The sequence below is a fragment of the Varanus komodoensis genome, unplaced genomic scaffold (assembly GCF_004798865.1).
Source record: "Varanus komodoensis strain SLA01 unplaced genomic scaffold, ASM479886v1 scaffold28, whole genome shotgun sequence".
Taxonomy (NCBI): Eukaryota; Metazoa; Chordata; class Lepidosauria; order Squamata; family Varanidae; genus Varanus; species Varanus komodoensis.
Window position 1 is genome coordinate 2,168,434 of NW_025335727.1, and position 71,878 is coordinate 2,240,311.

At 44.7% G+C, this 71,878-nt stretch overlaps 2 protein-coding genes across 2 annotated transcripts in view; both read left to right on the top strand.

Annotated features, from left to right (window-relative positions):
* The first annotated feature begins 1,101 nt into the window (after positions 1-1,101).
* LOC123025567 (guanine nucleotide exchange factor DBS-like) lies at positions 1,102-34,669 on the top strand. The gene is made up of 11 exons (XM_044434397.1): positions 1,102-1,127; positions 2,908-2,974; positions 4,613-4,728; positions 5,732-5,801; positions 10,857-10,949; positions 17,409-17,501; positions 21,925-22,050; positions 23,850-24,071; positions 29,440-29,532; positions 31,084-31,162; positions 34,565-34,669. The coding sequence occupies exons 1-11, from the start codon at positions 1,102-1,104 to the stop codon at positions 34,639-34,641; spliced, it is 1,062 nt and encodes a 353-aa protein (XP_044290332.1). The 3' UTR covers positions 34,642-34,669.
* Positions 34,670-71,446: 36,777 nt separating this feature from the next.
* LAMP3 (lysosomal associated membrane protein 3) overlaps positions 71,447-71,878 on the top strand; it is a 12,795-nt gene continuing 12,363 nt past the window's right edge. The window contains exon 1 of the mRNA XM_044434550.1: positions 71,447-71,714. Coding sequence (XP_044290485.1) covers positions 71,666-71,714 — 49 coding nt within the window. The 5' untranslated portion in view covers positions 71,447-71,665. The remainder of the gene's footprint in view (positions 71,715-71,878) is intronic.

Consider the following 71,878-nt stretch of genomic DNA (forward strand, 5'->3'; position numbering starts at 1 on the left):
AGTTACGCTACCAAGCTACCAAGCAGGAGGTAGAGAGCCCTTGCTGTTGTGGCTGCCTGGGCAAAGCCTCAGCTGGAAGAGGAAAGTGTTTTAGTTCTTCTGCATGCTCTCTCTGCATCACATCTACAAGACTCTTCCTGCATGGAGCCTTTACTAGGAGGATTTGGCACCTAAGAGTGTTTTGGCAGGAAGCCTTCCCCGCCCTACCGTCAATCATAAAAAGGAGAAGTTCCCACCCTTTCCCTCAGTTCTTCAACTGCCTCAGGAAATTCTTTCTCTCCTTCTATCTTTCTTGAGTTTTTTCCTACTTGATCCTTTTACTTGCAAATAATCTTAGTGTCTCTTCTACAAACCCAGTTTTTCTTCCTCTCCTTGTCAGTGCTTTTTCACAACTGTTCCTTTTTCCTTACCAACCTGTGATGAAACAAACGAACAGAAGAAACCCTCTTCATGTTCCTTTGCTCTTCCAATTCTACCTGGCTCTTTCTTCATTTTTTGTGTTCCTTCCTTGAGCTTTATAGTAAAGCCTTCAGAGTGGTCGATGCTTCAGGTGTGCAAAACTTCCTGCCCAGCTACCGCCACCTCCACAATCTTGCAGTGTTCCGCACATTCAGCCAAAAGTACTAGTAGTCATGGAATGGGGAAAAATAGAGGTACAAATAGTTTTGGAGGTGGGGGAATTCAGATTGAAAAAATGTTGTGTAGAAAATAATTAAATACCCCACCCATTGAATAACCACTGTACGGCACACAGTTCTGCCCCTTTCAACTAAAAATGGGGGGGACACTCTCCCAAGTGATGTACTGTGCCCACCCCATTCCCCCACCCTCCATATGGAACGAATAATAACGAATTCTCCCAATGGACCAGATGCTGTTATTTCAGGGCTGGAGGGGCATGAAGCGAAGGGTCCCAGCAACCGCTGTGTCTCCACAGTTTGCATCGGGGTTGCAATGTCCGGTTGGTGCGGTGCAGCCACCTGGGGTGGAGAAGTTTGGGGCTGATTGCTGGTGGGCAATCCGCTAGCACGGCCTTTCCAGCAGCCCCAGGCTACCTGAACATTGGTCAGGAGTGTGAGAGCCATAGCTGAAGACACCTAGATGGCACCAGACTGGTCTCTCCTAAGGTACAGAAATGTCCAGTTCACAGATTAAAGCAGCCTCCTGGTATTTGTGCCATGGAAAGATGGAAGGATTTCAGTTTTGTGGCAATACTGATGGGTGACTCTCCTTTTGTGGATTTAGTTTGTTGCATGATAGGACTGAGGACTGGAATGACATACACATCCCATCCCATCCCATCCCAGTGGCTGCATCTGATACCAGTCTTGGTGCAACATGCTTTTTCTATGGTTTGAGCTGTAATCAACATTAAGAAAACTAAGATCATGGCATCCGGTCCTATCACTTCCTGGCAAATAGATGGGAAAGAAATGGAGGTAGTGACAGATTTTATTTTCCTGGGCTCCAAGATCACCGCAGATGGGGACTGCAGCCTAGAAATTAAAAGATGCTTGATCCTTGGGAGGAAAGCTATTGCAAATCTAGACAGCATACTAAAAAGCAGAGACATCACCCTGCCGCCAAAAGTGCGGATAGTCAAGGCTATGGTTTTCCCAGTTGCAATGTATGGCTGTGAAAGTTGGACCATAAGGAAGGGTGAGCGTGGAAGAATTGAAGCCTTTGAATTGTGGTGCTAGAGAAGACTCCTGTGAGTCCCTTGGACTGCAAGGAGATCAAACCAGTCGATCCTAGAGGAGATCAACCCTGACTGCTCTTTAGAAGGCCAGATACTGAAGATGAAACACAAATACTTTGGCCACCTAATGAGAAGGAACAACTCACTGGAGAAGACCGTAATGCTGGGAACAATAGATGGCAAAAGGAGAAGGGGATGGCAGAGGATGAGGTGGCTGGATGGGGTCACTGAAGTAGTTGGTGTGAGCTTAAGTGGACCCTGGGGGATGGTGGAGGACAGGAGAGCCTGGAGGAATGATGTCCATGGGGTTGCGATGGGTCAGACATGACTTTGCGACTAACAACAACAACTACCCACAGTTCTTTGCTTACAAATGGAAAGCCCAGGAGAATTTGTTGAAAGAATTTTCTTTGCTCTCTCTTCTTTTCCTCCCTGGAATCTCTCTTACCTTGACCATCATCAGCTAAGTCCCGTATTCCCCAAATCTCTGAAACTCGGCTCCAGGACATCCAGTATGACATCTGCTGCAGTACTGCATGTGTGGAAATGTGTCTATTTGGGACAAATTCCAGAATGTGGCAGTGTTAGTATGTTATTCTAGCAAACACAACAAAAAGCCTTATGACATCTGTGTGAGTGACAGACTGATATATTATTGTGTCAGAAACTGTCTTGGCTCCTGTTTACTTAGACAAATACAAGATGATGCTTCTGAGAAAGTGAGCTGTGCAAAGAAACCTTGACTCGGTTCCATCTTTTTGGTGCTTCCATGTGTGTAACGCCTCTGTTTGGACATCAAGGGTCATTGCCCATTTTCCACAGTGGCTCTTGGCTGCAAGCTGCATTTGCTCTGCATTGCCTTCTCTTGTATCAGCTTCCAAAGCAAGGAATGTAAGCAGGGAAAATATTATAAATGATTGACAATAATAGTTTGCCTATTTTTTAAAACTCCATGTTCGCATCATATGTTTAGTATCTCAAGTCCTGTTTCCCAAACTTCTGCCTGCTCAAAATGTCAGCCATGCCTATTAAATAACAGCAACAACCGTGCCCCCCAGGTCATGATAGGCTTGAATTCAAGAGTGTGCATCAGCCCACCACATGTTTAAATGATCCCCCTCCCACAAAAAAAAAACATCATGGTTAAAAATCTCTCCAGGATTATAGCAGAAGCTGCTATAAATTCATCTTTCTTCTCTCTTTCTTAGCCATATAATAAATGAACTGATAGAAACAGAACGGGTTTATGTAGAGGAACTTCAGAGCATATTAGAGGTAAGTTCGGTATTTATGAAAACATAGTGCAGTCATGCAACAAGAAAGGTATTGGTGCATGCATCAGTTGAAATGACAGCTGCACAGACCAGCTTATTGTTGTTGTTGTTGTTATGCATTTAATATACCACCTTTTTTCCTAGTGGGAGATATCAAATGCTGGCTAAGCTTTGTTCCGTCTCCCTGGGAACCTTTGGTCAACTTGTCTGCCTCTTATTTTAAAGGGTCACTTGAATGTTCATGCACTTAACTGCTCATCGGTCACCTTCCCTTCCCCTCCCTCCCTCCCTCCCTCTTTGTTTGTTTGTTTGTTTGTTTGTTTCTGGTGAGAATCAAACACTTTAAATTGCTCTTGGGTATTGGAGAAAGCCCCTTGGTGACATCACAGAAGATAGCCACTCAGACCTACGGAACTGCTTTTAGACGTTGGTCCTGGGATATTTGCACTTCGTAAACTCAGGGTCCTTCTAGAATTCCTAGTGCTCTAAAAACATTGCATCTGTCTTCTCACTTACCCTGCTGATGGAAGACAGTGCTTTTTGAAGTGTGATCCAAGGAACCTCACTGTTTCTTTTTTTCTTTTTTAAGCATAATTTGAATGTCCTTTATGAGAAGTCCAATAATGCCAGACAAGCTTCCCTGGAAAAAAAAGCTTGACTACCATTACTGGACTTCTCTAACAATACACTGCCTCGGGGGAGTATTGACTGCTTCCATTTAAAAAGATGACACTTCATTTTGGAAGCTAGTAAAGCTTGAAAACCAATCAGTCCTCTCAGGAAGGTGCCTCTGGAGATCAGAGGCTCCTTCTCTTTGTGCCTTTATGCATCAGTCAAAGACAACTTAGCAACTGTGCATTTTGGGACACTCAGTAGGATAATGTAATCTCTATCTCAGTGTTTTATGCCAGTGTATTGATTTACTGTTACTATTAGTTCTGCCTGAAATATGTTTGTGTGTGTGTGTGGGGGGGGGGGGATGCCAAAGGCCAAGGGAGCCCTGGAAAATAGGAGTTCAATTTTGGAGAGGAGCATACAAATTTACAAAATATTTATCCAGTGTCATTTTATGGCAGTTGGGGTGGTGGTTACAGGCTTTTAAGTCTTTTATCTTTGCCACCCGTTTTATTCCTTTTGCTCTGGATTGCAGTAACAGAACTGGGAAGGCTTCTTGGACCAACACTACAAGCGCTGATGTAGCATTAAATCAGGTTGTTCCAGTTTGTCCTAGGAAGGAGTAAAATCAAGATCATTTGCTGAAATTGTTCATACAGATTTCAGAATTTATTTTAGTTTATTTAATTTCTGACGCTTTCTTGGCAATTTGCAACAGTTCCTAAACCAAATAACAAAGCAGTAGAGGTAACCATTAAAATGTTCTATAGTACACAGAATTTAGGTTTCCATTTTGCAAAATGTGGATTGCTTTGTTACAGACTGGTTATATTTTTACTGGGGAAGGAAGACTGTCCTAGACACTGAATGAACACTAGTTTTATCATGAAAGATTGCATCAGTGGACCCTGAGAAAGCAACCCCCATCTCTCTCTTTCTCTTGGTAATTTGATTTGACCAAAAGAAAACCTGAGCTTCTGGTTGTAAACTTTCATTTTTTCCCACATTGCTCTTTTTCTAACAGGGCTATGCCTCAGAATTGGAGAATCCTGATTTAATACACTTGGTCCCAACTGCAATTTCAAACAAGAAGGAAATTCTGTTTGGAAACCTATCTGAAATCTATGAATTTCACAACAGGTGTGCTGGCATGTTATACTATATAACCGTGCATGAACATTTTACAATGGAAGTTGCAGAACACTCCATGGGATATTATCTTTTCTGTCCAGAGTCTACAGTATATTTTCATAGTGGATTACAAACAGGGATCATCACTAGTCCCTATGCTAACCTCTGTGGATCTTGACTGAAACCATAGACTTTTGAGAGTGCTTTTGGGTAGTCCTTATTGTATAATCATCTTGCCTCAAACATGGAAGCTTAGAAAGGGGAGATAGCCACACAATGTAACTCTCCTGTGTTTTTCTACTGCTTCTTTTGTCTGTTTCCTCACCCTTAAAATCCCTTAAGGAGGGAAAGACAGAATAGCTGCCATTTCATTAGTAAAGCTCGGAATCATTCACCTGAACGCGCCTTAAGGTCAGGTGCCTCCTTGCTCTCTCCCTGGTTAAAATGTTATCACTTTTTAAGATCTGAACCAGAACAAGAGCATTGCTTACAGGTTGGCAGTAGGTGAAAAACTTTTTATATGAGTAATACTTTGACTTTTCTATTGAGAAAACATAATAATGTGAGAAACCAACATGTTATGTGAATGGGGTATCAGGAAGGAAATTGTTCTGGGAAACACCAGTAGAGAATTGAAACGTGAATGGCAGCAGCCATTTTAAGAAGAGTTGTTGACAAAGTTAGTGCTGTGTTTTGCAAATTGTAATTCCGCACTTCCATTACTTGTGGCAATGGAGTTTGTAGCAATGGCAGGAAATATTACAGATATACTGTCCAGTCACGTTTGAGAATGGTTATATGTCCTAAGGAGCTAAATGTTTCCCTCCTTCCTTTTGCTGGAATGGTTCTGGAAGGTGACATAAAAAGCTTTAAAATATATGCTTCTGGCTATTTCAAAATATTCAAATTTTGTGCTAGGGGACATTTCAGTCAAAATTTAAACAAAGACCTGAATCAAACTGGCAATACAATAAACTCTTCTATTTTTTCCTCTCTTTTATCTCTGTGGCAGAATCTTCCTCAAAGAGCTGGAAAACTGTATTGAAAATCCAGAGCTTCTTGGTCGGTGCTTTTTAAAAAGGGTAAGCAAATTAACCCCAAGGGCAAAAAGGGTAAACAACTCTAAGTTGTTTGGTTAATCTGGTTTCTCAATGCTGTGGGGTGCAGTTCTTCATATCTGATCACATTAAAGAGCTCAATGTTTAGTGGCCACTGAGATTGCAACCGGAAGTCAAGACGCAGAGTTTGAGGGCTAGATAATTTGTTTTCAATTCCAATGTGTTGATTTTGCTGACATCTACTAATCCACCTGGCCTTCTCAATGTGGAACCCCATTTCTGGAATTCCCTCACCAGGCAAGCCCATCCGGTACCAATATTTCTATCTGTTTTGCATCAGGCAAAGACTTACAATGCTCTCGCAGTCTTTTTCTGCCTCACTAAACTTTTAGAGTTCTTTGAAAGTACAGACAAACATGTAAACAGGGTTGATCCAGTAAACTTGGTTTACTTAGATTTCCAAAAGACTTCACCAAGGATTCCGGACCAAACAGCTTTTGTAGGATAAGAAGAGAGGTCTTCTTCTGAATCAATAATTTATTAAAGAACAAAAATAAGATAGCAAGGAAAAGTGGTTGTTCAGTCACAAAGTTGTGTCCGACTCTTTGTGACTCCATGGACAACATTCCTTCAGGTTCTCCTGCCCTCCACCATCCCCTGGAGTCCAGCCAAACCCACCTCTCCAGTGACCCCATCCAGCCACCTCAACTTCTGCTACCCCCTTCTCCTTTTGCCTTCAATCATTCCCAACATCAGAGTCTTCTCCAATGAGTCCTTATTAGGTGACCAAAGTACTTGAGCTTCAGCTTTAGTACCTGACCTTCTAAAGAGCAGTGGTAAATTCTCCCAATGATTGGGATGTAAACAGTAGGGTCTCACAGCAACCTGCACTGGGAGCATTGCCTTTCAGCTTATTCATAAATGACCTGAAATTAGGAGCAAGTAAAGAAGAGGCTATGCTTGTTGATAGCACCAAACTATTTAGGATGGGTAAATCTGAAAGGGATTGTGAGGTGTTCCAAAGGGATCTGCCCAAGTTCGAGAATGGGCATCAAAATGGCAAATGAAGCTCAATGAAAAGAAAGTATAAAGTGATGCATGCGGGAACAAAAAAAAACCCCTTCAGGTATAATATGATGGGATCTGAGGTGACCAAGAAAAAGATCTTGAGATTGTAGAAGACAGCTTGATGAAAATGTCAACCCACTGTTCTGTGAAAAAGACCATCTCCGTGTTAGGAATCTGAAATAAAACTGCCAGTATCATACTACCCTTACACAAATCATTGTGACCATACTTAGACTACTGTGTATGGTTTGCCACACCTAAAAAGGCTATTTTGGAGTTGAAAAGAGTGCAGAAAAGGGCAGCTAAAATGATCAAGGGGCTGCAGGCTGTAAAGAAAGGTTACTGCAGCTTAGGAAAGAAGGTGAATAAAGGGAATCATGATAGAAGTGTACAAAGTTGTGCATTGTTACGAGAAAGTGCATAGGGAAACATTCATTTTTCTCCCACTTTCATACTGCTAGAACCGAGTTTCCGCTAGAACCATGGAGCTGATTGGTGGGAGATGCAGGACTGATTAAAGGAAGGTCTTTACACCGTGCATAGTTGATAGATAGATAGATAGATAGGTAGATTATAGTTTTATATCATCCAACAGCTAGAGCTCTAACCAGTTCACAACAATTTATGAAATTCGCTTCCATGGTGACAGGCACCAATTTGGATTGCTTTTGAAGTGGATTGGACAAATTCATGAAGAGAAGGCTCCCACTGGCTAATAATCCTGGTGAATCCAAGTTGCTCATGTTTAGCAACCCATATTGCAGCATTCACACATGATGACAGTACACAACTCAGCAATGACCCATCCTTCAATGACTTCCCATACTCTGGGCTATTGCTATGTGCAAAGCAGGACAGTCTGTCTTTCTACCATTAATTGTTGGTTCAACTAATTGATTGATTAAAATTTAACCCCACAGCTTCTCCAGCACTTAGGTACATTTTTCTCTAGATCAGGCAGGGAAATTGTGACTGGCCTGAGGTTATCCAATGAGCTTCATGGCTCAGGAAGAAATGGGATTCCTGTGTCCTGGTTTGGCCCTCAAGTCCATCCTTCCCCATCCTTGTGCTTTCCCTCTAGGTTGGGAGAAACTTGCTGTGATCACTTTAGCACACTGACCATAAAAAGCATTCACTGGAGTTCCTTGAAGAGAAATACTGGCAAGAACAATAGACACACAGAGCCCTTCATTGAGAGTTCAGATGATCTCAAGCCAATTGTTTAAGCTCAAGGAAGCTTACAAAACAATTTGAGGGATTCCATGGGGAGTGACTGACAAGCAACCACACAAAAACCATGGTGTGCAGTTGGTGCACATGATCGTTTCCATGATCCACTTTGTGTTGCTTTTTGTGTTTGTGTAGCTTCTTGGTTTTATTTTCCTGTTGCTCTGGTTGCTTTGGTGGTCTGCCAGGCATGGAAGAACGTGCTATTTAGATTCCTAAAACTAATCAACTGTTAATTTTGCTTTAAACAGTCCATTAACTTCTGTGAGCTGCATATTTTAAGCTGCAATGCATGGTCGTAGCTCAGCAAACAGAAATGGTGCCATTATTTTCACCATGAAGAAAAAGAAATGATTGTTAAAAGCAGTTAACTTGATACCTCATAAAAAGGACGATACTATAAATCTTGCAGAGGCAATGAGAGCTTCACTCTGAAAAGAAATACGCCTTTGTTGCTGGCCTTCACCTTCTCTGAAGCATTCAAGCAATCCTCTTGGACTGAAAAGCAGGCACAGAGGCATCTGCTCTAACTCAGCCCATAACTGAAGACTTATTTTCAATGTGCAAAGAAAAACCCTGTGCTTGACCCATGATGCCGACAAAAATAATTTTCTTGGATTCCTGGGCTTCCCTGGCATGGTGCAATTTCAGCCCGAGGGAGACAGATACGTCAGGTCGTAAAAGCTGTTCCTTCTCTTGAGGCAGTAGCTAGGTTAAAGGACTAGGCAAAAGTCTCTGTGCAAGGCTGCCTTCCCTGTGTGTTTCTTTGTTTGCTGCTGCATCGCAGCCTTCTGTTTCATCAGCCACTGGGGCAGTGACCATGTTTTCTTTGGCCCAAAAGAAATTTCTCAGCTGCTGATAGAGATTGGTATGGACTGGTGGGGGGTGGTTGCCAAAGCTGGGCATTATTTTGTTCTGAGGCATGTAAGAACTCAAGGAACCATGCTGGCTCAAACCGAAGGCTTAAATAGTGTCCTCTGGCCAACCAGTTGCCCATGGAAAGCCCATGGATACGATAGCACCTTCCTTTCCATGTTACCCAGCAACAGAAGCAGGCTGCCTCTGATATCGCAAATAGCAACCATTGATAGGTGCATCCTCCAAGAATTTGCTTAATTTATTTTTAAAGCTGTTCAAGATGGTGTCAATTGCGACATCAGGTAGCAAATTCCATAATTTAACTGTGTACTATAGGAAGAAGTTCTTGTTTTCATCTGTCCTGAACATTCTGGTATTCTGAGGAAGAAAAACAGCTTCATATACACTTTCTCCTCACCATACATAATTGTATGCTCTTCTAGCATGACTCTTCTTATTCTCCATTTTTCAAAGCTAAAGGGCTTGAAATGTTGTAAGCATTTCCTTGGTGGACCTTTTCTGCACATTTCCAGACATACAATATCCATCCATCCCCTCCCTCCCTCTCTCTCTGTCACACACAGACAGACAGTAGCTTTTTCCCTTTTCAAAAATGCCCATTGCTCTGCCAAAATCTTATTTTAAAAAGGAGCCTGAAATTTGACAGGCAGCTGTCAAAACTCCTTTCCCCTGAAAATGGGATGGGATGCACTTTTACACTTTCCTGGGCAGATGAATGTAGAAGACCCCAAGGAGAGTCAGAACAAAAAAGAAAAAGATAAGGATCTTACCACAAAGAGGCTATAAGCCCCTTTCTCATAAGCTTTGATTTCACAATTATGGCAGAGAATATCCAGCCTCTAAGTGTGAAAAGATGGGGCCCAGCACTAAGATGTTACAGTCTTCTCAGACAGATTCATCTGATTCTGAGGAGGAGGCTAAAGTAGGCAGTTGACTTGGAAGTTTCAAGGTGTAAACCTGTCTGTCTTTGAAAAAGGAAGGGGAATTTTGAGAGCTTTGGCTGTGTGGAGGAAATGTAGAAGGAGTTTGTTGACATTGGAAGTGGCGGGAAATGAGTGGCCACAATTGTGAAGTGTCTGCTGTTCCCACCATCTAGCTTTCAAGCAGCAAGAGTCACCTTGAGGGTGGAGTCAGAAGCTTTTCTAAAAGAGAGAGATGGGGAGGAAGTTTCAGTTTTGAATCAACTGTTTGCATAAGTGGATGCATCTCCCATATCTTGAGGAGGATACTACTTTGATTTAAACTGTTTTGTAAGCTTCCAAAGTCTTATCTGAGTCTGCCAGAGAGGAAAAGAGGGAAGGAGAGAAGGATGATATTAGCAGTTTCATTTTCTATTCCTTTCTTTATGAACCCCAGCATGGAGCCTGCCTTTTTCACAACAGCTACATACGGGATCAGCCTTTCAGTCAAGCTGTCCACTTCAACCCTAGGCTCTCAGTCCTGCTTAGTCAGAGCCTTCCCAAACTCCACAGAGGTGTGCTTCCTGGGCGCCATTGGAGCAGATCCTTTCCCACTGTGGAACACGAGCGACTGCTCGGCTCACGATGATGGTTCCATCCTAATTGCTTCTCGTGAGCAAGTCCTGGTACCACAGTTCTGTCCGGTGTGGTTTGAATGGTGGCATGCAGGCCTAGCCAAGAAGCTCTGAAACTGATTTGAAGGGGATGGAGATCTTCGGTTAAGGGAAGGCCTGTATGTATGTTTTGTGTGCATCTCTGGTTGTGTGGGGAAGAGGGCGCTTGTTCTTGGAAACAGAGGCACTGGAGGGAAAGTCCAGACAGCTTAGCTGGCTCCTGAGTCACGAACCATAGTAAGAAGGGTCAGTCCACCTTATTTATTTAGGAAAGAATTTCAGTTGGATACTTCAACTTTTGTTGCTTGAAACTTGTTTCCTTTTTGTTGCAGAAAGAAGATCTCCAAATATATGAAAAATATTGCCAAAACAAGCCAAGGTCAGAGGCTCTCTGGAGACAATGTGGAGACAGTCTTTTCTTCCAGGTGGGTATTAGTTAGGTTCCAGGCAGCTAAGCTATTCCACAGCCTCACCTCTTCTCAGATAAATTAATTTTGTAACCCTGGACCAACTGCAGAAGAAACAAGACCATGTGGATTCATGTAACCTTCCTATATCACTTATTCACTAAACTTGATCTGATCCTTACCTTCTTATCTAAACCGCTACCCTTCTTGCTTGTTTTATGTTTAGTTGCTAAGTTGTGTCTGAACTGCATGACTCCATGGACAACATTCCTCCAGGCTCTCCTGTCCTCCACCATCCCTCGGAGTCCACCCAAGCCCACACGGACTACCCCAGTAACCCCACCCAGCCATCTCAACCTCTGCCATCCCCTTCTCCTTTTTCCTTTAATTGTTCCCAGCATTAGCATCTTCTCCAGTGACTCTTTCCTTTTCATTAGGTGGCCAAAATATTTGAGTTTCATCTTTAGTATCTGACTTTTTAAAGAACACTCAGGGTAGATTTCCTTTAAGATTGTCTGATTTGATCGCCTTGCAGTCCAAGGGACTCTCAGGAGTCTCCTCCAGCACCACATTTCAAAGGTGTCAATTCTTCGGCTCTCAGTTTTCCTTATGGTCCAACTCTCACAGCCATACATTGCAACTGGGAAAACCATAGCCTTCTCTGTACGCACTTTTGTTGGCAGGGTGATGTCTCTGCTTTTTAATATGCTGTCTAGATTTGCCATAGCTTTCCTCCCAAGGATCAAGCGTCTTTTAATTTCTTGGCTGCAGTCCCCATCTGTGGTGATCTAGGAGCCCAGGAAAATAAAATCCATCACTACCTCCATTTCTTCCCCATCTATTTGCCAGGAAGTGATAGGACAGGATGCCATGATCATAGTTTTCTTAATGTTGAGTTTCAAGCCAAGTTCTGCACTCTCTTCTTTCACCCACATCAAGAGGCTCCTTAGTTCCTCTTCACTTTCTCCCATTAGAGTGGTATAGTCTGTGTATCTGAGGTAGTTGATATTTCTCCCAGCAATCTTAATTCCATCTAGCCCTGCCTTTCGTATGATGTGCTCTGCATATAAGTTAAATAGGCAGGGTGGCAGCCATGTATGTACAGTTCCTCTGCCTCTTTGAAACCCTGCTTGCAATTCTGGTAGTTTTCAGTCCACATACAGCTGAAGCTGAGCTTGTAGGATTTTGAGCATAACTTTGCTAGCATGTGAAATGAGCACAATTGTATTTTGAACATTCTTTGGTGTTGCCGTTCTTTGGGATTGGAATGTAAACTGACATTTTCCAATCCTGTGGCCACTGTTGCATTTTCCTAATTTGCTGGCATATTGAGTGTAGCACTTTAACTGCATTGTCTTTTAGGATTTTGAATAATGAATTTTGTTCCCTTCATATCTCCAGTTTTCTTGAAATGATCTCAAGTCTTTCCCATTATATTGTTTTCCTCTATTTCTTTGCAGTGTTCATTTAAGAAGGCCTTTTTATCTCTTCTAGCTATTTTCTGGAATTCTGCAATTAATTGAGTGTGTCTTTCTCTTGCTCCCTTGCCTTTCACTTCCCTTCTTTCCTCAGCTATTTGTAAAGCTTCCTCAGACAGCCATTTTGCTTTCTTGCTTTTTTTTTTCTTTGGGATGGTTTTAGTTGCTACCTCTTGTACAATGTTGCAAACCTCTGTCCATAGTTCTTCAGGCACTCTGTCTATCAGATTTAATTCCTTAAATCTATTTGTCACCTCTACTGTATATTCATCAGGGATATGATTTAGGTCATACCTGAGTGGCCTAGTGCTTTCCCCTACTTTCTTCAATGTAAGCCTGAATTTTGGAACAAGAAGCTCATGATCTCCGCCACAGTCAGCTCCTGGTCTTTTTTTTTTTTTTTTACTGACTGTATAAAGCTTCTCCATCTTTGGCTGCAGAGCACATAGTCAGTCTGATTTCTGTGTTGACCATCTGGTGATGTTCATGTGCAGAGTCGTCTCTTGGGTTGTTGGAAAAGAGTGTTTGCTGTGACCAGCGTGTTCTCTTGACAAAATTCTACCAGCCTGTGCCCTGCTTCCTTTTGTACTCCAAGGCCAAACTTGCCTGCTATTTTGGTTATCTTTTGGCTTCCTACTTTAGCATTCCAATCCCCCATGATGATAAGGACATCATTTTTGGGTGTTAATTCTAGAAGGTGTTGTCGGCCTTCATAGAACCGGTCAACTTCAGCATCTTCAGCACCAGTGGTTGGGGCATAGACTTGGACTACTGTGATGTTGAATGGTTCGCCTTGGATTTGAACTGAGATCATTCTGTCATTTTGGAGATTGTATCCCAGTACTGCTTTTCCTACTCTTTAATTGACTATGAAGGCTACTCCATTTCTTCTGAAGGATTCTTGCCCACAGTAGTATATATGATGGTCAACTGAATTAAATTCACCCATTCCTTTCCATTTTAGTTCCCTGATTGCCAAGATGTTGATGTTCAGTCTTATCTCATGTTTGATCATGTCCAACTTGCCTTGATTCATAGATCTTACATTCCAGGTTCCTATGCAGTATTGTTCTTTACAGCATCAGACTTTCCTTTCACCACCAGATACATCCACAACTGAGTGTCCTTCCGGCTTTGACCCTGCACTTCATTCCTTCTGGCGTTACTAGTGCTAGCCCTTTGCTCTTGCTCTGGGCAAGTTGAGGAACACCCACCCCCCCAGGACCCACTGGGCTGCCTCAGTGGCTGCTGAAGGTCCTCCCATCATCTTGGGAGAGCTTGGTGGCAAGGCTATGGCGAAAAGGCAGCCTTTTTTTTTAGCAGGGTGCAGGAGTGCATTTACCCTGTTGGAGAGCAGAATCGTGCTCAGGGGAGGCTTCCCGAAAGAGAGTTCTCCTCAACAAGGAGTACACTCCCTGCATGCCATGCTGAAAGGGAAAATTGCATGGTTTTCGTTCTGAACTTTGCAGCAGCAACCATGGTGGAGGCCTTCAAGAACATCTGACAAGGCTGCATGTGGTTTGCAAGGAGTATGTTGCTCACCCCTAAAATAGTGAATAATCTATGGGTGTACCTGCTTTTTATGGCCTTACACACACACATACGCACACATATGGAGAGAGGAAGAGAGAGACAGAGAGAGTGAATAGGTTATAGTCTCTCAATGTCTAAAAAGAGAACAGAAGACCTTAAAAACAGGAATATGATATTTTCTAAAGAATACTTGATCTTCAGAATATATCGCGGGTCTGGCCATGTTCCCGCCATCCTGATAATGAACTCTAACCATGTGTTTTACTGGAATCTGTTGAAAAACAGCTCAATCAAGGAGACAGCTAAACTGATCCTGAGGCAAATAACGCGGAACTTTGGAAAAAGCCAAGTGATATATGATAAGCATTGGTCTTGGGGCCAACAAACACAGCTATTCATTACCCCTCTTCCAGGCTACTCTTCTCATTGCACTCTGAAATCCAGTGTGGATCTACACATGCAGCAGAGTGAGCTGATAGGAGACCCTCTGTACCACTGATGGGGCACTCCATGAGTGACTTTCCTCTTGCTAAAAAAATCACTGTAAAGTTAAGTCACTGGAGGAATCTTCCCTTGCCTGGCCTAGCTCTCAGGTTTGGTCTTCCATTTATTTTATTTTGAGCTTCACTGCTCTACATTTTGAAAAGAGGCAGAGTACAAAACAACATTTAAAATCAATATATACCCTAATCTTTGCTTTATTAAATAAAAATATATTCAGCAGACATAAGAAACAAAGCAGCATTGGTGACACATGCAATGGTAACCTCCCGGTTGGACTACTGTAACGTGCTCTACGTGGGGCTGCCCTTGAAGACGGTCCGGATACTTCAAATGGTGCAAAGTAGAGCTGCCAGGTTGCTGACGGGGACTGGGCGTTGCTCTCATATAACTCTGGTCCTCTACCAGCTCCCCTGGCTTCCAGTTGAAGTCCGGGCTCAATTCAAGGTGCTGGTTATGACCTATAAAGCCCTAAATGGCTTGGGACCAGGATACCTGAAGGAACGTCTTTTTCCCTACATGCCCTCCTCCCCCTTAAGATCTGCAGCAGAGGCCCTGCTCCAGGAACCCTCCTTGAAGAAGATTAGGAGACAGAATACCCGGAGGAGGGCCTTCTCTGCGGTGGCACCCCAGCTATGGAATGCGCTCCCCAGAGAGGTCTGCCTGGCACTGACACTATATGCTTTTTGGCACCAGGTCAAGACCTTTTTATTTACCCAATATTTTAATGTTTAATAGATTTTAATTATTTTTTTTCAGTCATGAGTTATTTAGTTTTATTATTGTTTGGGGAATTTATGATATTTATATTTATACTGTTGTATTTATTGATTTTGTTGTAAGCCATTCAGAGACGCAGAGTGATTGGACAGCCTGGAAAGATTCCAAACAAACAAACAAACAAATGTTGGTGCCTGCTTGACAACTGGCAGGGAATTTCTCAGAGAGGAAACTGGAAAATGGAAAGCTGTATCCCAAGCTGACTCTAAACAGGCCACAGGGAAGCACCTCATCTGATGACGTCAGTGACCATGTGGGCTATCGAGGGAGAAAGAGATCACTCACATGTCCTGGTCCCAAGGAGTCCCCTGGAGTATGGAGCCATTCCCCAAGACCTTTCTCAGGTCTTGGGGAAGATTCTGAACCCCAGATTGTGGCAACCAGCACTGATCCAAGACTTGTACTAGCTCAACCGATTCGGGTGACGGGCACAACACCGTACATCATTAGGTGTGGACGGGACTTTGCCCCAAATCCATTAATGACTACAGTCTTCTGCTTTATGCAGATGTTAAACAGCAATGGGGAACACGTACTGCCATATGGAACTCCATAGCTCAGTTGTCAAGGAGCTGAGGAATAATCACCCAGAATTACTCCTGAATTCACCGTGTGGGTAGGGCAGGGACCACTAGTGTCCCACCAGTAGATCCAGTCCAGGAAGATATGCAGCCTCCAATGATAATGGGGATACAAGGAAGCCCCCCCCACACACACACACAGCCCTTTGCAAATGCCTAAGCTTCATCCAGCTCAAAACACCAGTCTAAAGTATACTCTGTTTTTGAGTCATTAACATAATTAGGCCACCTCATGGTTGTTCTGAACTGACAATGAAGACCAGGTGTGAATATCGAAATTCCTCAGGAGGACTATTCAGGGGCTTTCCAGTACCACACTAACACCTCCACCAGCTTGGGTTGTGAGACTGATAGGCAGTGGGGTGAATGTCAGCATCCCTTGTCTATTTCTCTGGCCTAGCTCCAGGGCCAAATTTCCAGTCCCTATGAGGTCTTCTGGCAAAGGAGGTGGAATCCCTTTGTATAACCACAACCCCTCTCCCAACCTTCCTGTGCTACATCTCATGTTACAAACCCAGGAGAACAATGCTGAGAAAAAAATTACTGGAACCACACATGTAGCATTGCCAGTGAAGCTCAGAACAAGTCAGTTTGTAAATCTAATCTTGCATGTTCACAATTCTTGACTTCAGTCCAAGAAATGCCCATATTTTTGTAATTCATCCTGAGAGGGGTTATGAGTTTATTTTCTGCACCTGTGCAGTTTGCACTGTTGGCATGGTTAGCAGCCAGATTCACTCCACTATCGTTGTGCATGCTCAGTTGTTTGTTGCCGTCAAGCTTGCAAAGACAAAAAGCCCTGTGCACCTTCAGCTGCACCTTTCCTGCCACACTTCGCCAAAAGTTTGCATCTGAAAACACAAAACAGTCTGTCACATTGGAAGAAACAAAGTCGGCACAATTTCAAATCCTGCAACAGAAGTGTATGTTTGTTGTTGATTTTGCTTCAGCTCTTTCTGCAGCTGCCATCTTTACCCACAGAGTCACATATGACAACTTACTGCAGTTATAAAGAAAACACATGCGCTAGCAGCTTTTGAAAGAGGATGCATCCTGATGCATGGGTTGGAAAAGAGCACCATAGCCTGTATATCATGTTCCTTAAATGCACTGAAGTCACAATCATTTGCAAAAACATGAAGATGCCTTGAAATCTCATAAGAACATAGATCCAAGTTTTTCTGCTGCATTTTAATTTGAAGAGCAAATTATGAATTAGAATAGAGTTGGTTCATCCATCAGCAATAATACATTGACAAATTTTAGACTAGGTGCGTGTGAGTCTAGTTCCTAATTATGCTTCAAAGACGTGGGGACGTATCTGGGGAATACTGGGTGTTTTGTGGATTTTAATGCATTGTGAACTGTTTCAGAGAGCTGCTATTGAAGTCTGAGATACAACATCACAGCATGTTAAAAGTAAAACCACCTTTTTTAAGCTGCCAGATGATACTCATATGTATAAACCTACCTAATAAAAATAAGTTTCTGGGCATAAAAAGACACTAATCTGTAATGTTGTTCTTGGAGTTCTAGCATGTTGTGGCCAGTTTTCAGACCAGCAGCACTGTATTGTCACTTTTCTCCTTTCCATTCTTTTCCAGGAATGTCAGCGGAAACTAGACCATAAACTCTCCCTTGACGCTTATCTTTTGAAGCCTGTGCAGAGGATTACCAAGTACCAGCTGCTTTTGAAAGTAAGAACAGAATCCAAAAAGCTACTTTCTGCAAGGAGAAGTAGTGGGAGGCGGGAGTGCTTGATCATGTGCCACAGCCTTTCACAACGCAGCACCCTCCACATATGTTGGACGATGGCTCCTTTCATCTCCAGCCAGCATGGCCAGTGGGAATTAAAATATTACGCATTCATGAGGGTGCCAGCTTGGGGAACACTGACAGAGTGCCGTTCAAGCTTGCCGAAAGATCTGGCTTGATGATTCCAGCTACCTAGTGACTGGTAGTTGATCTGTGGTGGTCAGGGGAAGGCATTCTGCACATACCCAGAGGAACTTTCATCTCCATCCATCCTGAATATGCCACACAAACCATTTGACCCCATAGCTAGTATTTAAACAAAAACAAAGGAGAAACATAACATGATGCATCTTGTACTGAATAGATTTTGTCCATTAATCCAGCATCTATTTTAAGTTTAACCACTCAGAACTCAGCCAATCGGTTCAAAAAAATCACACCTATACATTAAAATATGGACCTTAGTCCAGTCTTAAAAGCAACTCACCAGATAAAGGTTGAGTCCTGAGCCCCAAGATGCTTTCTGATTAGGTTTGTATCATGCAGTCACGCTGCTTCATGCATGGAATTTTGCAGCCTTCAAATTATGCAGCCCTCCCGTATTTTCACAATGCTGCTGTCTTTTTTGTTTCCAGAAAAAATCCACTGAGCATGCTTCCAGATGAGGTTTTTAGTGTGCAATCATATGGCTTTGTTCACAGGATTTTAACAGGGAGGTGGGCCTGGCATTGCCGTCATCCACCTGCAGTTCTCCCCTGTTTTCTCACTGCTTCTTCCATCTTTTTCCTTATTGTGCAACATCAGTTAAGGAAGGAAGAAAAGATGGATAGCTGCACTGTGCATTTTGTATTTGAACTGGCAGTGCCAGGAGACCTGCACTGAGTCTGAGGCTTAGTTTATCACATACTGTATAATGAGGTGCAATTGAGCCTATAATGACTCCTGCAGGGAGACTGTGGACTGTACTACTTTGGGCCACAAATAAGGGAAGTTACTCTTGAATCTCTCTCTCTGTAAAAACCCTCCTGCAAATTAGTGCAACAGAGAGAAGCTGAGCTAGAAAGAACCTTTGTCCCAGATGTGTTGGCTGCTAAAAACAGACAGACAGGAAGTCTTGCAGGACATATTTACCTGGAGGCACATTAAAAGTGGCCCTCATGGTCAGTTTGTTGTGGGCCAACTTCACAGCCAGGCCCGTCTGTAAGAGTGCAGCTAAGTCTTCTGTTGAAGGCAGGAATCTTCCAGTGCGTTGTGCTCCTCTTAACCACGGCTCTGGAAAAAGCTGGGTTCTGTCAAAGAGCTAGACAACTCTAGCAGGTTAGTGTGGATATTCAAAATGCTCTTGTGTTTTTCCAGTGCTGCTTCCATCTTTTTCTTATTGCAGCATTGCTATTTTTTGTGTTAAAAGGATGGGAAAGTAGTGCAGTCCATAGGCAGGTGGTTCACCGAATCAGTCACAACACAGTAAATCTTTGGAAAACAGCAACTAGAAACAATCTCAGTTTCAAGCTTAATAGAAGAGCATTAATAAACTGTGCTGGTTTTCTTTCTACTTACTCCTTGGGGAAAAAAGGCAACCAGTAAACACATGTTAAGATTAGATCTTAGGAAAATAAAGTTCTCTGGCAGGGTCAGTGCAGTGCTCAGGATAAAATCACGTTTGACCAGTTCTGCACACACTGAGCCATGTACTCAAGTGGATAGGAAATACCTGAAGAATTACGGAGGGGCAGAATATAGACAGGGTAGAAGCAGTGCCATCTCCAGGGTTTGAGCCTGCACCCACAGGGGTCTACTTTATCCCTACTATTGCCACTAGCTGCTATGACACGTGTGTTCAATGGTGTGCAAACAGGCAACGGCATCTGCTTGTCCTTTTCACCAGCAGCAGCATGGTCTGGACCAGAGAGAGAGGTGGGGAACAGGCAGATAAGAGAGAGGCGCTCCAAGGAACTATTGTTGGTGGCCTCTTGCTGTTCTGTGAACCCTTGGCAGGTGTTCAGCTATGCCTACCCTTGAATACGTGGTGCTTTGGAGCAGCTGGACAGAAGGACAACTACTGTCCTGCTGGATGTGCTGCATCCCCAGGCATCAATCATCTCAATAAGCCAATCAGTGAAGTACAGTTCCTTCAACAGGTGATCCCACACCTGTTACGAGAATGTGCTCCTGCATTTTCTCTTTCCTTCACTAATTCCACTCATCAAACCTTAGGCTGTTGATCTCCGCCTGCCTTTAAATTCTGCTCCACAGTTTCTCACCAGCATCTTGCCCTACTTGTGCAAATTCTGTGAAGGCAAGCTTGCTGGCTGGCTCCTGCTTAAAGTCTTGAGCCTTGGCCAAGATCTCTTTTGGCTGAACAAGACATTACACTGGAATGTGTGGATTGTCTGCAGATGCTTTCTCTTTTTCCATAAGCCAATTACTTATTAGTAATTCTTATATACCTCTCAAGGGGTTTAAAAAATTCTTAAATGGTTGAATTGAAAACTGATGTGAAATTTTCTAAACTCCTCCTTGCGACTGTGCCATAAATAAGAGAGGAAATGAAAGCCCATAAGAGTAAGTGTTGTCTAACCTTTTTCTTATACAGATAAGACATAATGTACCATTACATCTAAGGGCAGTCACTTTCATTCTGTCTGGGCATTCAGCTCAGAGGGAATATTTCAAACCAGTTACTACTGAAAAGGAAGAAGTAAAAAGTCAGTCTTTGGGTTGGGTGAGCAACAGGACTGCATAGTTCTCAGAGAAAAAAAGATGGAATAAACCTTCCTTGTTGCATGGTTCCATGGAAACCAAGCACACTGACCAATTTTGCAAAAACGCAACTCCTGTCCAAAATGTGGATCCTGCTTGTCTAAAATGCAGCCTTGTTTTGTCTAAAGGTCAGCCTGTTCCAGGATCACTAGACATGAGAATGAAGAAAGGACTCCTAGTTTCACCCAAAGGTTCACTAGTGAGTCTTCTCTCAACACCCGCCCCCACCCCAAAAAATCCCCAGCAGTGGGAGAGCAGAATTTCCAGTGGCACCAGGAGCTCATAAGTTCATATATGTGATGGTAACCTTTGAATGTCCTTTTTTAAACCAGGGACATGACAGACCAGCAATGATGAGGAGCACTGTTAAGGTCAAGCAGAGGGTTTATTCCAAAACATGCCCAAGAACATTGTGGACCAGCTCTTGGTTTATACAGTTTGCAAACAGCAAGACATAAGGAGAACTGCATATATTCTTTGGCATTCTGTGTACATGCAATGCCCCGTCGGTGTATACGTGATCGACATACTCTCTCAAACACCTTCATTCTCACACTGGCATACCCAGTAACACTATTCATGTGCAGTGCTCTTATATGCACACTGCTTATCCATGCCATTGACATCTCACCCAGAGGCACAGCATTTATACGCAGTCTTAGCCAACAGTTATGGAGAGTTTACTTCAGTATATTGAAGTCAGAGCTCATATCACCAATAGCTAGAGGACTGCGAAAGTTGGCAGCTTAGTGTTACTTCTGACCCCCCCCCCCCCCGCCCTTGTGGAGTTTACCTGATTTTGCAAACAGGCTAAGAAAGCTAATATTTTCAATTTTTACTGCTTTAGGGCATCATTCAAAATAAGCCTTACAACTCCAGCTATTCCCCAGCCAATATGGAGATACTGGGAACTGCCTGGCCAGATTTTGGGGCTGGGTCCTGAATAGCCTTCCTAGCTCCTCTCCTTAAAAAGACAAACAAAATGCCCTGGGAGAACAATAAGGGAAACAATATATTGTGATAGCGTTGCTAATGTGTAATGCATTTCAGTGACATGCCTTTCCATCAGAGATGGGGAATATATGCTGCTTCAGATGTTCCTGGACTGCAATGCCCATCATCCCTCACCATGGGCATTGCTGACTAGGGCTCATGGGAGTTGCCATCCAACTTGAGGGCCACAAGGGAACCATGCCTATATTTAGCATAGTTTTACTCGTTTTCCTCAAGGTAATTGGGTGAGGGACCTAGGACACCATTCTGCAACTGATCATTTAACTCCAGTGTGTTTGTGACCACTTGACTGTGTGTATAGTCCTTTTACATGGCAAGGAGAATTGTAGCATTTACTCCCCCACCACCCCCATTTCTGATCAGGAAATGGTGTTTCTAAGGTTTTAGTCACCATTTCACAGGAAATGCAGACTGCCAATTGTTTTGTAGATGTCACCAGATGGGAAGCTCTGTCTTGGCAGATCGCTGCATGCATGAAATCCAAGAAGTGTGTCTTTTTTGCCAGAGATCTCCAGTTAAGGTTTGCTTGAATGATAATGTCTGCCAGGCGTTCTAATGCTGAGTATGCAACTTGTATCTATTTTAAATCAGGAAATGTTGAAATGCAGCAAGAATTCAGAAGGCACCGCTGAACTGGAAGAAGCGCTGGCTACAGTGCTTGATATCATCAAGTCGGCTAATGACTCCATGCACCAGATCGCGATTACAGGGTATGAGGTATGTGTTGAGAGAGCTCCCAGTGCATTCTCTGGAATCTCGTTGCGGGGCTGATTGTTCCACAGTATTGACCAGCACTAAGTGGCCTGCTCTGGGCAGAGAGTGTCTGGCGAAGCATTTTCCCCCCCTCAAAAAATGCGTGCCAGTGCCTTCCACTGCCAGCCTCTCCTCTTCCTCCCACCACTTTGGGGATGAGACTTGCAAGTGAAAGGGACCCTCTCCCTGCATCCATGCTTGGCATTCTGATCCCCAGGGTGTTCGCTGCGCCCCTCTCTCTACATTTTCTCTAGTGCACCATGGCCAATATAGACTATTATTTATTGTTCATTTATTTATTTATGTACTTAAAATTTTTATATGCCATCCCTTATGCATGGCATCTCAGGACGGTTTACAATCATTAAAATAAAAAAACACACTAAAACAATCTATAACAATAAATAAATAACATGCAACCAATAAAAATAAATTAAGTAAAGAGCAACTGTTACATTAAAATACTAATCTTTAAAATAATGATTAAATCAAAAGGTTTTGACCTGGCACAGAAAAGAGTATAAGCTTGGCACCAGGCGAACCTCTCTGGGGAGCGCATTTCATAATCCGGGCGCCACCACAGAGAAGGCCCTACTCTGAGTACATGTCATTTTTACCTCCTTCAGGGAGGGTTCTCAGAGCAAGGCCTCACCCGAAGATCTCAAGGGGTGTAAGGTCATATAAATGTTTTATCTCATTGGACAGCAGGCCATCCATATTAAAATGTTATTTCCCTCTGGCCTTTTAATCCCTATTCGTAGTAGAAGACTAACTTGAATTCAATAGGAATCTAAGTTATGAAGTAGAAATTCTATGTTTGTAGGTAATGCAAGTATCTCCTGCACTTTGATTACAACTGAGTCTTATATCAGCTTAATGTGGACAATAACAGGACACGGTCACTAACAAAGTGATTGGTGACTATCTAAAGATAGTTAGATGTGGACTTAAGAACTTCTAGGCACAAAGGGTCTGAATTTAACCAATAAAGTGTCTTTGGGCATCTTAGAGACAAATGCATTGCTGCATAAGTTTTCTTGGACTATAGCCAATTTAATTACGTTTGTTGTCATTGTTATAGTCATGGTCGTGTGCTGTCAGTTTGTCTCCAACATATTTGTTGTTGTTAGTCGCGAAGTCGTGTCCGACCCATCACGACCCCATGGACAACGTTCCTCCAGGCCTTCCTGTCCTCCACCATCTCCCGGAGTCCACCTAAGCTCACACCAACTGCCTCAGTGACTCCATCCAGCCACCTCAACCTCTGCCGCCCCCTTCTTCTTTTGCCATCTATTGTTCCCAGCATTAGACTCTTCTCCAGGGAGTCCTTCCTTCTCATTAGGTGGCCAAAGTATTTGAGTTTCATCTTCAGTATCTGGCCTTCTAAAGAGCAGCCAGGGTTGATCTCCTCTAGGACTGACCAGTTTGATCTCCAACGTATGGTGATCCTATAAATGGATGTCCTCCAAAATGCCTTAACCTAAGATAAATATGGGATAAAGCCCTCCAGAGTTTGTTTATTTATTTGACGTATGCCTCAGCTTTCTGCCAAGGAATGGCACTGATGCTGAGATGCATTTTCTGGGACTTAAGGTGCTGCAAAATTTATTGCCGTTTCTGCTGCAACCAGTTAATGTGCCTGTCCTTCCAGAAACTGAATATTTCTTGTGTGGAAATGATTGAAGAATGGGATGAAGCTAAAGTAAAACTGGGACAAGGAGAGCTAGAACCATACTTCATACCTTTGTTGCCCCTTTCTCTAGGGAGATGTTCATGAGCTTGGCAAGCTGCTACTTCAGGGCTCCTTCAATGTTTGGACCGATCACAAGAAAGGCCACAACAAAGTGAAAGATTTGGCTCGGTTCAAGCCGATGCAGAGGCATCTCTTCCTATATGCAAAGATCCTACTGTTTTGCAAGAAGCGAGAAGAAAATACAGATGGCCATGAGAAGTCTCCATCCTACAGCTTTAAAAATTCTTTAAAGGTAAGTGGTATCTTATGGCAGAATGGAATAGAGGTGGGCATCTGTGGCCCCCCATTCATTTAAACCTGATGGAGAAACAGTATCTCTGCAAACATGACCTCACCGCTACTGCTTCCTGCAGAGTTGCAGATGGAAAGACCTTCTCCAAAGGATGAGGGGTCATCTGCAACTTGTGATGCCTTGGTTCTATCAACAAATGGAGAATAATTGAAACAGGCTTCAGTCACAGAACTGGAGATCCCACCTCCCAATTCCTGGTGCAACTGCCTGGAATCTCCCAAGCCACTTCTAGTCCGACTAAACTCACAGCTCTTCGCCTCCTTCAAACTCTCCAGTTGAACTGGCAACAAATGATTTTTCTGCCTCTTCTACTGGCTGATTTTGCCACGTTCTGAAGGTTGGAGAGAAGTTTGTCTAGATTAGGAATGGGGAACTTCAACCTGTGGGTTATTTATACTGTCCAAGTTCTGTCTGAGGCTCCTCCTCATTCCTGAGGTCCCCATTTTTTGCCTGCACCCTGGAGTGCTCCTGCTTCGAGGCACTGGGCATGTCTTGATGCAGAATCCGCCAAGGCTTCCCTCAGCCCTTGCTGTTCTCATCAGGAAGGGTGAAGGCAGGATGAAGCCCGCTCACGGAGGGGCTGCACTTCAAGGTGCTTCAGGTATCCTGGCGTGGCAGTTCCACTCAGCAGAGAGTTGCAGTAGGGGGCAGTTGTGTGACTAGGGTGGCCACGTGGATGCTTGGGAGTGGGGGCTGGCCGTGGTGGTCATGCCCACTCTTGGCATGCCGCCCCAACAGGTGTCACTGGTGACCGTGGTCCTCAGGATGGGAATGATCCCTCATCCCTGGTCCAGACCATTTTAGGAGCATTGGCATTCCGTTTTTAGGTTTGGGATTATACAATAGTCTGACTGGGCAAAACTTTCTAAGTGATAAGTCCATTCAGCAATAATCTAGCAAAACTGAGATCCAGCTTCTTATGCTTTGGTAATCTGCCTTGAACAACTTGGCTGTGTATTTTAATGTCTCCTTAGAAGCTGTAAAAGTACAAAAATATACTTTCCTTGACAGTTGAATCAAGCAGCAGGTTAAGAACTAGCCTTATTCTCCCATCTCCAGGGAGGAAAAACTCTGTGGTTCTTCCACTTAACATAGAATTTCAGGAATGCTCACTCAGAAACACAGCTCAGGTTACAAATACATGCTTTTCCAATCAGTTCTGCGGAGGAATGACAGGGATGGATTCAAATATGCTTCCCTGTCTGTGTGTGTTTATGGGAATGAGTCCAGAAGTAAAACCTGCTGTTGAATTCAGTTTCTACACAAGAACAGAGCATAACCTCGCATCAGAGGTGCAGTTGAGTTTTCGAACAATGCTGAAAGACGAAACGCAGCTCAGCTTTGTCAGTTTTGCTTCCAAGACAAGTTCTGGCTTGATTTGACTGAAGGCCCACTTGTTCACCTTTCTGTCATTCTGGGATATTCACAAAACTCCTCCACCACCTTGGTTTGAACGCAGCAATTTTCTTCCTGTCCACTTTCTTCACTGTCCAGCTTCCACACCCATTCAGTATGACTGTGGATGATCATGGCGTTGGTCTCCCCTGAAAAAGGCTTAAACACGCTCTTTTCTAGTTCCTTCAAGTGCTGCCCTTCAAGTCTTAGTCTTCCTCTAATTTCTTGCCTGCAGTCTGCACTTGAATGGATGACTGGGTGGATTAGCCTCTCTGACCTCCATTTGTGCTTAATTTGCAAGATGGGTAGGGGTGGTGGCTGCTGCTGCCACAGCTGCCGTGTCCTCCTCCTCCTCCTCCTCCTCCTCAATTTGTTTATTTATTTACTGCCCCCAAACTCTTAGTAACAGTGCTACCTTCCACCAGGACCAACAGACACATGTTACTCGGTGTAAATGTTATAGATAGATAGATAGATAGATAGATAGATAGATAGATAGATAGAATCGTGTATTGCTTCACTCGCACTCCCTTTCCAGAACTGCAGTGACTCTTGTGATGGTTCGCATCCCTTTCTCTTTATTAAAACATATTCAATAAACAGTCTCCAAATATCTTCATTTTTTAACTTATCGAGACTTTTTTCAACTTAATATCTCAAGTTAAGTGATCATTAATAGCTATATTCCAGACTTCTTTATACCAATAATGTATTTGATTGTCACCTTTTGCTTTCTGTTTCCTTGCTATTATTAATCTTACTGCTGTTACTAAATCTGTCATCAGTTCTTTAATATTTTTCCCACTTGCTCTCTAAATAGTGACATCAATACTATCCAGGGTCTATTTCATTATTTAGATTCAATATTTTACTAATTTCTTCGAAAACCAATTCCCAAACTTATTTATATATTTACAGTCCCACCACATATGGAAATATGTATCCACCTCCATGTTACATCTCCAACATACATTGGAATATTTATTATTCCTGTAATTCAATTTAACTGGAGTTAAGTACCATTTCCAAACTAATTTGTAAACATTTTCTTTAATTCTTAACAGCATACATTTTAAAATTCTCCTATCCCACATGTTCCTCCATTACTAATATTTCTTCTTAAATTTATTATTTATTTATTTATTTATTTATTAAAGGGTTTTATATGTCATCGCCTTGCAACATAGCCTTGGGACGGCTCTATTTCCCAGTCTATTTCTCAGGATTCTTTAAGAGGGTCATTTTGGTCCTCCCCTTCTACTAAACATGTTATAAATTTTACTTGTCCTTCCTCTCAGCCACATACTATCTTTCTGTACAATCATAACTTCAGACTTAGTATCTTCTCTATATTTAGCATTTTTCTTCAACCACTCTTTAATCCATCGATCTAACTGAAGATATTATACCAAGTTAAATTTGCCTCCCGTTGAGAGATGGGCTTCTGAACCTGCTGAACTCTCTCAGCTTCCTAGAAGCAGGGACTGGAAGGAGAGGAGAGGCCAGTGAAGCCAGTGAATTTACACCCTCTTCCTTCCCTCCCATGGTTCCTCCTCCCCTTCCCCTACAACCTTTGCTGGAGCCTGCTGCCCAGGCCACTGGAGAAGAGCTTCTTGTGGTGTCTGGAAGGACCGCACCCGCCTGGGGCATAGGGTTGCTCTTCCTGATGAACCACGCATGGGATTAACTAAACACAAAGAGGCCAAATCCGTCTGTGGCTATGAGCCATGGCAAGTAAACAGATCTTCCAAGCTTAGGGCCTGTGTGGCTTTCAATACCCATTTCTGGAGAAGCATGCAAATGGTGGAGGAGGTCTGCGGCTGTTCTAAGACTTTTCCAGAAGCATGTGGTTGGCCAGTGTGGGAAACCAGATGCTTGGTGAGAAGAATCCTTGGTCCCAGTAAGCAAAACTGTTCTTATGGGGGCTTCTGTGTGGGTGCAGCTGTTCTCGATTTGGCTAGATAAGCTGCCATGTGATTTCTGAGTCATGACACTTCCCACGTGGCTGCTGGACTTCCAGGGCTGAGGGACAGCAGGCTGCACCTTGGTCCTTGGAGTCCTTCACATTGATAGAGAGCCAGTGTGGTGTCGTGGTTAAGAGCATGGGACCGGGACTCAGACAATCTGGGTTCTAGTCCCGGCTCAGCCATGGAGCCAACTGGGTGACTTTGGGCCAGTCACAGACTCCCAGCCCAACCTACCTCACAGGGTTGTTGTTGTGGGGATAAGATGGAGGAGGAGATGTAAGCTGCCTTGAGCCCTTTAGGAAAAAGGCAGGATATAAATCGAAAATAAATAAAAAATTTCCAGCCCTTGGATAGCCTGCCTTGTGCAACTCTTGTGCTACTTAAACCACCTCTTTGCCACAGCGGGGAGATTCCCAAATCTGTAAGCAGTCTGACTGGCTGAGCTAAGCCCCAAGATGTGATCTATCGATGAGCCTGGAGCTAAATCAAGCCACCCTACTGTGATGCAGTTCTTTCCCAGGAGGAATCTTGAGCAGGCATGCCCATTTTAGAACTATTTTACTTTAATAGTGTGTGTCGTACTGCAGCTCCGTGGATCTTTTCTGGCAAAAACCTTCCTGGTTTAATCCTGGGGCACATTTACCTGATAAGCAGGAGGTCCCCACAGCTGAGCAGCGAAGTGTATTTTTTGCTCATCATTGATTAACATCTTGGCCAAGTTTTCACAATGCAAGGCTAAGACACCTCTGCCTGAGGAACACTTAGCAGAAGCACGCATGGCCTTTGCGGTGACTCAGACTGCACCCCTGTGTGCAATACACAAATACACTCATGCACATACATGATCTTTCTTTCATTCTGTTGTGCAAACACTCCCACGTGGACACATACGCATACATCCTCTCACACACACATGCTGTCTGCACCCCATCCAGTAAACCTCATCAAATCCACTCCTTCCCTTTTCTGTGAGCCACAAGGAAACAGCACTCTTGTTGGAGATAACTTGTGGGGGGAAGTAACTTCCCCCACTCAGGCATCTAGATCAATTTTGCATCCTCCATATTTACCTCTGCAGCAGCAACACAGCAGTCTCCAAAAGTATCACTGGAGAGGAAGCAGCATTAATGTCTCTGCCCTCTGGGGGCAGAACATCTTAATAGGTCCCCCACCCTGCAGGTGGGAAAGTCACCTTTAGTCTAAAGTTCAACTGGCAGTGGTCTGACTCTGGCAAAGGGACTGATCCCACACCTTCGGGTCATTATCCCCATGCCCAGAATGTGCCTTGCTGCATGCATTGGGCTCATGCCACGTTGGGGCATGTTTGTCATGGTTGCCATGGAGTCCATGAAATCCTGAGGATGATGGAGATGAGCAATAGGAATAGGAGAAGCAAGCAAGCCACCTTGGAGGGAAAACAGGGTAGAAATATAACCAACAAACAAATGAATCTGGTAACTATAGATTGTAGTCTGTGTGCAGTGCACCCAAGTCCAATATATGGATGAACACAGACATCCAGAGAGTCGTCCCTTCCCTTCCCTTCCCTTCCCTTCCCTTCCCTTCCCTTCCCTTCCCTTCTATTGTGAATCTCTGCCATCAGCCTGGGCATCTTTCCCTAGAGCCTACGACCCTTCCTTAGAAAACCTAAATTGAGGTGCAGCTCACAGAAACTATACCGCTTGTGAACATTTTGTGACACCACAGCGGCGATGAGGTGTGGGGTGTTCGCACTGAGACAACAGCCAATTTATGAGATAAGGTTGCATGTATGTAGGGAGTGGGCTTGGGTATCATGGAGCTGAAATGCCTGTCATTTCCCTATTAAGAAACTCCACTCTTACGTTGTTGTGTTTTCATGTGCTCAGCTGTGGCAAGTAAAAGGAGGGGAATATATTGTGAAGGTAATAAATCATGTTCTGCAGTTAGGATTCTCTTTTAAACAGATGAGCACTGTCGGCATTACTGAAAACGTCAAAGGGGATAACAAGAAATTTGAGATCTGGTACAATGGCAGAGAAGAAGTGTACATTATTCAGGTATTGTAAGCCATATTTTTCCCGTTAACTTTTTCCTTCTTCTGCGGTATCGCTAGTCGGGCTCAAGCAGGGCACTGTTCTCTTAAGGTGCAATGGTACCTCCTCAGGTGAAATGGAGGTGCCAGATCCATCCTGCAAAAGCACAGTCTGCCTCCCCTGTCTAGAGAAGAGACAAGACAGGTGGAAGGGGGGGGGGGGCTTAGCCTGCCCTGCCACCAGTCCTACTCACAACCGTTCTCCCTCTCTCAGTCGTCTTGCCCCTAGCTAGATCTTGTCCCCTGTGGAACGTCCTCCTATAGATTGTGATTGTGCCTAGGCGTATCTCCTTCAAGAAGAGATGCGCAATTTTTATGGCCTCCGGTTTCTCTCTGCTTTTGCTCTCTAATGCATCGTGCACTCCACTCTCATTTTTAAAATATTGTTTTACAGATACCTGATAGTCATCTGGTTTAACATTTATTGGCAACTTTAAAAAAAAAAGGATTTTTTTTCTCAAATTGGGTCAGAGAGGTCCGTGGGAGTGGTTGTAAGTGCCAGCCATTTATCATTCTCTGCATCAGGAGCAAGGGGTGTCTTTCTGACTGCTCACAGCCAGTGCTGCACAGCAAATTTCTGCCAAAAACAGGAAATACTGTTACTTTCCGATGAAGGCTTTATTTTTGACCAAAAAGGCTGAGCGAGAAGCTGCAGTGGTTTCACCACGGGAGCAATAAACCCTGCTTGTCTCAGTAAATAAAGCCTCTGGAATAAAATGCCCACTAGCTCATGAAAATACCTGACAAATTCATTATCAGACAAAACGGCTGTTATTCTGATCCTGTGTTTGAGGAAGGGCATTTAATAAAACGTGGCCATAAGTACATCTTCTGCTATCGAATTCCTAGTTAATTCTGTGCTGTGTTTAATTCTTTTTAGCACCAGGTTAAGACTGTCCTCTATGACAGGGCATTTAATTAGTTTTATAATATATTGTGGCATTAGGTTAACTGCTTAACATGTCTTAATTTAGGTAAGCTATTGTAGCTTTTTAAATTGGGGTTTAAATTTGGCTTTTCAATTTTGTACTGGATTTTTTATGATTTTATTGCCCTTTTTATTTTATATTGCATTTTTCACTGTACTTTATCTGCTGCTTTAAACCAGCTTTGGCTACTGGGGGTATAGAAATGTAATTGAAGTTGATCGTGATGGTGAAAAGGGGAGATAATTGGCAGAATTTCCTCCTCCTTTGCCTCCCCAGTTTCTAAATGGAAAATTACTTTCATGTGAACCCAATTCACTTCCAAGGTTAGGATTGAAAGTCAATCCTCATTTTCTGCCCTGTCCTGACCCCTTAGACCTTTACCCTGGAAAATATATTTTGAGAATCGGCTTCAGTGAAAAAGGAAGGGAAGGACTGGTACGTATATCTAAGGTCATGAGCTCACGCCTGGAGGGAACCATCCTAGGAAATTTAAGGCACCTGCTTGGATCTTTTTGGCCATGGGGCAGCATGCAAATGCGATAGATAAATAAATCTCTTCCCATTTCTGTCTACCCCATATTTTGCAGGCTGCTTCTGTGGAACTGAAGAATACGTGGGTTTCCGAGATTAGGAAAGTCCTGACTGGACAGCTGGAGGCTTGCAGAGGTAAGACACCACAAGATGGGCTTGTTCTGCTCTAATAGCCAGGCACACCCCTCAAGCTGCATATTGGGGTGCCCAAATCCACAAGCAACTGCTGCCATGCTGTGAAAAATCCAGACATGACGGGGCTGCCAAGAGTCCCAAGAACCCACCACAGCGGCTTGGCCTGCTGATTCTCTGCATGCATCGACCCTGCAGTCTTGCTCCCTCCTTAAAATTCCCTGGGGAATTTTGCTGCTGCTCTGCTTTGACTGGGCCAGTCATTCCTTCCCAAGGCAGTGGGAATATGACCTGAGCTCAGTGGAAATGAATGGTTACTGTCCTACACATGCTTCCTGGCAAATTTGCCTTGGAAGAGTGTTTGGAAACCAGAGGGCTGCTGCTGGACTGCTGACCAGGGCTGGGCTTACAGGAGACACAGCTCCCAAGCTCCCAGCTTCTCTGCCCCCAATCTCTTTCTGGGTACGAGTCAAACCCTGGCAATCCCCCATAAAACCTGTATAGCTTGGGATCGGGCTACCTGAAAAGCTGCATTCGCCCTTATCAGCCTGCCTGTGCTCCTGGGTTCTCGGGGACCCACACGCACACACAGGCATGTGTGGTGGCGGGAACGTGGTCTTCTCAGTGGCTGCCCCAAGGCCTGTTGTGTTTCCAAAGGCAGGCAACCCCATTTTTGTTCCAGCTGGCGTTTGGGAATGGCCTGGCCTGGCCTGGCCTGGCCTGGCCTGGTCTGGCCTGGCCTGGCCTGTGAGGTTGTGTTGGACGAGCTCTGTTCTTTTACATAGTTTTTCGTGTTCTTAATTTGGCTCTTTTTATGATTTGAAGGCTTTCCTGATTTAATGATATTGTTAACTTTTCAATATTTCTGTAATGTTGTACCTGTATGAGCTTTTAATGTTGTGAGCTGACTTGAGTCTGGACACTGGAATAGACAGGCTATACATAGAAACATAGAAACAGAGCAAGTCAGAAGGGGTCTCTTGGGCCATCTAGTCTGACCTCTGGCACCAGCTGGCTCTGCTCATGACATGCCCACCATCATCATCATCCTCCCTCCCCTAAAAATGCACATTTAGAGCATAGAAGTGGCAACTGACTCATAGTTTCCATGTAGAAAGGCCCAAATACCATCTTTGCCAGCATCGTCAACTGGAATCATGGAAGCAGGTGAAAGAGTTCTCAGCTCCAACCCCAGATGGAGAGACATTGCCAGTTCGAATGAATATTTATTTATTTACTTGCAACATTTCTAAATTGCTCAATGACCAGAGAAGTTTCCTGAGTAGCAAACAGGAAAGAAAGAAAAAAAATAAAATATTTTTTAAAAGTTATATCAATAAAACTATGACTGGTCATTTAGGAAAAGCTCGTTTTTTTGGGGGGAGGGGAGGAAACTGGACAAATACTTTGATCTGCAGCATATTTTATTCAACGTGCCAAGGCCGTATTTGAACGTGAGACCTACATGTGGACATCCGGAGAAGCTGGAGGCAAGGCGAGGGTGCTCACTTTCCTTTCCAAGTGTGTCACCGAGCAGAACTAGAGAGGGGTCTGCTCTGAGCCAAGGAAGAGAAATGACTCTCTACCGAGCGTGGCTTTCTGAGAGGGCTCTGCTACCCCTGTTGTCCTTAATACCAGGCAGCAGGCCGTACCGCCCCTTCCTTTCTGTTCCCACAAGGAAAGAGGCCGCAGCGCCTTCCTCACCAGCTTCTCCACGTCACCCTGGATAGAAGCGCACGTGGTCCAGCTGCAGCGCTGGCTGGAACGACATCCTCAGTGGGGAACAGTGGGGAAACAGCCGAGAGCGCAAACAGATGTGAGAGCAGGCCTTGCAGGTAGAAAGAAACGAGAGAATTTGGATTCTTATATGATGCAAGGGAGCAGCAGCAGTGCGCAGACGGGGTGGGAAGGTGCATGTTCCTTCTCTTTCCCTTGTGCCCTGCCGGGAAAGGCATCTCTATTAGTGCCACAATTCTTTCTCAAAGGGACTGCAAAGGCTCTGTGGCTCTATTAGGGCCACACGTGAGTACCCAGATTCAGACAACCCTCCCTCCCGCCTTGTGTGTAGCCCATTCCTCACCACTCTGGTGCTCTTGGGCACTGGGCTGGGCATCATGGGATTTACAGAGCAGCACATTTGGAAGCACCAAGTGTGTGTGGTGGGGGGGGGGAGCAGGTATAGGTCAAGGGTGGGGAACTGATGGCCCTCTGGTTATTGGAACTCCCATCATCCCTGACCTCTGGCTATGCTAGCTGTGGCTGATTTGTTTATATCCAGCATTTTACTCCTTCTTGGCCAAGAAAGGCTTCAGAAGTAGTTTGCATATAGTCAGTTCATAAAAGCGAGAGAGTCCGTGCCTGCTTGGTTAACATCTAAGAACAACAAGATGGGAGGAAGAAAAGGGGAGGGGAGGAAGGGTTAATTCTTTCCTCAGGACCGGGGAAATGGCTCTGGTTCCCCCTCTTCCTCTTCCACGATATTGTCTGCCGGAATAGCTGCTTGAGACCACGGCCGAAGGACAATGAGCTTTCATGGGGCTAGTTGGAGACTCACAGCAACTGGAGGGTCAGATGGTGGTGATACAGCAATGGAGCAGGGGCAGGGAGGGCTCTGGTAGAATTGAGTAGTGGTCAGATCAAGGTTGCTGAAGGGAAACCTTTTTTTCAAGAGTGGTGTGTGTGTGCAGGACCTGGAGGCAAAGGATTACTTGTTCCTTTTAGGTTCCTATATTTTTCCCAAAGAGTAAGAACTTAAGAGGTAGAACTTCATCAGGTGCCGCTGCCTTCCCCGCCCCCCCCCCCATGCTTTTCATAATAGGGTACTGGTGCAGACTGGCTTTTCCTGAAAATGTACCCAGTGAAAATGCAGCAGTGGTAAATGTACTGCTGATCTGGGGCCCAGTTTTGACTGTGTTGGCATTTAAAATGTGGATTATCTAAGTGCTTTGGTTTGTTACTGTGAAGGGGTTTGCTGCAACCCCCAGTAATTTTCAAGGGAACTGCTGGGGAGATCTGAGATTCCCTGATCCATCTGCAGAGGCACAGCTAGGTTGGATTCAAGCAATTCTTCCCCCCACCCTGGTATGCGCGAAGCACTCAATTTGAGCAGAGAATCAAGTCAACCAATCTTGTCTCCAGGGATTTATCATGATGATTTCTCCATCACTGCATTCTCTGCCTGCCACATCTGGAGGGCCATGTCAGGGGAAGGCTGAGAAACTGCAGCAAATCACCTTCTCCCATTGGTGGCTTCTCTCACCACGTGAAAACATCTGCATGGAGTGAAGAATGGACCTTATTAGTTCCCAGCACCTGGGCATAAGTGTTTACTATTGTCCTTTTACATGCACTTACAAATGCAACGAAACATTCAGAAATACCACCCTTTCTTGTTCTCTTTAACAGAAGCCAGTCAACTGCACCAAAGAATCACCGAGAGTGTGTATCACGCGCCCATGAATTCATCCAACACCTCCAGGTAAAGATTACGCCAATAACTGTGGTGCGATCTTGCAGTTTGAAAGATTGCATGACACCCGTGCGCGGTAAGACATGCTGGAGAGGAAATGGAATGCAATGTGGCGCTGCTTTGCATCTGATTTTGCTTCTGACTGATGCTGTGGAAGGCAGGAATGTATTTCTCTTTGGATGATGTTGGTTTGTGACTTTAGTGTCAGACAGGAACCGATGGCCTTGCCAACCGTTATTGCTATTATTAATTCAAATTTATCAGTCATCTGGTAGCTCAAGCTCTCAGAGAGATGTGTGCAACAAAAGCAAATCCATCTGCTCATGCTGTGTTACTAAGCTGTACTATATTTGTTACTAAGCTGTACTAATAGTGTGTAAGACACCTTTGTTGGGCTGCTTCTCACAGGTGATCTTTGCTTGTGGATCAGTTCTGGTTGCTCATCTATGTGCTTGGGCACTCCAACATCCTCCTATGCTGTCCAGAGAGCTTCAGCTGTGGGGTGGTATAGTAATAAGATGATGATGATGATGATGATGATGATGATGATGATGATGATGATGATATTCAGCCTCCATTTGCTCTCTCTGGCCCAATCCTTGGCTGCTTCATCCCTCATGTCTTAGTCCTATTTCAGCTTTTCCCTTTCTTCTCTTACTGTATTGCCTCTCTTTTCCTCAGCTCCCTGTTTTCTTAAATATTGTCACTAGAGGACTTCTGCCTAAGTCAGGGGTGGACAACCTGAGGCCCACAGGCCACATGCTGTTAGACTTACTACCAAAATTCAGCACAGGAATTTCAGGAAATGAGCACCACTCAAGGTGCTTGAAGGTCCTCTCAGACAGGGCTGGGTAATCTTTGGGAAAATTGCGGCCCCAGAAGAATCCTAGTGGTATATTTTTATTTAAAATAAGGCATCCCCTTCCTGTGTGCCTCATTTTAAAGAGAAATAACGGGGTTTTTCTTCTGCATTGTCCACATTTGGGAACACGGCATGCTGCATTTTCTATTCTCTCCTAGCTCAAGAGTCCAAAGGCACTTTGCAGCTCTCCTATTTGTGGGATTTTTTACGGTAGCAAAAAGGACAATGAGGGCTGAAATGGAAAATGTCATCATCTATATGGGAGCACATGCTGGTAAAACTCTGTGAATGAGAAAGGACAAAATGCAAGCCTCGTGTGAAGGTACCCAGAGAAGCAAGTAAGACCAGTCCTTGAACTCGAACTTTTTCATGAAGGAGTGAACCTTGGCTTGCAGCTCAATAGTTGCAGAAAGAAAAGAAAGCAGTAGAGTTACCTACCTGGACTCAGTTTCAATGGCCCACCTGGCTAAAGAAATGGTTTATGTGCCCCTGAGTGTATTATGTAATTGTGGCAGAGTGTACCAGGTGTACAAAGAGCCTTCAAGACCTGCTGACTAAGAAGAAAGAATTGCAAATGCTGGCTTGTCTCTGCTCCAAGGCATGGAAGTTATTCCTGTTTCTATCTGTGTTTACCATTCTCTCCCCCTCACTTGATATCTGCCTGCAAGACAGAAACCAAAGATATGTGCTGAACCAAAGAACTTCACAGGCGACTTCTCTGTCTTTAGCTGTCCCTGAAACTTGGAAAGAGGAGAGGGTTCATTCTGAGGCACAGCAGTCAGCAACAGGGAGACTTGCATCAAAGGCACCCCACCCAATTTGGGTGGCTAGCTTAATTAATCAGGCAGCATTGCCTCCACCAGATTGCCCCCTCCAGCATTGCTCATGCATGAGCTGCAGTTATTTTATAGGCAGCTGGGGCCCAAAGCCGCCTAACAGCTCCTTGGCTGATTGCTGGAATGACCGACTACAGAACACCCTCTTTGATCCTGATACGTGGCCAGGCCGTGTGTGCTCTTCCTGCAGAACCCCTTGGTTGTTATTTGAAAAGGTGGGACTTTGGGGCGGGGAGGAAGGAAAATCTGGTCACTGCAGGAGAGGAGTGTGGATGCTTAAGGATCAATTGTACTGGTTTTGGGTCCGTCTGAATGACTCCCAGGGCCCTCCTTATATTCCAGCATCTATGACTGCAAAGTGTTTCAGGTTCTCTTAGGTGGCCGGGGTTCGATATAACCTTTGACTTTATAAGCCTCTGTTTCTTACCATGTTGCCAAAACCCAGGTGCGCTTCCTGGGTGGGGGGATGCTTAGGAACCCAGGAGCTGGGTGCATAAGTCACCCTGCAAAGCCGTTCCTTCCTGTAGGGTCTGTCGGCCGCCTCTGGACTTGACGTGTTGACTGAACCCAGAGCATGCGACAAGGCTAGGGTGCCACATCCACTGCAGAACTGCTTGCTGCTGGGGCCGAGTGGCCTAGTGACCGCTCGGGCTTTAGGACGGCTGTCCCCGCACCAGCGTGGCTGCCAAGTGGCAGCAGTGCAGGGCAAAGTGCTAATTCACGCTAATTAACTGGATTAGTTACCTGGATGTGGATCAACACACTCGCTTATGTGCGTCCTCTTATTAATGCATACTTGTACTAGCACTAATCCCTCCCTCAGCTGGCCCACGAGTTCACAGAATCGATGTGACTTATCCAGTTTCTCCTGTAGCAAAGGAGATGACCCTATCCATCTTGAGAACTTCTTGGTTGGTAAGAGTGAGGGGGTAATGGCAGATGAATGCTGCGCGAGACGGTAGCAGCTGGACTTCCAGCCTGAGTTTCTGTTCCTTGTACAGTTGGTAACATTTGAGCCAACTTACTATATGTGCAACACTTCTCTTTTATCTCCTGTGGTACATTTTTATAGTTCGTTCATACAGGAATGTTTTTCCGTGGGTGACATGACAATCACGAACTGAGGAAGCCCTTCCTGTGTATGCCAGTCCACGCCATCCATACGACTTCAGTGGCTGCAAAATAACTGTTGTGATGTTTTGTGTCTAAAGGTACAGCAGAAAATCAGTGAGTTTGTGTGAAAACAAATCTGAACTCTCAGGCCTGGAGATGTCGAGCAACCAGGGTCGGAACATCAGCCCAAATGCCAGGCAAAAAAGAGGTAAGCGGTAGGAGAAGGCAGAGCCTGCTGGAGATGGTTTTGGCATGGCTTTTCTCTGCTGAACAGCTGTGAGCTTCCCCTTTCCCACATCTGACATTTGGAAAGAGGGGAGAAGCCCTTGAGGATCTGGCTTATAAAAGCTGGAGGCCAGCGCTAGCTTCCATCTGCTCCTTGCAGAGAGTCGGTCTGTATAATGTGGAGTCTTCCAGAAACAGCCATTCAAAGATGGCTTTGAGCCACCCAGGAGTTGATGTGTAGTAGCCCACCTGTCATCATTTTGGTGCCTGGAGCTGCTTCACAAAGGATTTTAACATTTGGCATCAAGGGGTGAGTGCAATTCCTGGGGATGGTGTGGATATCTGGCACAGTACGTAAGCTGCGTATGCCCCGGGGGTGTATGTGGCCTCCTCAGCCCCATGGCAGCGTTGGCAGCAAGGGCCTGGCACGGTTGCTCTGAAGCATGGGCTGTGCGCACCCCTTTTTAAAGCAAAATCATGCTCCCGTATGCAGCCCAAAGCATGGTTTTGCATTAAAACAAAGCACTCAGTCCTCATGCGTCTTGTTGGAGAGGCCCGTGGCAACCATGGGTGGGGGGAGTGGCCCTGAGTGGGTTCCAGGTGGGAACTGGTCTTTGAGCCCCCGGAAATCACCCAACCCAATCTAGCACAAGAGAAACTTTTCACTCGCATATGGCCTGTGCTGTTGTAAACTACCCAGAGAAATGAAATCGGTGTAGAAATGAAGTTGTTGTTGTTGTTTAATTATCAATATTATTATTAATAATAATTGCTGCACATAAGGTCCTTTTTCAGTGGAGTTGCTGGTGGTTGCAGCATCAGTGGGGCTGGACATCCATTCCAGGTTCCAGCCTGAACTTCCAAGGAGCTTTTCATGGTTTTGAACCTCGGTTCAGCACAGTGGACAGCTTCCTTAAAAGCTCTGGCTTTCTCCAGAGAGGATCCATCACCCCACTGGTACTGGTGCCATCCGCCACAGCAGCTGGGACTGGCGCTGGGGCTCTCTGCATCCATACTGTGTGCGCAGTGTTCCCAAGTTCTGGCTTGTGGCATTCAGCCCTTCTGCGTAGCGTCAATGGGCCGCAGGGAACACATGAAGCTTGCACAGGGTGTGAAGCCACTGGTGGTCTGTACGTGCTGGGCTAGCATTGTCTCCCCGTTTAGCAGAGGGCCTTTAATGCCACAGACAGAGAGATCTTCCCAGCCTTGATGTCTGGTACCTATTAAACTGGAAATGCCAAGGGCAGCAAACATGCAGCGAATTCAGTTTGCAAGCTGCTGACATAGTGGTAAACCTCTGAACAGACAAACCTTTCTCCTGCTGGCAGAAAAGGCAATTGTGGGTAGAGCTGACACAAGACCAACTAGCTGCCTTGCAAAAAATGTGGTTGTGTGAATTCTTCATTCATTACCCAGCGAAGTGCATGAAGTGCAACTTCATTTCGCTGGAGTGCTCTGTTAACTGGAGGCAAGGAAAACAAGAGGGCTTTCACTTTAGGATTTTTCAAAATGTGGGGCTACACATCATACATTTGGAAAACTAGCAGTTTCAGCTATTTGAGGTTTGGGGAGCCTTTCCAACAGTGTATTCCAGAAATTCTATGCAGCAGAACTGCTGAGAGACACTCCACCGTTCTTTTACATTCGAGGTGGAATATTTGCATGGTGCCTCTTTTGCACCATCTGCTGGCTGACTGCAGTTTTAAGGTCGGGAATTCCGTTGAAATGCTCACTCAGTGCTCTGGCTGCCTCATAAAATGGTAGTGTCAAAGAGCCTTCCTACATGGGCATTTACTGAGAGCTCATGATTCCCTGATCATGGTAGTTGGTAGGGGCTTCCTCTGTCTATGCCCCATGCTTCACAACCATTATACCATTTTTCCCTAACCTGTCTATACCGCAAGACCACCTAGTAGTTGTGTGATGGAATTCACAGGAAGGCAAAGAAAGAAAACCCTTCAAATAAGCATATTTAAAGGAACTCAATTCCTCAACGAATCCTGAAGCTGCAGCTTTAGTAAAGTGGCAGGTTAAGCATCTCATGAAGAAAAAACGCCAAAGACATTTCTTGGAGGGAGGGGACTGGGGAGAGTCTCAGCAAGGTCTTGGATGTATTCAAGATGCAATTGCAAAAACAAAACCAGTTTAATTTGAGAGTATTCACTGGGGGTCCCTTTGTCACTATAGCAATGTTATCAATTTGGGTCAAACTCTAGCAGTCAAAATTGTTTTATGTTCAAATCCATGCCTTCGGCATGCATGGGCCTTTATAGCACATGGTCCCTTTGGGTTCTTTCTAATCTCAGCCATTCAGCAAGTTGAACCAGCCAATGGGCTAGAAATACAGAATAATCAGTCAGAAATGCAGTGGGGGATCCCCCTCCCTGGTGCAGGGAGTTTATGCTAAATTCACACTGTGCAAACCTCTGAGATCCAGGAGGCAAAGATCAGCCTTGCCAGCATTGCATTGAACATGGTGCACATGGCTGTCCTCATTAGCCTCATCCTCGGGGGTATGAAAGAAGGGGTGAACTTCTCACCCTCACTCTGTTTCTCAAATGTTTGAGGAAGTCATAATAGTTAAGGAAGCCTGGCAGAATTAATTCTTGCATCTAAAGGCAAAAGGACCTTTTCATATTCCGAGTTTTCATATCATCTTTTATTATTATTATTATTATTATTATTATTATTATTATTATTATTATTATTATAACATTTCTATGCTGCCCCTTGCCGAAGCCTCAGGGCGGCTTACAACACAATAAAATACATTGAAATACAATAGCACATAATAAATTACCATTAAATACAAAAATACAAAAAATACATTGAGTTACAAACATAATAATATAAAATTAAAATTATCAGTATAAAATAAGTAAATAAATAATATAGGAGGAGAAAAGAGAAGGAAGAAGAAGTTGCCCTGGCCAGGTCATATATTTTAACAATTAAAATGATGTTTAAATAAAAAGGTCTTTACCTGGCGCCGAAAAACCAGTAACGACGGTGCCAGGCGGACCTCTTTGGGGAGTGAATTCCATAGGTTGGGCGCCACCGCAGAGAAAGCCCTCCTCCAGGTACTTACTCTCCTAATTTCTTTCATGGAGGGTTCCCGGAGAAGGGACTCTCCCGCAGATCTCAAAGGGCGGTCGGGCATATACGGACGTAAGCGCTCGTTCAGGTAGCCAGGACCCAAGCCGTTTAGGGCTAATGCCCTTGTTTGCTGGCAAGTGTGTGTGCGTGTGTTTTGCCATCTGGATTTTACCTAGCATTGTTTATAACGATATATTTTACATTGCTGATGTTTAGTGAATACAAAAAGGTGGTCTTCTTTTCTGTAAGTCATGTTGAGAGCTCTTTTTAAGTGGAAAAGTTATTCATGCATTTATCAAAGCAATACATGAGACACTTTTCCCTGTTAAAAAAGCCCTTTTAGCTTTAATTGTCTGGGAGGGACCAACTTTAAAGAGAAAGCAAGCACTTCAGCTGGAAGAAAGCATAATAAGGAATACGAATGGTTGAATGCATTCTTCCCCAGCCTGGGGTTCTCCAGGTGTGTTGGACTGCAACGTCCATAATTCCCGACCTGTATGACCATTGGTGATGCTGCCTGGGAATCATGGGAGCTGTGGTCCAGGGCGTCTGGAGGACACCAGGCTGGGGGAAGGCTGGTGTGGGGGAACAACGTACTAAAATATGTTCATATGTAATTCACAATAAATTGGAGGACCGACTTAAAAAGGATCTGCTACAGCCAAACTAGCGCTTGATAGTTTCGTGATGAATGCAACTGGAGAGAACCGCCTATCATCCCAATGATAGAGCTGGGGGCACTCAGTTGTTGCTGTTTCTGTTTTTCAGTTACTTTTCCGAATGATGTATTTCCACCCATTTTACTCTCAGGCGAAACTGAGCTAGTCAAATGCATCCTTTGCACAGGAGGGATCAGTTTGGCTCAGCTAGTTTGACCGCCATGATTTCCGGTCACTCTCCTAGCCACTTACCGGCTGCACAGACATCGGAGCTGCCGGAATGTCACTTGTGTTAACTGTCTCTCTCCCTCCCCTTCCTCCTGCCTGCCTGCACAAGCCCTTAGAACCTTTGCTTTCTTCATGCGCTGCAAGATTGACCCTTCCTGCCTTACTTCTTTCTCCCCTCTGCCTCTTTCTCCTAGCCGATTCCTCTACCAGCCTTAATCTTGAGCGCTCAGCTCTCGCTAGAAAGCGGTTTACATTGCAAGGTCTTTCCAACCGCAGAGCTCCGCCCAAAGGTAAAGCAATCACCCGTCCTTGCAGCGTTTGGTTGCCAGCCACGTGTCTCCTGAGTGGTGTCTCCATCCCGTCATGGTCATCCATCCCTCCTCTGCAAGTGGAGGGGCCACCTCTCATTGCGGTGTCTTGTCTGGTGCACCTTCCATTGTCCTCACTGGTCTTTTTTTTTTTTTTTTAATAGGCTCTTGGTGATATTTCAAAAGGGCGCCTTCAGTAGGGATGCCACCTGGTTTGGCTGACCGGAGTTTCCCTTTTGCTAACCCCTCCCTGCAGTTTTCTCACTAACCTAACACACACATGTGCACGTGGCAGATGAAGCTGCTTGTGGCAAGGAAAGGATAAGTGATGGGAAGAGCTTCACCCACTAAATTTCTGCTGTTGGGCTGTTGTTAAAGGGATAAAGTCTGGAGCGGTTTTACAGAGAGGCAGTATTAGGTTTAAGGCACATTTTTAGTCACAGTATCTGGACTGAAATCCTGGCTCCTTGGACAAGGCACCCTCACTGCCTGCCTCCATCAGGGAGTCCACCTTCTTCCAGCATAATCATCAGCTGCTGTTCTTCCTCATCACCTGTGGTCCCATTTCCTTGTTTGCCAGGCAGAGAGCCAGCGAGCAGATGGGAAGCAGGAGCAGTGAGCTCCTGCTTCATTGCTTCGCTTTTGCTTGGCCAGAGCAGAGGAGAGCGAGCAGACAGGTGGCAAGGTTGAAGAAGGGGAGTGGGTCTAGAAGGTCCCATCAGGTGGCCCTTGTGGGTGGGCCCTTGGCAGCTGCAGGACTAACCTTGAGGTCTTCTCCTGGTGCCTGGATTGCAAGCATCAGACGCACCCAAGAAGCTCCTTATAGTAATCCAAGGAGATCCACTCACATGGCCCTTCTCACGCAAGAGCACAGGGCCTCTCCAGGAAAGGGCTGTGCTCCGCATGGCATGCATCCTGAACCTGTGCCGATCCCGTTCCGTCTGTGCTGCAAATGGTTGAGGGTAACTGCCACAGCCCGCCAAAGGCTCTTCCTTTTGGGGCAGCTTCACATTTTGTATGGAAGGGCTGAAACAGTAATCTTCCCCGTTTTCTTTCTATCCACCCACATCTCCCCATTGACACCCCATAAAATGACACGCACATTCTCTGAACATTTCCCTGGGAGTAACATGATAATGTGCTGCAGTTACTGCACTGGAAATGCTGTGCATGGACCCAGTGGCCCCATTTCAGAAAGAATATCATGAAGCTGGAAAATAGTGCAGGAAAAGGCAATTGAAATACTCATATGGGCACACCTTCCTTATGGAAAATGGATTAATGATACTAGTGCCCTCCAGATGTGGAAGACTCCTGCTCCCATTGTGCTCAGGTAGGCACCAGGTGAGGGGAGGCTGGGCTGATGCTTCCACAGGCTTTTCCTGGAGAAAGAGATGACTAAAGGGTGATCCATAGTATAAAGGAAGTGGGTTAGAGGGAACATCTTTTCCTTCTCCCTTGACTCAAGATCTTGGGATCAGTGTCACCTGATGAAATGCATTGACGGTAGATCCGGGATGGACAAAAGAGGAAAATGCTTCTTCACATGGACCTCCTTCTAGGTGGAACCTCCTGGTCAGCTTTGTACAAGCTGCGGTTCTGCAGATGTGTTGCCTGCAACAAGTTGGCACCAGACTTGGGAAAGCTGCTCTAGGTTGGAAGGGAAATGATAACATCCCTTTGGACGCTTGTTGCTGGATAAACTTGCTGCTATTTTCACACAGTTGCTTTCAGGCTTCCTGAAAAATCTGGGAGGATACTGATAGAAGGAGGACAATGGACTTCACAGAACAAGCAGGGCTTTCCTTCCTTTCTTACGCAGTGTATTCCCTCCGGACAACTTGGCTGTCACTTTTCTGGTTGCTCTTGTTTTTCTGTTTTAAGAGCACACCTGCTGTTGCTCTTTCCAGCATCAACCGATAGCCATCACACACATGCCAGAAACAGTTACTCGTGGCTACAGATTGGTGTGTGCCCAAATTCACAAGTCTGTCTTCACAGGCTCTGTCTGTCTTCTTCTCATGGTGCAGAACTCACAAGATTATGAAAACCGGGAGCAGTGATGCTATAGGAATTGGGGAACCAATTGTTTTTATTTTGGGAAGAACTAAAGTGCAGTGGTCACCTCAGGCATGCAATTCCAAGTCATGGTTGTGGTAACATCTTCCAGCACAAGAGGCAACATGCATGGGCTTTGGTAATGAAAGGCTGCAAATAGATTAATTAGTTGCTTGGCATTTTCACTTGACAGCCGTCAAATGACAAAGGTAAAAACGAAACTGTGAGGGTATCTTTGCTCTTGAAAAGGGATGGCAACTACCTCTCCCCCTTTTGAATTTATTTATTATTTTATTTATTTAGAAGGCTTCTATGCCGCCCCATTTGCCGAAGCCTCGGGGCAGCTCACAATAATAAATTGAATGTGGTCCTCTAGTTCTGTGGCATTATCCTCTTTTTAGTCCCCTCCACTTTTTCTGCAATTCCCTAAATCTCTTGGTACTCTGGAAAGGTAAGATCTACCATCCCCATGAAAACTTTCTTTTGACACCAAAAGAAAGGGGTTTTGTTCAAGTTCAGTTTTTGACAGGGCTAAACAAGGTTGTTTTGACAGATTAACTGGCTGCACATGAAATTTGCCAGGACAGGAGACATTGCAAAAAGACTCTGAAGGGGGAGGGGACAGAAAAAAGTGGTGGGAACCAAAAGGGAGTCACAGCCAGGTCAGGTAAGGACACAAGATGGCTTTGGCTTTCAAGTCCCCAGCCCTATTGACAGAAGGACCAATGGGGAAGGTGTGGCAAGACAACCCATGGTGAGCCCAGCCCGTGGTGGGTTGGTCACAGTGTGAGTTGCTCCATGATGAAACTGGACAGCCATCTGAGAGGGATGGTTTGACTTGGAGTCCTGCACTGAGCAGGGGTTGGACCTGATGGCCTTTTGGTCCCTTCCAACTCCAGTGTTCTATGAGTCTATGGAAAATCCACACCAAATAGCTTATTAGAAAGGTCACTTGTATCATGTGAACTTACTCACTGTAAAACTAAACACATAATATACTGACCTGGTTTGCAAACATGGGAGCCCATCTTGGGTCGGTTTATTCTCAGGGAGCTGCAGTGCTTGCCAAGGATGGTTTGGCATGATATGTTGGCAAGTCATAATCAGGGCATTGGTTTAATCACCTCTTAATCAATTGCCTGGAATCAAAATATTAAATTGTGTGTGTGTGTGTGTGTGTGTGTGTGTGTGTGTGTGTGTGTGTATAGAGAGAGAGAGAGAGAGAATATATATGTATATGTATATATAAAAATATAAAGCAGAGCTTAGTACTCATCCACCTGAAGACTTAGTGAGCAACTTCCACATAAAACAAATTATTCTTTGCATCTTGATGGAATTTTCCTTGCCAAAATCTCTTTACTAAATGTTGGGCCAGTTTCTGTTTGACATTGTAATATCTCAGAGAGCTGTTAAGGCCCAGCTTAGGCACAAAGGTGCATAGGCATCTTTCACATGAAGTTTATTCAAGACATCACATGGATGTTGGAGTGGCACAATTTGCCGGGTTGGAACTGTGGCTGAGATGGCACCACGCAAGTAATCATTCTGTTTAAGTTGCTCGTAAATACAGATTATTGTAGTCACACTGTGACAATGTTGACTGTGCTGTGTAAATCCTGCAATTCATCGGCTTTTTCATGGATCTGCTGTGAACAGTTCAGAATCTCAAAAAAAGTAACATGTGACAGAGACTGTTGTTAGATTTACTGTGTAATTTAGTGGTCTATGACAGCCTATACCATAAATAGCAAGCATTACAATTCTAGAGCTGTTTCTATTTTTCTTGGCATTCAGAACCCTAAAAGACCAAAATAAATAAATATACATACATAAAAAATCAACATTCCCTGCATCCTTGTAACCCAGCTGTACCATATTAGTTTTCATGCTCATCTTCATACATTAATAGAGTATAACTCATGTTTAATGCAAGCATTAACTGTTTCATTTCTTTTGCCTTTGAGGTTGGTGTAAGCTCTATTGTTTTAACAAGCAATATTTTACCACCATGCTTAGGACTTGTTTACATGACCAGTTATCCTGAAATAACAATCCAGTTCACTTTATTGCTAATCATTTGCCAGAATCAGTGCCAAATGAAAGTGGGAAACAGAGCCACAGATGACTGGGGGGTGATGAAAACCTTTCTGAGTATAGAAAGATGAGAGGAATTTACAGTTCACAATAACCCATCATTAATCACTTGACATACAGGAAATCCTGCCTCTGTGTTGTCCTTCAAAATCATGTGGAAGATTTTACCATACTGAGCTGCTCTTGAGAAAAGAAAAGAGCATTTTCCCAGCTACTTGTCAGGGCAATACAGCTGACAAACACATTTGGAATACTGCTTCCTCAAATTGTCTCATATTGGGTCATGAATAGATGATTGATGGCTGCTTGTATTCCTTTATGGTAAACAAGAGTTACACCTTCCAGGTTGTTAAACCTATTTGTGTAAGCAAGGGTTATTTCAGTGAAACAAACCCTGGATCATCTTGTCGAGACTTTTACAATATCTCTGCTCATGTAAACATAACATGCTTTTATTTTTACTGCAGTTTTAAAGGGGACCAAGCTACCTTTTTGAATCCTTTCCCAATTGCTGTTATCCTTCCGGTACTGTACCCGCTTGCTTCTAACCCTTCCTTGATCAGCATCTCTCTGTTCTCCCAGATCCAGAATCTAAAGAGAGAGATGTTACCCGCCGCTTTTCCTTAGCTTCCTCCATCAGCACTGCCACAAACACATCTCCTCTAACCAAAGGTACAGTCACACTAACTCTTCGGCTGCATCGCTTTATTTCCTAGAGTTGGTATAGATGCCTTGGTCACTGAGGCTTTGCACCCTGACATGGTTTGCTCCGTAAGGCAAAGAATAGAAAGGTCAGGGTTACTGGGTGCTGTCCCAGTAAAATAGCTCAAGGCGATTTAGACTTTCCATGGGCATGAAGTGAGCAGTGGGGTGAAGTAGCCTCCCTTACACTTTTTCACAAATACTAAAAAGCAGTTGTCTCCAGAAGTCTTGCATATCAGATGCATTTCTATAGGGTGTTCAAGGATAGGCTCAATATGCACATGGTAGGCATGTCATGAGCGAAGCCGGCGAGAGCCGGGGGTCAGACTAGATGGCCTGAGAGGTCCCTTCTGACTCACTCTGTTTCTATGTTTCCAATTGTTGCCACTAATTATTTACTTTTAGTGTAATCTCTGCACTTAGTGCCATATGTAATTTTTGTGTAAGGTCCCTTGGTACCTTTTTTCTTTCTTTCACATGTTACTTTTGCTTTGTTTATTATTATTATTATTATTATTATTATTATTATTATTATTATTATTATTTGAATTGCTGCCCTTACCTTTTTGATAGCCTGCCCAGAACATCTAGGCTGACTACTAGCCTGCTTCCACATGCATGCAGGCGTGAATTATTCCAGTGCTTGCTGTAGGAGAATGCTCACTGCATTTCTGCCACAGGGACCTAGATCAGATTTCCTGCGGGGAGAGTTTTTTAATTGTATTTCCAAGATGTATATATTGCTCCATATTTGGGGGCAGTGAATCATAAAAGATAAATCATGTAAAAGTATAAAACAAAGTATCAGATCAATAAGATCAAGATCAGTAAAATCATATTTATATACCAAGAAGGCTTCCAAACAATACAAGTGTTTTCAGGAGGCGCCAGAAAGAAAAGGGGAGACACCTGCAGTTTTGCATGGGGGCTTCTGGGTTGACCAGGAAGCAGCTCCGCCATCTTTGGAACAGGGTTTTGCAAAGTGCTGACTGGTTATACCTTTTGTCCATATCACTTCAAACTGTCAAAATAGAAAGCAAAGCGAAATCCTTCCAAAAATATTAAAGCAAAAACACAGGAGAAATATATGTGCAGATATACATAAAAATGAATGTAGTAGGGGGAAAGGCTATATTCTGTATTCCTGCTTCCAGTGAGACTTCTTTGTTGCATCATATTGGATGACCGTTCTTGGGGTATGTGGTTGGGTGTCCATCAAGATACCAGCTTAGAAAACAGTTGTCCCATGTGAGTGCTCCTGAGTGAATTTTTGAAAGAGAAAAGAAAAACTGTAACATTTGTTAGAGCTGATTTCCTACAATCCACGTAATAGCAAAGCCATAAAGTTCCTGTTTCCCTGTTCTTTCATCACCAAGCAATTGGCTACAGTCAAAGAGAATATTGCGATGGCAGGTTTTGTATGTGCAAGTAATCAGGGGTTAGCTGTAATTGTTATGTTAACACAAAGTCATCACGGGGTGGTAATATTGGGCATAAATCGATTCCTGAGCGTGCTCTGCATTTCCTTGGAATGGCAGGTAATGAAAAGCAAAGTATTTGATCATTTCTTACAAATCAGAAAATACATTTCTCCCATCTTTACAAGCTGACTTTTATAAATATTAACTTGTTCCATTAATATTTTTGTACACTGAGACAAGCTCCTCAGCCTCATCCTCCGCTGATCCTATTCCTTCTCCATGCCAGGACAAACCTCTAACTGTGTTTCCAATATTGTTATCTGCACACTTTGCACAGGTCCCCTTGTTCCTGCAGTTAAAGTCAAGAGGCATGAAATAAAAAGTGATCCTACTCCTCTGGGTTTCGAAGGTACAGCTGTTGATGCAATGCATGGACTTGTTTTGTGACGTTTCTTTGTCACCACTCATGGAATGCCCATTCTTTCATCATCACCAGCATATTACAAGTGGGAGAGCCCATGGGGACCTCTGAGTGACCGTATCAGTCACCATTTCATTGCTGCTCATGCATCTGTCTCATCTACCTGCCAAGTTCCATTTAGGAATGGCCTCTGGCCAAATCCAAAGATATTGCTGGGGAGAAATTCCACACACTGTGCCTGGATTTAGGCTTGGACATGGATTCCTAGCCTAGGACTTTGGCAGACACAAGAGAGATGTTCTCTTCATCATTGGCCCTAATCTTATGCGATACTTTTCCATGGGAGATGTGCCTGTCTCCTGTACCAATATGTTAAGCAAGAATAAAAGCACAGATGCTTTGGATGTTGGTCCACATGTTTTTTTGGTTTACTAGAATGGAATGTTTTAGGCTGTTGTTTTAATCAATTGTATTTTATATCGTATTATAATTTTTGGAATAGTTTTCACTTGTAAGCTGCCTTGAGAGGGCTTTTGCTTTGAAAGGTGATATAAAAGTATTTTAAATGCATAAATAGGCAGATAAGCTTCCCCTTCTATTTAGTGGAAATAAAGATTTGATTAAAAACTAAAAGGAAGAACAGTTTTTTAGAAATCCTGTTGCCAGCTAAGCACTGTGTGCCAAGAATTAACTCATCAGGAAAGTCTTAGCTTTTTCTGGAATTTTCTTCTTCATCCTCATCATCAACATGCATCCCAGTTTATTCAAAAGTGGGCCACAAAGTGTCTAATACAAACAATAAAATTTAAATAAAATGTAAAACCCTAAATCCAATATCAAAATAACTTATGCAGTAAACAAAAATGATATACAGAAACGAGATCAGCTCCACAATAGTGTTCAATTCTCTCTAAGTTATTTACTTTGCTAAGCTGCAATCCTATTTCTGTTACCTGGGAATAAGCTTTGTTGAACTCTGTAGGTTTAAGACTTGTCCTGAAGCTGATCAAACACGCACAAGAGTGCATAATCGCAGCTACTGAGCGACTACGAAGGCAGTGAAGAAGGCTAACTCTGCCATGTGGACATGGTCCACGATCCAGCTGAAAGGCGATCGTAATCCTAGCAGCATCCTTTATGAAGGGTTGTGGGCAGAATGCATCCTCTCATACCCATGGCTTTTCTTCATTACTCCGTCCACTTATTCTGTTTTCTCTCTCTCTCAGATAGTGCATTTCACTCATTGGTCTCTTGTTAGTTTCAGTTTTTTCCGGTGGCTTTGCTTGCATGCTGTAGTAACTATTCTACCAGTCCTTACTAAAGGTGTATTCCTATGCACATTCAGGCAGGGAAAAGGGTCTCCATGGCTGGCTGAGGCATGCTGGGAATTGTAGGCCTTTTTGTGTCTAAGCACACCTAGGATTGAGCCATAAGGCTGCAAGTCTAGGGACACTTACCTGGGAGCATGCCCCTTTTGGATTTAATTCTGAGCTTAGCACCACCAGATTGTACTCTAAGTGGTGCCCAGAGCGCATGGATGCAGCCACCTTATTCTTGATGGTTGGCTGCATCCTTCCCATGAGACAGCGCCGTGTACTCACACCTCCCATGCCTTACCCTTTTATGGCAGGTGAGTTAAAGGGCGGACTGTGCCCCCTCTTTTTCAGGGCATGCTTATGAGGGACCTGGGCATTCTATTGGCATGTAAACAGGGTGGGCATTACGTTTTCTGTCTTTGGAGGAGAGAGGTACTTTGGGTACACTGGCCCCCGATGCAAAGCTCCAAGGGCATCTGGCATGCAGTGTGAACACCCATCAGCACCAGCCAGCACAACCCTTGATCAGGGTTAGCTGGTGCACAGTGAAGCAATGCATCTGGGTGGCTCCCGGTTCAATGGCTCTGTCATTTCCACGCTCTGTCAGCCTGGAGACCCAGCTGTACTAGAAGCATCATGAAACACCTCTAGCATCCAGCTCCCAGCATTGCAGGGAGCTAGCCTGTTGGGCCACCCCCGGCGCATTCTGAGCAGGGGTGAATGCCTTCGCATTCTTAGTCGTGAAGGCAGACGTAACGTTTTAAGAGTGGTGTGGAAGCCATTTGATCTTGCTGCCACTGCCATTGGAATGCAAGCATATCGTTCTGCCCCATTTTAAGTTCTGAAGAAGCCAGTCCCTGTTGAACCAGGGAAGGGCTGAGCGTGACAAGCACCTACTTGCTAGTGCTTGTGGTGTCACCAACACCCTCTGCAAAAGTTTACGGATTCTTAAGAAAGTGAAAGATGCATATTTATATGAATATGTATATGGCTCATCTTAAAATACAGTGTAAATGGAAAGGTGGGCAATCAACTGCATGTATGATGGGATGTATAATTTCTGCATGTATAATTTCTTCATGGGAAGCAACTTGCCAATCCATTTTCCGGTTTGGCTTGTGTGTTTGTCTGTAACGTGAGGGACTCACACCATCCACAAAGAACCTGTAGTGATCCGTCTTGGAATGCTTCATCTGTCTTCACCCTAAGTCCGCCTGATTCAGAAGGCTGGCCCTGCTTTCAGTTACTCCAGACTGCAAAGCAGGAACTGATGCATTGTTGAGGAATTCCAGCCTGCTCAACATGGTGCAAGCAAGGAAAGTCGCTAGGGCCAGGATGCGCATTCAGCCTGTCTGTAAGATCGATCTCAACCAGTTCATCCTCACTTCCTATCGCAGATGCTTTTGAAAGCAACCTCTTGGCTCAAGCTAAATGCAGCGCAGTTCCCGCCATACGATCAGTCCCTAGATCTGCTTCACAGACAGGTAAAAATTTACGATGTGGTTCTTATGCTGCTTGGCGTGTGGTTGAAGACAACGTAGTTCTCCTGTGCAAAACCCCCATGAAAGGATTTGGAATGTATTGTTGTTGAGGGCCCCCGATTCCTTTCCCAGGGACTTGTCCAAGAGAACCTCTTGATCAATTGTACCTGATGGGCAGGATAGAAATATAATAAATCAAATAAATAAATATTTGCTTCCAGCTGAGAACAGAATGCGTATTTCCCCCTCCATGTTATTTCTATTTTGCTCATGTTTATCCTTAGTTTATTCTTGCATCTTCTCTCTTTCTTCTGTCCCTCCACACACAGAGGTAGACTGAAGACCCTTTAGAACATGGATCTATCACTTATGTCCCTCTATAACAGGGATGGACCATTCCAGAGGGCCAAATTCCAAGTTCTGGAACTCATAAGGGGCCACAGAAACACACACACACACAATGCAGCTGGAATTGGCAGTGCTGGGCTGCTATTTAATTGCGTGATGATTTGGCTGCTGAGTAATTTGACAGCCAAATGCAGCAACACTGCCTTGTCACATTAAAATTATGCATGTGGGGTGCAGACACTCTCTTTTCACTCCTGCCACTGTCTGAGCCTCCTCTAACCTGCAGGGAAGAATGATTGCCACTTCCCTCACACTGCCCGGCACCCCCAGCCCAAGCAGTGTCTTTCAGTCCTTGCCCCCTCCTGTGCTCTTTGGCACCAAGCCACGCTCCAGCTCTGCTCTCCCTCTCACCTTTACTCCCACCTTGCTTGAAGACCTTCCCCACTCTGGGTCCGCCTCCACTTCGCACTGCATGTCCTTTACTTCTAACCTGCTGGGAATGAAAGAGGTCAGTGTGCTCGGTGTCCTTCCCCGGGCCAGGATGGCACCAGCTCTTCATGAAGGCTGGGAAATGAGGACTGTGGACAGAGATGGCGGAGGAGGGAGAGATTAGCTGGAGCCCACCTTCTCCGAGAGATTAGCTGGAGCCCACCTTCTCCAGGAGTTCAGGCAGACCCTGTGAACCAGCAGAGTTTGGAAGTGCTGCCAGGGGGTGTGGGGGAGGAGAAAGAGGAGCCTGGTCCAGTCCCTGACCCATCACTGCAGCATCAGGAGAGAAAGGCTGAGCAGTCAGGATGCCTGTGTAGGTCCAGGAGGCCAGGCCATCTCCAGAGGGGCAAACCCAGAAGCATGTTCCTAGTTTGGGTTCAACAAGCCACTCTGTGCATCCTCAGAGACTCTTCTTTTGGTGGTTATAGTTCACTAGCTGTATTTTGGAAGTAAAGAACTCTTATGCAAGCAGACTGTTTGTTGTGTGAAAGGAATAAGGGGAAAGCCAGCTTTCAATGTTTCCCCTGCATCATTAGCAGTTCCCCTATCCATCCTGTGTTACCCCTTTCCCACACATTCCCTCCCTCAAAGTTCTCTCATTCCAGAGGCCATGGTTTGTCCTTGACTTCATTTTTCCAGCCCTCTGCTGAGGACTCAGCTGCTTCCTTACTTCTTCTCCCACTCCAAAATGCTTGCCAAGTTCTCTGATTGTAACCTGCTCTGATTGTAACCTGTGCAAAAGCACAGTTGATTCTTAAGCAAAAAAGAAAAGAGTTTGTGATATTCTGATTGTGAAAAAGTAAAAATCACTCTATAATTGCAATATTTCTTTATTGACTAGTTCTTCTTTGCTAGGGTTGCTTTACTGTTTCAGAGTTGTTCTGTATGCTGTGTTCTGTTAAAGGCAACATACTTTCTTTGTGTCCTTCCAAAGGGATGGTCTTACAGGGAAATGCCATAATGTTCTAGGTTGTCCTGCTTGATAACTACTCAAATACCATTTCTTGTAAGTCATACTCCTTTTAACTAACTACTCAAGTACTACTCCTTATAGGAAGAGAAAGCTTGTCAAAGCAAAGCAAAGCAAGCAGCCATGGGTTTGTTGCTAGACAGACATTGGACTCTTTCCAAACAAGTCTTCCTCCTAACTTTGCAATGTATGTGGCTGCATTCTGGGGATGGGGATTGTAATTTGGGGAAAACTCTGATTCACACATAATGCTTCTCTATGTTTAACCATGGTTGGTTGCCCTACCCAAGGTTTGTCTGGCAGAAGATCAAACAAAATGAGGTTTGTTTTCTCATTCTATGGATTTGTTTCCCTTGTCTCACCCACTCCCTCACTGTATCCTAAGTGATCATGTAATAATCCTGTAATCCTGGCATGTAAAGTGGCTATTTCATTTCTTTTATTACCCTTGGTGACTGCCTCTGCAGTCTAGTGAAAAAACCCACCATTCTGATTTCACACATAACAATCACCCATGGTTTTAGCAACCCTGGTTTCATAACCCGATAGCAAAGCCTGCGCTTTCTTTATGGGTTGTTTGTGGTTAACAAAGCACAGTTTGTTAGCTGGGCTGCATTTCCATACTCCGGGATCCAACAACCTGTGCCATGATTTAGCGTGCAAACAAACCCAACCTAAGGGTCTCAATAAGTGTTTTGAGCTTGGAGAGTAGGCAAAATAGATAGACCTAATATTGGGCACATGCAGGCTTGTTATCACTAGGTGCTTGGTCACCTCTATAAGAATATCCCAGGAGACCTCAGGCAAGGGAGCTTGTACAAATGGGAAAAGAGCCAGCACTGTTTTGCTATGATACTGTGACTGTTCCACAATTGCCTATCACAGGTATGTTTGGGCATATCTGTGGGCTGATTTTTGTTTCCGGGCTCAGTGTGGAATGTGTTTGCCATGAACTGTGGAACTGGTCTATGGCCTGATACAAAGCTTAGGGGGCAACTTTCTGGAGCGCGTATCCCAAAAAGGTGCAACCGGTGCTGATGTCACCGTCTCCCTCGAGCCAGATTGCGAATTTTCTGTTTGCCTCTGACCCCAACACTTTAAAGGGTTCAGTTGTCTCCATTTGCTTGTTTTTACCTTCCCTTTGTTGTAGCCTGTAATTCGTTATGAAGCACATTGCTTATTATTGAGTTTTATTTAAATATTCACCTCTAATCTACCAAAACCTGGTGGTTATTGGGCTAAGGGTGATTTAGAAATTTTTGAATACAAGTGCTGGGACGTGGAATGTGGTCCCAGTTCAGATGCTGGCTCAGAGAAACCACTTTAAAAAGGGCCCTGCCACGCATCTCTACAAAACAGGGACCGGCACTGTGTGGCACCTGAAAGACTAATAGATCTATTATGGCTTGAGCATTGTTGGAGCAGAGCCCAGATTTTGTGAAACACGTTCAGCAAAGCAGCAAACTATATTTAGCATGAACATTTAAGCCCATGTTCACCACTGTCTGTGCTCTTTGGGTGGAAGAGACAGAGAGGTGTCAGCAGATGTAGGTATAAGAAAATGTACAGAACCTTTTGGAGGAAAATATTAACGGGACAGATCCCTTCCCTCCCCAAACATCCCCCAGATAACTCAGTAGCAAGTAAATGAGAGCCAAAACATCAAACAACAGGTGAGAAGGAGACTGGAATGGAATGGCTCGAATTGGAGATGACTAGATCGATATAATTTGTAGAAGAGCCATTCTCATTATATGGCGAGGCTGCTCCCTGGATTACACTACGTAGGAACTTCTTTTTAAGTCATGCTGGGAAGAGAAGAGAGAGCTGCCCATCAGTCCGTGCAGAAATTAATTTAATACAACTGGGCACCCTCCCCACAAAATCAATTAATCAACCAATGGAAGAGGGAAACAAAGTGGCCATTGAGGAAATGGCTGACGGTTTTTGTAGGAGGGAAACCAGGGAGGGGGAATGGAATGATGTGTCTGGAACTCTGAGCAGAAGTGACATTTTGTGGCAGGGTCCCGCTTGTTAAACCTAAGGCATGACGGGAACTAATGCGCCTGTTTCTTTTGCGAAGGATGGCCCAGCAGGCAGATGCCATCAGTAGACACTTTTGAGGATTTTGAAGTCATTCCATCCAGTGCTGAGGAACTCTCTAACTCTTCAGATATGGAGGAAGAGAACCAGCTCCATAACGTACGTAACAGCTTTGCATGTGCCTCAAGCAGCATCTTAATGCTACAGAAAGTTTGGTCTGGCACATTCACAAACTACAGCACTGTTTGCAAATGTGGCATTGAGTGGGGCACCTGAAGTATACAAAGTCTTGTTTAGTCAATAATCTGGCAAGTCTCTCTTTTTTAGATGCAGCCTGGATGTCTGCATTCATCAGCAGAATATGCTCTCCCTCCCACCCCAAGCCTGCCTCTCTCTATATATATTATTCTGTTAGATTACTGCCCAAAAGGCAAAGCTCTCTGTGCAGTTCACCACAATTAAAAACACTAAATGCACTAACAAATACATTTGTTTGGTGGGTAAGAGTCAAAATGAAGCCTAGCAATAGTACAGAGACTTAAAATACAGTAAATGATTTAAAACAGGAACTGAAGCCTAATATTCCTGGAAAAGGCCCTCTTCCTAGTAGCCTTTGGCAGACGCTTCTACGGAAGGACAGCTGAGGATCCTCTTTGGGTCTGGGTGAGAGGGGACATCCTGGCCCCAAGCTGAATGTTAATAACAGCACTTTGAATCAGGCCCAGACATGAGCTGGCAGCCACTGCAGATGGGCAAGAGCTGACCCCATCGGTCAGTTCCCATAAGCAATCATGCTGAGCTAGTCTGGACCAACTGAAGTTTCTGGACCTTTCTCAGTGACAGCCATGCATAGATCACATTGCAGTGATCCAGCTGGAAAGATTCCAAAGCATGGATAACTGCAGCTAGGCTACTGCTGTTCAGATAAGGACCCAGCAGGTGCGTCAGCCGAAATTGAGAGATGGTGCCCCATGCCACAGAGCCCTCCAGTCCCTCCCGTAGCCCTTCAAGTCTGTTCCCTTCATAGTAACTGCACATACGGCTTTGTTTCATTTCAGGGAACCAATCTGTACCGGGTGGAAGGCAACTTTGACACCTGTTTCCCAGATTCCCTTATGCTAGAGGATGGCGATTTAGTACAGTTTATACGGGAAGGTGAAGATGGACAGTGGTAAGTATGCCAGCCAGTGAGAAGACCACACGCCCGCATGCAGATAAAAGGCCTTTTGTTAGCCACTCCCGGAGGGTGTTAGAGTTTGCTTTTAAAGTGCCAGGTGAGTCTTGAAACCGACCTTGACAAACATCTGTCAGAAGGGAAGAGGGAAAACGGTGTGGGTAGATGAGGCGTCAAAGTTTATTTGGCAAACTAGTTCAAAACCAATACACGTGAAACAGGGTGACTTTGTGGCCTGGTTTAGAAACTTGCCATACTTCTGAAACTTGCTGTAAGCTGCCTAGGTAGACCTTTTGGCAGTTCTAGGTGGCCTATAACTATGTGAGTGAACAAAATTCTGTGTGATGGAATAGCTGGGAACACACCACTCCATCCCATGACGTATCTCAAAAGTCAAGAGCAGTTGGTCTCCATTGGAAAGGTCCATATGCATGAGTGCCCAGTTTGTCTAAAATGCCCCACACGCATACACTTTTTCAGGAGTGGTGGAAATCTTATGACTCAAGACTGATATATGCTGGTGCGATCACTTGCCACACTCTAGTTTAGTGAGAAGTATCAGAACAAGTCTGTGTAACTTTGTGTGATGGAAAATAGTTCCCGGAGGTCAAGTCCTAGCATGTCATTTACTTCAATGGCACAGACTAGTTGCGATGGTTACAAAGGGTGACTGGATCGGATCGTATTCAGCTTGTTCTTGTGACTTTGTACGCCTGTGTGAACAAGAACATCAGTCCAAACTGCATGCGGTTCTCATTTTCCTATGGCCACGCATTCCACATGGTGAAAGCAGCATTTGAAGCATCCTGAAAGCTGTTCCTCCTGTCCATGTTTTGGGCTTCCTGCGGACAATAGTAGCCTCCCTTGCAGGGCCGTTTTGCTAATCTCCTTAAAGGAGATATCTTCAGGTGATGCATGGCCTTCCCTCCACAAGAATCCCATCATTCATCATCTGTCCGTTATCCTATTCATATGGGCTAGTCCAGGTCATTGGGTCACCCCATAACTGTAGCTTACCCAGCGCTCCCCATGGCCTGTGAGCTTGTTCTTATGGCATTTGGCATAAACCCAGTATTGATATTAATTATACACACAGCGTACCTCAGCCACTATAATTAATAGTGTACACTATTAATTATACGGTGTACCTCAGCCAACTCGTGCTTCCAGCCCCATTTGCTGCTCTGGAATTCCCTTGAAGGATACAGCAGCCATGGCAAAAAAGAGACAAGGCAATGATTATATTTCCTTTGAACATTCAGGTTAGTGAAGAAGCTGGTTTCTGAGAAGACTGAGTGGGTCCCTTCCAGTCTGCTCCATCCTGCAGAAGGGGATGCCAAAAATATCCGCAGAATCAGCAATGCAGGTAACAAGGTTTATCAGGGTTTGAAAGGTTTCATGTTGCTCCCCGCTTCTGCTTCTTGCTTGTGCGGCTTACATTGAAGGATGAGATGAACCCTGCTGGAAGCCCTCCCTCCCAACACTCATGGGCATCCTCTTTTTAAAGAAATATTAACATATATGAATACAAAAAAACAAAAAACAAAACAAAACCCCAGAACAAACTTAAATAAACAGAGCAGACTAAAATGAGCAACGTGAGCAAAATTGCCAAAATCGAAACAGCATGTCAGAAGGGGTCTCCTGGGCCATCTAGTCTGACCCCCAGCTCTAGCCGGCTCCGCTCATGACACGCCTCCCATGTGCATGTCATTTTAAACAGCTGCAACCCATACACTCCATCCCCCAAGACTCACTCTCTCTCCCATCTTCCTCCTGGGCTTCCTCTCGTGCTCAGCCTCATCTTCCGAAAAGTGCTGAGCTGAGGGGGCCGGCGAACCATGCTGAGCCCCAGTTGTGCAACAGGCATCCTTCCTCTGAATCAGCAGCGGCAGCCCCGGAGCCAGGCCGCCAAAAGGCCGGTGAGAAGAGATCTTGCTTGCACACTGGTTTAACAGCGGGCGACTGCCTTCTTCCCACAAGGCATCCACCAGCAAAACCTCCTCCCCTGGCTGGCACCGGTAGCTGCGCATGCGCCAGAGCAGCCATCCAGACGGAAGCCACCCGCCACGCCGAACTGGGCTGCTCGCGCAGCAGCGCTCCGTTGCAAGGGGCCCGCCAGGAAAGCAGCCTCCGGACGGCCGTTTGAGCAGGAGTGTGAGCAGGTGCTGGTGGGGGCGGTCCTGTGCTGCTTTCCTGGCTGGACCACAACTGGCCTTTCTCCGTGCAAGAAGCAACCACCGTTTGAGCAGGAGCTCCGGCGCGCAGGCAGGCGCCGTTTGCACAGCGCACGCGGGAAAGGAACGCAGCGAGCGAGTGCTCCAGTTGCAGTGCCAAGTGGCCGAGCTTCGTCTCCACTCGCTGCCGCTGCTGCGTGTGTTGCAAAAGTCCTGGACGCAGGTGCTCGGACTTTAGGCCGCTGCAAAGCGGACCAAAGCCCGAGAAGCTGAAACAAGGGAATCCAGCAGATTTTCCTTCCCGGATGGATTCCTCTCACATCTCTGCATTCCTGAGCAAAAAAGGAAATTCCAGAACACCTTTACAAGTTCAGTTGCTTTGTGAAGAAAGGGGGGTTATATGAATTTTATTTTTTAAAAATACAGAAAAAAACCATAAATGCAACACTTCACAACATCAATATAACATACAAAAATTCAAATAATTGAAAAAGTAAATAAGTAAAAGTAAATATTTTATACTGTTAACTTGTTTTATATTGTTAATTTATAGTATTTTAATTGATTTATTTGTAAGCCGCCCCGAGGCTTCGGCGAATGGGGCGGCATAGAAATTTTCTAAATAAATAAAAAGTGCCCCCACCACCTCGGAGACCAATAATACCTCCTCTTAATTCATATATTATAACAATAATATATAATATACTTCAATTATATTCATATCCCCTCCAGAAATTCATATAATCTTGATTAGGTTTACAACCCTTGCCTTCTATCAGTACTGCTTTTACAAAATCTCCCCAAATTTCATTATTTTTATTTGCTTTTATTAACCCTTTTTTAGTTTTTATTTCTGTTCTCAGTTTATTATTAATTACCATATTCCACATGAAGAAGAAGGCATTTTGGTGTTGGCAGAGTTCTTGTAATATTACTTTACCGTATTTGCAGGCCAGGCAGGGAGACAGCAAGAGGAGCTTCAGGTGGCACCAACACAGATGGGTAGTTCCAGAGCAGCATCAGTCTTGACAAAGAATAGCAGCTCTCCCCAGTCCCCTTTCCAGCCTGCACCCCAAGCTCTTCTCTAGTCAGTTCCAGTGTTGTGGTGCTTGTGTGAGGATAAGGAGGAAGGGAAAAGAAAAGGGGGGGGGGAAGGTGGGATATAATTATAAAACGTAAAATGTTAATCCCCCCTTTTCTCTGTCTCTGTTCTAATTCAACTTGGACAGACTGTCCTTTCAGATCCCATGGTCAAAGTGGATGCAGTTCCTTCCCGGTGGGATCTGAAAGCTGTATAGTCGTCTGAACGGCTGTCAGTGGTCATGAAGCTCCCCTCTTCTCCATCTCCAGGCAGGCTGGGCGAGAAGCTAGGAAACAAAGGCACCCTCTTTAGATGCAAGGGAGATGAGAGATGGGGTGGAGGAATGGGAAAGTTGAAGGGCTGTTCGTAACAAAATGTAGGTGCCGGAGTTTGGGCTTGGTTTCATTTGAGGATGGGGCCCAAGAGGGTGGCGGTGGCAGTGGCAGTGACGTTATCCTGTGCATCCCTGTGCTTCTGTGGGAAATGAGCCTGGAAGGTCTACCGGAAAGGCCCATGTTACCCATATACATGCCTTCCTCTTGCAGATGTGTACTGTGGCCCCCGTAGCACTGCGCCCACGAACTCTGGGATGAAGGAGAGTGAACTGACCAGAAGCTTAACAACGGAACAGAGAGCTGGGAGCTGAACGCACCTTCCCGGCCACATTGCCTCAGGACTCCATCTTGTGCTTTGCTGATTGGCGGATGCTGGACCGAATCGCCTTTCCCACAAGCTCTGAACTTCAGAATTTTGTGAAATTTCATCAGCATGAAATACTTTTTTTAAACTGTAACAACTTGATGAGCTAGGAAGTTTGGAGAATAATTTAAGCTTCCAAGGTATCAAAGCTGTTTTAGTATTTGGCAAATGCATCCACACTATGGGTTTGGTTTTTTTACGTTGCATTTTTCAACCATTGAAAAGGTGTTGCCCAAACACCTTTTCGCACCTAACGGCAGTGAACGGTCACGATGATCTCAGCGATGCAGCGGTTAAATCACTGGTGGGTTCTTTGAAGACAGGTCTTTGGGTGCCTCTGTTGCAGAAATCATTTCAGATTCCTTTGCCCACTAAGAGCTGCTCAGCTTCTCCTTGCTCTCTGTGGCTTGATCATCTAAAGACAATCATGAACAGAAGAATAACAAGAAAAGGCTGGATGATGGTCAAGAAGCCACAGTTCCTGGACCTGAGCCAACCACGATGCCTTTGCACAACCGGAAGAGCGTGACATGGCTTTGGCGATGTTCTTCTGTCTACGAGACGTTGTCGATGGTAATCTTCTGGGTTAAGAACAGGATGCATTAAGTGAAGACAGGGACAACTACTGTAATGGCAGTTCCGGGATATATCAAGAGGGTGCCTAATTCACCATCCACCCCGGCCATGTGTGATTGAGGGAACATCACGTTGCATTTGGTGCTGACAGTTCTGTTTGACGCTGCTGTTCAACGTGCTACACTTGAGTAGAATGCATGTTAGACATTATCATACGCTGGGCTCTGGAAGAGAATACAGCAACCCCCTCCAAATATTTAATGTATCCCTATATGGTGTCCCCAATATGTTTAGGTACTTGCAAATGTATCTTCTGTGGAGGAGGAGATGTGGTCCTATGCAAGACGTGTTGCCATGTGGTCTAGTTTGAGGAAGACTGTGCCCACCCTCTGCCAGAATGTGCAGAACCCTTTGCCACAGCTTTCTGTAGGCACTCTGATCCACAGGACAGAAGGCACGTGTGAGTTCCAGGGGGAAAACAAATATATGAATATGTGTTGCATGAGAGCAAATGGGAAAGCCGATGGTGAATGGAATGGAAAAGTTCAGCCCCGCAAGGCTGTAGAGTAATGCTTGAAACAGATTCTGCTCTGGGAATAGGGCTACTTGAAGGGTGCACTATTTAAGGCTGGTTTAAGTGAGGAAAAATCCAAATAAAGCAACTCCACCCCTTGGCATCTTGCACCTGCAAACAGCTGCACCACCCGATCCGAGAAGCATGACCCGGGATCCTTAGCAATGGAGCGAGGGATGCAGCTTGCGGAGCTCTTGGTGTTTGACGGGCATGTCCTCCGACCACTTGGCTTGCTATGCAGCTGGGCTTGCCCTAGCTGTGCCATGGGCAAAACTCAGAGTTTATCTAAGAGTCCTAACAATGGGAGAACGAATTGCAGAAATGCTGCTTCTTTGCATAGCAATGCAGTGACTGAAATTATGTGCCATTTCCCCAGTAAATTTGTCAACACAGTAATTCTAATTTAAATTGCCCATTCTGTTTCCATTTATTATTCCTATTATAGAGCATCTACAAATAGGTTCGGTATGCAGATTCTCCAAAGCCCTATTTTTCTTGTCAAGCAGGGCACTCATGTTCCTGCTTCACAGATGGAAAAAGTCAACTAAGAAAATAGCTGCATGATCAGCAGACGCATGGGTCGGGTTGCATAGCATGTCAAACCATGCTGTGAATAAGCCGCACGGTGTGGATTGTCTGTGGAACAACCAGTGGGTCACCTAATAGACAATCTGGCTCAGCATGGCTTCTGCCCCCATCCCTTTTCCTTCATCTGGTATCTCAAAGGATTTGGCCATTAAAGCCATTTTATCTCCTTCCGCTTGCTCCTTTGCAATCACTGTGACACCCTGACTTTTCAGACGGTTTCTTGACAATGACATATACGTATGCATATGTCCTGTCGAAACCACTCATCAGTCCTGTCAAAAAATGTGTTTAAAAGGAAGCCTGAACTCTGACAGCCATCCAAGTGCTATGTTCTCATAAATGGGGGGGGGGGGGAGTCATACTTTTCCTTCCTCCCAAGCACCTGGATACTTTGGAAAGTGTGGAAAAGATGCAGGAGTGTGAGAACAGTCATCTCTAGCCAAAATGCATTAGAGGATCTTCCTGTAATGGGGGTGATCAACTGGCACCCCCTTTTATGAACAAAGATTGTTCATGACTTTGCTTTTCCTTGACAGCTTGGTTTTCCTTGACAGCTGTCAGGGGGAAACAAAGTAAAAAAAGTATTTGCAGGCTCCCTGGGTCACTCTTCACAGTTGGTACTTTTTGCTCTTCGACAGCGAACACTTGCCAGTCATTGGCCAGGCAAAACTTCCGAGTTTCAGAACCATGCAAGGGCTGCATTTGTGCAAGTTGGACTTCTTCACAAAAGTCTGAAAGGACTCGTACACGTTTAGGTTGCAAGCTTTGGTTTTTGCTGATCCAGTGGCAGCCCCTCCAGTCTGGGAGGTGACCTCCCAAGGAAACAAAGAGAAGAAAGGGGAGGAATTTGCAGTGAACGTGAAAGGGCTTGTGGGTGGCAGTCAGTGGTGGTCACTCCACTGTGCTTCTTCGGCATCAGTGCCCATTTGCCACGGGCAGTGGCTGGGAAAGTTTGGCAAGAGTGATGGGTGGGCTGTTCCAGTTTCCCTGAGCAGCTTCCCTCTACCCGCAATGGGAGTTGGACACCCAGGTTCAGACAACATGACAGCCCATTGTGAGTGCAGCAACCCCAACAACAAACCATGGGTTGCCAGGGAACTTTGTTGCCCTTAGATAACCCACCCTGCAGGAAGCAGTCTGGCTTTATACAACACAACATCACACTGTGGCTGGTCCTCCATGATGGGTTGTTGTGCCATGCAAACCCAGTCATTGGGCTAGTTCACATAATTAAACAAGCCGTGGTGCCCCGTTTTAATCCCCAGCGCATGGCAGGAATCGTTTCACCAGTCACCCACCTGGGCGTGGCATCGTAACCCAGGCAGCAGGGTCTGCATGTGGGGGGGAATCACCCTGAGATAACCCTACAATGGGCCACGGGCTGAGGGCTGTGCCTTGCTCAAACAAGCCATGCTGCCACAGGAAGGTGCGTGCCCCGGGATGCACAGTGTGTATCAGCATTCAGACAAGCCAGAACCACGATCTCTTGTTGCTGGACTGTACCATTTAAGGCAATATATGGGGGCACGGTGCTTGTATAACCCTGTGCACGTGCGGAACAACAGGGAGAATGCGATCGGAAGCTCTTTTTCTTGACACGCTAGCATTTTATGCAGGTGAGCATAAACCCCAACCAGAGATCTGAAGTGGTAGAGTCCAACCAGCAATCGCCATTCAAGTGTGCTGATCAAGTCCTTCAGCTCTAAGGGGCCATTACTTTCTCACAGCTGCCAGTACATGGGAAATGGGATTCACCTATTCTGAACGTAGCACGCTTACATCTGGGCTTATTCTTTCAGTATTACATTTCCGATTTCTTTCTCACAGACCGCTTGCTCACCCACGCAACGCATTTCTGACATGCACGCTTGTTCACTTGGCACTTTTCCATATTGCCATGGAGGCCATTGGAAATACGCCAATATGTGCGATCGCTCCCATCGCTGCAGCCCTTTCTGCAGACATTGCAATAAGCAGCGATTGCATGTAAGTGGATGCATCGTGTTTCCAGTCCACGTGCTGCTTCCTCCTGGTAAATTTGGGCGAGCCTGAGCCAAAGAATGAGTTATGTGGGAAACTCAGACAAGGAGTCCCTTATAATAAATCAGTCCTCTTCCAAAATTGTGTTTGCCAGTGTGGAAAGGTTTGTGATACCTATTCCACTCCCGAATTCCTGGAAATTCTACTGAGATCCTGCATTTGTCCTGAATTTCTAAACTTTGTAGATGTTACTATACTCTCCTTCCCAACCACAGAAGCCTGAAAATGTGAAATTGCTGGCCATTTGTTTAAGTGGAGAGAGACTGGCAGGATGCTCTGCAAAGCCATACTGCATTATTCATTGCACAAACTGCAGTAGTTGATGTTTCTGGTCCCTCTTGTGGGAGCAGCAGGGATGGAATATGTACAGTTTGGGTGTCTGGTTACTTTTTTTTAAACCTCAGCTAAAATCCCAGATATCCACGTTGCTTCCTCATCCCCAGGTATTGGAATGTGACTGTGTGTTGCACGTGGGACTAGTGAGCGATTTATATCTCTTAGGGATTATTTTATAAATGTACACACACATGGATGCTAATAGGATTTCAACAGGGTCTTTGAACAGCTCTATGCTGTTGCTTTCACGATCACCACCATTTGTCTTTCACTTCAACCATTTCTTTTGCTGCTAGAATTCTTCAGGCACAGCCAAAATGTAGACAATCTTTACATTTATGCAGTCGTCATAATTATTAATTAATTTAATAGCTTCTCTGTGTGTGGGGCATGCTATGCATTTTGTAAAATGTACTACAAACACTTTTCTGGTTCCTCATGCACCAGCATTCCTGCAGTCTATAATAGACCTGGGGTACGTGAAAAGAACTTGCACTCCCAGGCAACTAGGGGAATCCGGGTGCAAACAGCCACCCACATTATAGCGTTGATCTGAATCTCTTCAAACCTCTCTTGCTGTTCCATCATCACCTGCAGCTCCTTTCACCAGTCAAGTCCTGGTTCAAGATCCGAAGCAGCAGGGTTAGGACATATTTTAAAACATAGCATTCAGGATATATTTTGTTCTAAACCTTCCTGTTCTTTAAAAAATAGTTTTTAGCAAATTCTAAGATTTTCCACAAATGCTAATAATTGCTTAGGGAAGGATATACCATCCTGCCAACACAACTTAACAGGAGAGCAAGTCTCTAGGAGAAGTAGTTCCCCTATGCTCCTCACGAGTCAGACCTCATTTGGAATATTGTGTCCAGTTCTGGGCACCAAGATTTAAGAAGAGGCAGAAAATAAGAAAGGGTCCCGAGGAGGGTAACAAAAATGATTTGGGGTTGGAGACAGTGCTCTATGAGGAGAGACTGAGAGAACTGGGCATGTTCAGCCCAAAGAAGGGAAGACTGAGGGGGACATGATATCCCCCTAGAAGTACCTCAAAGGCTGTCACAAAGAGGACGGTCAAGATCTCTTCTTGCTGATATCACAGTGTAGGACATGGAATTCAAGTTCAAGTTGCAAGGACCCAGATTCAGCCTAGATATCAGGAAGTTTCCTCACTGTCAGAGCAATTTGAAAGTGGAACCAATTGCCTAGAGAGGTCATGGATGCTCCCACACATTCAAAAAAGAAACTGGAAGGTCATCTGAGTGGGATGGTATAAACTGATGTCCTACACCAGCTGGGACCTGATGGCCTTCTCTGTCCCTTCCAACTCTACTGTTCTGTGATTCTGTGCTTAAGATCAGGAGGACTGTTCATCAGCAAACTGAGTGAAGACATACCTGGAGCCCAACCATTTTACAAGTTGATCTTTCCAAAGCAAGGCAAACATGGGCATTATTCTTGCCGCAGTACTTTCAGTCTGGAAAAAACCTATTACCTGCTCTCCCCGCTGTGGAGGCTCATAAAAATGTTGTGACATGGTATGAAATGCAATAGGAAAAAACAGGTAGGTGTTTGCTTTTGGGCTTCTAAGTAGCAGAGAGCAAGCAGGTAGTAAAAGAATGGGTAGGCATCAAGCTTGCAGATCTGCTCTGTATTTTATTAGAACCCTGAATTCCACCAGTCACAGCTAGATAAAAAATGCCAGCTCTGGCTGGCTGGGAGGCAGATACGCACTAGGAATTAAGGCATCAGTGCCCTGAACATGTAAACAGCCTAGGATTTGGTTATCATTACCACAGCCAAATTCGGAAACCCTTCACACAAAAGTCCGCACCAGGCTTCCCCTCAAATGCCTTAATTTTAAACATTTTTTTAAATAGAAGAGGCATGTTTTAAACTGTTGCTATTGTGATTGCTTTCTACTAAAAGTCACTTAAAGATCTACCAGTAGAGCTCAATCTAGCTTCTACCCACCCCTGATGTAGTACAATCTTCCTCTGCCGGACTGGATTTTACTATCTATAGTCATGTCAGCTAGAATACCATAGATATGCAGGGCCTATTCCAAAGAACCTGGGATATGTTACAGATTACTCATGCATTTCATTTTGGATTCCTTTGTCCCACCATTGTCCTGCATGACTGGGACTTTGCCCTAAAACATACCCACTGCATCGCTGCAGAAAAGCAGCATCTCTTGGGGGGTTGTGGGTGAGCGAGGACCCTGCACGGAATACCATAGTTTACATCACACCAAAACTCTATCTAAAAACACCGCATGGCAGCAAGATTATGTGTTATGGATCCCCCACATTTAAAAAAAAATGCATTGTGTACGAACCTGTAAGAAATCAAAATGACAGAGTAGCAGCAGAGGGAAACACTAAATTCCAGGTGGCTTCTATTTGACTTGCACATGTAGACAATTTCTTAAGAATGCAAAAAGAAGAAGCTGACCCAGATTGTCTAACCCTTTTCCACATGTTCTGTGGTGGAGAATCACCGGATAAAGTCATAAACCATCACACTAATGCTGGGAAATGTTTTGCGGATCTGATTCTCATACCATTTTTCATCAAGTTTAGGTTTAAGACTCGGGCGTTTTACTTTGAATTAATCTAGAATATGAATACACACAGAGAGAAGTCTTGTCTTTGGTCCGCTGAAGAATTCTGAAAGGCATTTGTGAATAGAAAATAACACAAATGGATTTAAAAGAATAAATTCTGTATTTATTTCAGCAACCCCTGCTAAAATTTCTTCTGCAATTGATACTTGGCCCAAAACATGTAATTTTTACTTATTTTCCATTTTGAGGGTAATGTTATTTGTAGTATGTGGTTGCTGGAAGATAGGTGGGGACAAATTACAGAAATCGCTCTCTTTTCTTCCCTCCGTTCTTGTATCAGGACTGAATGTATGAATGTATTACAAGATACATGTCTGTGTCAAGCTGGACTTTCTGTAAATAGACCATTATGAACTGTGTAAAACCAACCCTTTGTTTTGACTTTATAAAAAATGTAAATACTGTATTACAAAATTGCTTGCAAAATGGATTTTTCTATCTTAATTTTTATTTGTTAAGGTAATGTATAACAAGGGGTACATATCAATCTGCTGTGAAGGACATTTTTATATAAAAGATGTAGGGCCAAGAGGTAGCATCCTAGAATAGCAGGACTGCATGCTAAAGCAGTCAAACCCAACCCTTTGCCCAGTTCAGGACTCTCCTGACTCAGTGCAAGACACCTCAGTGCAGATGCGACATTAATTGTATTGATGATATCAATGTGCGTGGTCTGGTTTGTTATAAAAAATGCAGAGCTGCTATTTGTGCTTCAAGGGAAGCTTGAATAACGTCTAACACAAGAAATACTTGTGCAATAAAAGTTGCACTGATAGTGCAAGACCACTAAGGAAAAATGCAAGTCATCCTTCAGGAGTTTTAAATTTTTTAAAGAAAACTTTAAATATCTATCCCAAACTATGAAAAAACCTGAGATGAGGTCCTCATGATTCACGCTGGCAAATATGCTCCTGTGGAAGGTGACAAATGCTTGTCTTAAAATTACAATGTGGCAGTTTTTGCTATGGCCAAATAATTAAATGTAAAGCTTACTGCTACTTACTTTATTTTCTGGGCTGACCACAGTTACCTTGCGATAAAAGTCATGATTTGGGGTTAGGAATATGCATCCCATGTGATTGCTGCAGGCATCTGTAATACAAAGCATCATCCACTAGGGGTCCACAGAGTTCCTAGGAAACAGCCGTCAAGCGAAGCACTTAAGTTTGGGACCTTGTCCTCCTCTCAAAAGGCAAAAACAGCCCTTGACTTCCAACTTGTGTTGGATTCTGGCCAGGCCAGCTTTCCTGATTAGATCCAGTGTTGCCAGTTGTAGCAAAGGTTATTGGAATGTGCCTCTTTTTGAGATATTTCTAGAACTGCAGCAATAGTGCGAAAGAATGGTTTCCAGACCTTGTGGACAATAGCAAAGAAAAACAGATCTGAGTGATCCTACTCTGAAAATGCATCCATTCTATAAAAGGAGCATTAAGAAAGAGGAGACTGGTAATTGCTGGTCACAGCAAGATACCCAGGAACTGTTACCTATGCTCCAATTGTCCCTATTTTCTATTGTTCCCTTTGGGAACAGCTGCATCCTCATTTTAAATGTTGTTAGTATACCACTGACTGGTTCAAAATTGAGAAAGGAGTTTGGCAAGGCTGTATACTGTCTCCCTGCCTAGTTAACTTATATGCAGAGCACATCATGAGAAAGGTGGGGCTAGATGAATCACCAGCTGGAATTAAGATTGCCAGGAGAAATAACAACTTCAGATATGCAGATGATACCACTCTCATGGCAAAAAGTGAAGAGGAACTAAAGAGCCTCTTGATGTGGGTGAAGCAGGAGAGTGCAAAAGTTGGCTTGAAACTCAACATTAAGAAAACTAAGATCATGGCATCAGGTCCTCTCACTTCCTGGCAAATAGATGGGGAAGAAATGGAGGTAGTGACAGATTTATTTTCCTGGGCGTCAAGATCACCGCAGATGGGGACTGCAGCCAAGTAATTAAAATATGCTTGCTCCTTGGGAGGAAAGCTATGGCAAATCTAGACAACACACTAAAAAGCAGAGACATCACCCTGCCAACAAAAGTGCATATAGTCAAGGCTATGGTTTTTCCAGTTGCAATGTATGGCTCTGAAAGTTTGACCATAAGGAAGGCTGAGTGCCGAAGAATTGAGGCTTTGGGAATGTGGTGCTGGAGAAGACTCCTGCGAGTCCCTTGGATTGCAAGGCAATCAAACCAGTCAGTCCTAGAGGAGATCAACCCTGACTGCTCTTTAGAAGGCCAGATCCTAAAGATGAAACTCAAATCCTTTGGCCACCTAATGAGAAGAAAGGACTCCCTGGAGAAGAGCCCGATGCTGGGAACAACTGAAGGCAAAAGAAGAAGGGGGCGGCAGAGGATGAGGTGGCTGGATGGAGTCACTGAAGCAGTCGGCGTGAGCTTAGGTGGACTCCAGGGGATGGTGGAGGACAGGAAGGCCTGGAGGAATGATGTCCATGGGGTCGCGATGGGTCAGACATAACTTCGCGATTAACAACAACAACAAGTGTGCATGCACATAGACTAGAGTCATTCAGGGTTTATTCCTCTTCCCTAGTAAGAAAGTAAATTTCTGGTGAAAGGATGATACCCAGGGCATGGTGCATGTAAATGTGCTTGCTGAACTTAAGTTCCGTGCTGAACCAGACCAGAAATCTCTCAGGTTTAGCATTCAGGTTCCCCCACTGGCCAACCGAGGTGCCTCCAGAAAGCCCACAAGCGGAGTCTGGAGCAGGTGAGCCGCCTTTCCCTGCTCTTGCTTGTTCTCCAGCAGCTGGTACATTGCGGCTTAGTGCCTGGAGATTCTGTGTCATGCTGTGATTTGCACCTGTTGGCACACCCATCTTCCCAGCCTCTGCCCTTCCAACCCTTTTCTTCATAGCCCCCTCCAACAAGGCTCAATGGTCCTGAATTTCAGCCATTCCATAATAAGGACAACCAGATCCACGGTGGGATTAAACATTCTTAAGGGGTTTGTTGCACTTGTTTCTGGTGACCAGGAAGAGAAAGAGGGAGAGAGATGATAATGCGGTGGCGGCAACAGACAATCGTGGTTAGCTTAACCCATCTTGCTTCCAGCACTGCAGAACAGACTATTGCAAAGGAATAAATACAATACAATAACTTTGCAGAAAAGAAGCCACCCCCATTATCCACAAAACCTTGAAATTACATAGAGAGAGAGAGAGAGAATTACACACACACACACACACACACACAATGGTGGCTGGCTTCAGCACATGGTAGAGGCTTCTGCATTGGGGATACAGATTCAGGACAGACTATGACCAGAGAGCAGGAACAATTTTCTGGACAAACTGGGAGGATCCAGGGTCAGCCATTAGTGGCCTTTTGAGGCACTCAGGAATGAACGCCAGCAAATTTGCGCTGGTCTAACTGCAGGAGTCTGGGGCCATCCCATTCACCTAGGATGTACAGCTTAGAATTAAACAAACAGACAACAAATACATAATGGCTTTGATGGGATGAAGTCCTGTTGCTTTTCTGGCAACTGGCCTGAAAGCAAAATAATCTGTTCTGGGAAACCCTACCCATAGTGGAGTGATGCAGGTGGCACAGTGGTTTAAACTGCTGTGCTGCTGGGCTGGTTGATCAAAAGGTCGCCGGTTCGAATCTGAACAACGGGGTGAGTTCCCATTGCTCCGTCCCAGCTCCTGCCAACCTTGCAGTTCCAAAGCATGCAAATGCAAGTAGATAAAAAGGTACCACTTCGGTGGGCAGGTAACAGCGTTCCGTGCTCCTTTGTGTTAAGTCATGCCGGCCACATGAACACGGAGACTGTCTGCAGACAAACGCTGGCTCCCTCGGCAGGAAACGGAGATGAGCACTGCCCCCTAGAGTCAGGCATGACTGGAGGTAACCTCAAGGGGAAACCTTTACCTTTACCTTTACCCATAGTGGGGAAAGGGTATCAACTGGGAACAGCTGTGGGTATATTAAAATGCATTAACACTGTACAGGATTTTGAATTGCCAAGTGCCCAGTGGACACTCTGACAGGAACTTCAAAGGCATTTGGGGAAACACCATGAGTCTGTATCCTCCTTTTTATTTTCAACAAACTTGCAAGACGGAGCCTGATTTTTGCTTCCAGATCCCAATTCTCATGCTTGACCAAGACAATCTTCCTTCCACTTTCATTTCTTTCAGCTTTTTGAAAATAGTTATCTACATGTTCAAGAATGTCCCACTGCTTCGCATGTGACTTATTGGAAGGCTGCACTGCCTTCAAGAAATTTACATTTCTTGAGCTGTACTTCCCCTTTCTCAGCATTCTTAAGGAGGGAACATCAAACTACTTGCTTTCCAAAGGAGAGGTCAAGTGGGTCTCTTGTGACAGGACAAGAGTTCAAAGCCTCTTGTGGCACTAAGGACTGGTGTATGTTCCCCAGTCTACAAAGGCTTCTACCACAATAGGTCCATTAATCTTTAAGCCATTAATCTACAACTAGCCCATTTCCTCCGCGTGTCTGAGGCCACCATGAGCTGGCAGAATCTACTGGCGGAATTTCTTCTAATGACAGCCTCGGGTGAGTAGACAAATACCTGCATTTTTCACGTTAGACTGTGAGGGTCGTGTTGGAACTGTGCAGGCCGGCTGTGAAAGTTTGCAACCGGCTAGTTCAGGATCTGTGGTTCCTTTCCTTGCTCTGTGTGATTTTCGGTGGTACAGCTTGTCAGTGCCCTCTGAGGA

Excerpts from the sequence above, each read along its gene's own strand:
- LOC123025567 (XM_044434397.1), top strand. The coding sequence starts at position 1,102 with ATGGCACCAGACTGGTCTCTCCTAAG. Across the intron at positions 5,802-10,856 it reads GTCGGTGCTTTTTAAAAAGG|AAAGAAGATCTCCAAATATA; the intron begins GTAAGCAAATTA and ends TTTTTGTTGCAG. Across the intron at positions 24,072-29,439 it reads GCTTTAAAAATTCTTTAAAG|ATGAGCACTGTCGGCATTAC; the intron begins GTAAGTGGTATC and ends TCTTTTAAACAG.